General features: G+C 35.9%; 2 protein-coding genes and 1 long non-coding RNA gene across 3 annotated transcripts; 1 reads left to right on the top strand and 2 right to left on the bottom strand.

The window, feature by feature from the left end:
- Positions 1 to 25,260: 25,260 nt before the first annotated feature.
- LOC121414906 lies at positions 25,261 to 27,117 on the bottom strand. Its single transcript, XR_005969928.1, has 3 exons — positions 27,079 to 27,117; positions 25,965 to 26,091; positions 25,261 to 25,488 (listed from the first exon to the last, which is right to left on the bottom strand). It is a non-coding gene; the product is annotated as an uncharacterized LOC121414906 (long non-coding RNA).
- Positions 27,118 to 29,755: 2,638 nt separating this feature from the next.
- Positions 29,756 to 33,414, top strand: LOC121414905. The gene is made up of 3 exons (XM_041607952.1): positions 29,756 to 29,847; positions 31,372 to 31,510; positions 32,609 to 33,414. The coding sequence occupies exons 1-3, from the start codon at positions 29,845 to 29,847 to the stop codon at positions 33,358 to 33,360; spliced, it is 894 nt and encodes a 297-aa protein (XP_041463886.1). The 5' UTR covers positions 29,756 to 29,844; the 3' UTR covers positions 33,361 to 33,414.
- A 9,749-nt stretch (positions 33,415 to 43,163) lies between these two features.
- On the bottom strand, positions 43,164 to 71,501 carry LOC121415975 (IQ domain-containing protein H-like). The gene is made up of 23 exons (XM_041609387.1): positions 70,939 to 71,501; positions 70,046 to 70,171; positions 68,283 to 68,380; positions 67,598 to 67,657; positions 66,271 to 66,343; positions 65,626 to 65,745; positions 64,866 to 64,946; positions 63,305 to 63,488; positions 62,346 to 62,572; positions 61,536 to 61,744; positions 60,557 to 60,733; positions 59,609 to 59,768; positions 56,803 to 56,953; positions 55,891 to 56,066; positions 54,865 to 55,006; positions 53,945 to 54,075; positions 53,148 to 53,336; positions 51,899 to 52,019; positions 48,809 to 49,083; positions 47,071 to 47,259; positions 45,936 to 46,061; positions 45,012 to 45,182; positions 43,164 to 44,008 (listed from the first exon to the last, which is right to left on the bottom strand). The coding sequence occupies exons 1-23, from the start codon at positions 70,990 to 70,992 to the stop codon at positions 43,922 to 43,924; spliced, it is 3,327 nt and encodes a 1,108-aa protein (XP_041465321.1). The 5' UTR covers positions 70,993 to 71,501; the 3' UTR covers positions 43,164 to 43,921.
- Between the last annotated feature and the right edge of the window lie 588 nt (positions 71,502 to 72,089).

The following is a 72,089-nucleotide window of genomic DNA, read 5'->3' as shown; positions in this document are numbered from 1 at the left end:
ATGTCACAGAGAGAAGAAATCATGAAATCAATTGAATTATACAAATTGATACGAATTCATGCACGAGTGTTCCTATTTATTCAAAATCTTAACAAAGAATGCTAATTCTCTATTTATTCCTTCGTCAATCTTCTCTATCAGAAATTACCAAAATTGATGGTTTTCCAAATAGGTTTCTTTTCAATGTGTTTAATGCCAATTCGTCTATTGCCAACTCGTCCACTCATCAAATGGTCCGTGTTCATGAGCGAATGTCCACATAAGAATATGGATGTCCGATTAGGACTTTCAAATGTCCACGTAGGTTCAAAGTGTCCATACAGATTTATCAAATATCCGATTAGGGAAACCAAAAGTCACATATAGGAAACTGAATGTCTAATTAGAGAGAGTAATATCCCACTTCGGAAAACAAATGTCGTATAGGGATCTCAATTGTCCATAGTTTGAAATAATGATTACTCGAACATGATAATTTCATATTTTTCATGTTTCTCCGTTTTTTCACTTTCTGTCACTCACCTTTCCCTTTACCTTCCTGTTCTATTCATTTGTCAGGCAAGGAATTTTTTCCCCCATAGTTTCACAAATTTGCTGAACCCCTTGACTTTTATCCTTATTTTCTTTCTTTTATTGGCCTTGTATATTATAGAATTATTTATTTATTTTGTACACATCTATATATTCATTTCGTCCCTTTTCATTCGATCCCTGCCCCGGTTTTGGCGCAGTTTATGTCTTTGGATGAAGCGCTCTTTCTTATCAGGCAGATTCTTTTCTCTTCTTATACCATTCCTTCCACCTTTTCGGTTTCCTTCTCTTCTCATTTGTTATTTGAAAACAAACAGATGTCATATTAGTGATTTTGATTGGCATACGGGTGTAAAATGTTATCAGAACAACAATTTTCTTACACGTTCGGTTATTTATTTACCAAATTAATGAATACCTTCCACTACATCGAACCCCACACAACATGATCTTCGCGTTCCGACAAACTATACGGACAAAATATATATAGATATTCAATATTGTAACCAAACCCAGAATAAATCTTAAAATGGCATACATGTAATCATGGTAATTGGCATTTCATAATTCATATGAAAAAAATCATTTGTGAATATTATTTGTTCCTCTCAATTATAAAACCTATTCTAAGTCATAAAAATAATTATTGTTTAATTATTTTTTAAGTATAAGTTTATAGATAAATTTCCCTAGTCTCTCAGTAATCCCAAACATGTAATTAATCTTTTTGCTGGAGCAAATGAAAGTTATATCTATCAATATGTCTGTAATATCATGAATGCATCTACAATCTTAATATGATTGAATTGTGCCACATATGAAATGAAGTTAATTCATAAAATTTAGATTATTTTATTCTCTCATCTGCATTACCTGACGCATCTTAATATGCAACAACATTGAATGCTTTTACAAATCTTTTTTATTTTGTTAATTATGAGAAACGTCTTAGACGATGTAGTTTTCAATGCTGGGATTAATTTTTATTATTGATTTTGATATATTTTGATTCGGTTTGATTAGACGAGGCGGGTAGGCATGATAGGGGCGTAACTAGAAGCAATATCTTAGATAGGCCCTCTCGATCCGCCACTGAGGACAGGGTAGTATATAGTAACGGATAGACCAACTCTCACTCTGCGTGTAAATACATCTGTAAAAAAAGTAGTAGGGGAAGGCGGGGTAAGTTGACCATAGGGGCAAGTTGAGCCACCACCCCCAGGCCAATAATGAATGAGTCAGACATTTTGGTGGTGTCATGTATTGATGACCAATTGCATAACCCCTAATCTCACCACATTGTTTTCAACTTTGAAACAAAAAGGACTTTTTTGTGGGAAAATACAAATTTCAGCAAAAAAAAAGTAAAAAGGGTGTGACATAGATAACTCCTTTTTACACACACACTTCTTTAAATTTATTAAAGACATAAGAACAACATTGTTAGCCCAGGTATGGATCTTCATTCTTGTCATAGTCTTTTACATGACGGATGCATAAGAAATGTGTGGATTTTAAATTATCGCATTAAGTTCGGACTTGGGTAAGTTGTGCCAGCCAACATGGGGCAAGTTGAGCCATGGTAATTCTTATGGTAATATATTTATATTTTTTACTGTTCTCTTCCTCTTAGAGGATGTTAGTATTTATAGAGAATTAAATTTAAAAAATGAATAAAAAATAGACATCCTGGTTCTTCCCCCATACATTTTTTTTTTATTTTTTATACATTTTAGTTTTTGTGGCTTAACTTACCCCAGAAAGTGGCTCAACTTACCCCACAGATGGGGCAAGTTGAACCATTTGACATCTCTTTTTTCAAAGGTGACAGTGACTTTCAGTGTGAGGGTAGAAATTTATATATAAGTGAACAACATTTCAGAAGGATCAAATTTTAAGGCAAGATACTTATTTCTACAAGATTGTTAATCATATCAATTCTAACGTCCAAAAAGCAAAAGATGTCACAACTTACCCCGCCTTCCCCTACTGATGATGGAAAGCAACCATCAGTAGCAATAATATAGTATATTTACACGACAATGGTCAATTGTAGACGTAGCATTAAGTAATAATAGAATTCTAGGAAGATATGAAGAAAGGAAATTATTGTATCAAAGGAAGTTGAATTTAAATCAATTGACAAACAGATAAAATAACTAGATTAATTAAGAACTTGTAATCATCTAGTACAGAAATTGACTAAGAATAATGAAAACTAGTTATCTCTGAAAAGAATCCAAATAAGGATTTAGGAACAGTTTAAACCACAATTTCAAAGCTTTGTTATTCACAATTCTACTAAGTATTGTTTGTAAAAAAAAGTTTCTTGATCTGAAGGTTCTTGAACTTAATGGGGGGTCAGAGGCGTTGATCCACGGAAGGGGGGGGGCCATCGCCCCACCAATGAAAATATTGGGTTAGCAAGCATATCATTTCGCCCCAAATAATTCCGTAAGTGCAAAAAATAATAAAATTGTAATTTTATAAAGAAATCACCAAATTAAGCAAACATAACATAAAATTTAGTTTTTACATCTATAGTTCAGTACAAAATCATGATTTCTCCGCACGAGAAATGATTCCATCTATCATAACAAGATTGCAACTTTTGTTGAGGTAGGACCTACATTTACGCAGGAATCTCATAGGCATAGAATTCTTTTCTCCCAATGGGTAAGCAAGAAATTGGCAAACTCTTTTTTTTTCCATAGGCGGATTCAGGTGAGTTATGTATATCTCTATATTAATTCTACAATTATATCAATTCTAACATGCAAAAAGCAAAAAGATGTCACAACTTACCCCGCCTTCCCCTACTGATGATGAAAAGCAATCATTAGTAGCAATAATATTGTACATTTACACGACAATGGTCAATTGTAGAAGTAGAATTAAGTAATAATAGAATTCTAGGAAGATATGAAGAAAGGAAATTATTGTATCAAAGGAAGTTGAATTTAAATCAATTGACAAACAAATAAATTAACTAAATTAATTATCAACTTGTAATCATCTAGTACAGAAATTGACTAAGAATAATGAAAACTAGAATCCAATTAGGATTTAGGAACAATTGATACCACAATTTCAAAGATTTGTTATTCACAATTCTACTAAGTATTGTTTGTAAAAAAAAGTTTCTTGATCTGAAGGTTCTTGAACTTAATGGGGGGTCAGAGGCGTCGATCCAGGGGGAGGGGCGATCGCCCCACCAATGAAAATATTGAGTTGGCAAGCATATCATTTCGCCCGCCAAATAAGTCCGTAAGTGCAAAAATAGAATAAAATTGTAATTTTACACAGAAATCAGCAAATTAACCAAACATAATATAAAATCTAGTTTTTACATCTATAGTTCAGTACAAAATCATGATTTCTCCGCAAGAAAAATGATTCGATTTATCATAATAAGATTGCAACTTGTTGAGGTAGGACCCATGTGTAGGCAGGAATCTCATAGGCATAGAATTCTTTTCTCCTAATTAGTAAACAAGAAATTGGCAAAGTCTTTTTTCCATAGGCGGATCCAGGTGAGCTATGTTTATCTCTAAATTAATTCTAACAAGCTACATAAAGAAACCCTTTTCCATGACAGTTGATCAAAAATACACAGCAAAACTGTAGTGTTAACCGGTGTACATAATGGACCACACCAGTTATTTTACACCGATGTTAATTTGGTGGTGTTAGTTTTACACCTATAGGTGTTATTACAACACTTTTGGTTGTTACATTTACACTCTTTGGTGTTATTTTCAATCTCTAGGGTGTAACACCCTAGGGTGTGGTCCTCTATTAACACCAATTGGTGTCAATTTTAACACCACAGTTTTTACAGTGTGTTGGCTCGATAATTTCGCTCGCATTGGTTGTTAAAAATATATAAATCCATCATCCTATTCAGTCATAAAAATTCTTAAATGTCCAGTTTTCAGGCCTTAATAGAAAACAATTCGCACTCTAACTAGGCTTGTTAGATTAATAAATAAGACAATAAAATATCCACGAATTCCTATAACTTGATTTATTTCCACATTCCAATAACAAAAGTACATACAAGTGTAATCATTTTTCAGCATAACATTACAATAAGCAAATGACATAATGAATACATGCATACACACATTCTAATATAATTATTTATACCTGATGAATTTCTTTTTTTTTAATTATTATTAAAACAAATAGCAGAAAATTTATATATATGTATATTATATCGACCTAATACATTTTGAAATGTGGGAGACCTCCTGACAATCTTAAGCTTAGAGCTTGAAATTGATAAAGGCCTCGAAAGGAAAGGGTAAAGAAAACCAGACAAACAGTGAATGAATCGATTTTAGAATCCCTTTAGCATGTTTAGTGATCCACGGGTTTTGAGCCTCTCTGGTATCAGAATGATTTAGATTTAGAAAATGCGAGTGGGTTTTGATATTAATGGCAAATACGGGAGGAAGAATGTAAAGAAGAAGAAAGAAAAAAAATAGACGAAGAAAAATAAACAAAAAGCAGAAGGCGGATGGGACAATGGTAAAACAAAAAGGGGAAGAAGAACGAAAGACAGGGATAGAAGTAAAGAAACAGAAAGAAAAGATGAGAACGAAGGAGTGTAAAAAAACAGAAAAAGATCGAAAAAAAGGAAAAAGAAAAAAATGAAGGAAAGGAAAGAAGTTAGCTAGCAAGAAAGAAAGAGGGGAAGGAAAACAAAAGATCCCCTTACTAGTATGGGGATATATGTGTAGCAATATAGAATCCTGTGCATTTATGCAACTGCCCAGTTTGGTAAATTTACTGAAATGTCCAAGCGATCAAAATGAAGCCTCTTCCGCCCCCCATCTCACACGTTTTAGAACAGTCTAATTGGAGAGTTTCTTAATTGCGTAGCTCATTAAACACATAGATGTTCGATTATTCCCATCGTGTCTTTGTCCCCTGACTCTATCAAGTCAGTCATCAACCTTTTTCAGGTTGTATCAATTTATCAATTACATTGGACTGAAATGCAAAGATGCTACCATTCAACAACCATCTAATTGGTACTTCAGTTTCATCTTAGTGTACGATGTAGATTAAAGTCGAAACAATTTTTGTATTTCACGCACGCGTTTAAGCTCTAAACTATTTTCCTGAACATATCATTAATGTAGGATTTTCGCACCTACATATTTTTCGATATATTTTTTTATTACCAACTTACGAATAAGTCATTATGGAGTTGAATATTATCATATCATTTGCTATCGAGATCATTGTTACAGCCATTGCCTTACCAGGCAACATCCTTATCATCGCCGTGTACAAACGGAAGAAAAGGTCATCGTTCTCGGTGTTGGCCATTGGACTCGGAATCATAGATCTTCTTATTTCCTTAGCAAGCCCAGTGCGTTTATATAATTATTGGTTTTTCGGCAGACATACAAGCAGAGCATACTGTAAAATTGGTGGTGGGCTATTTTACCTTGCGCTGAATACTTCTATATTCATAGCGGCTCTTATATCATTCAATCGGTATTTCGCAATTTGTAAGCCGCATGACTACAGGTTTTCCTCTCGAGCATCGGCAGTGTTGGTAGCTATTTGCTCTGGAATATCGATCTTGGTCAGTCTTCCAGTAAGCGTTATGTTTGACATTGTTTCATACCCAAATAATCAAGTCGACTGTGGTATTACCACTCAGGTATCATTTCATAGCTGCGGTTTACGTTTACTCCGTAACAGCGTTACACATCTTGACGATAGTCGTTACACCCATCATGTATGCTTTCGTGTTAAGGCGAATTCGACAGTTCAAAAGAGTTGGTTTGAATAGTGCTAACCCGAGTGCTCTGAGGCACAACCATCGAAGGAGAGGAAGAGGGGTTGAAACAAATGAAACTGCTTTAGATGGTCAGGCAGTCAAGAGAAAAGAAGAAGATAATCCCACTATTTCGGCTCTGGCTGATATGAGCTACCCTAACACGAGTAGGCTATCCATGGACCCTACTAGGATCCTTGCTGTATCCCATGAAACCATGACAACCTCTCATCCTGTACCCGGTGGTCACAACGCGCAATCAGTTGACCCATCTACATCCGAAGGTCCGCACAACCTGTCAATCCCGAAAATATCGACACGGCCAAACGGTAACGTTGCTGCCATCGTTCCAAATCCAACAGCCGACGAAGGTCTGGATACTTCTTGTCGACGAAACGCGCCGAGACTAAACGATGATTCCCCGAGAACAGAAGCAACAAGGAAACATTTAATCGTCATCATGCTGCTCTACCTCATAATGTGGATCCCCACCCTATTTGTTATCATCTTTGGCTACAAACCGGAATTCCGAGACACAAACTACGCAGCATACACCGTCTTCATGGTAATTTCCAGGATCTCATCCCTGAACAGAATCTACCATTTTGTTTTAACATTTATCTTCCTTAAATCATTCAGACGAGACTATAAAGAATTACTCATTTGTTTGAAAAACACTTTATTTCGAAATGTTTGAGAAGACCGAATACTAATTACGGATTCTCTCTTCCAAAAAGAAATATGCAATATTTTTTTTACTTTAATGATGACGATTCATCACTTCATAGGAAGGAATCTGTATCTATGTTATAATGCGCCTTATTGAGTCAGGTCATGTGACATTGTTTCATTGGAGTAAGATGCCTTCACTTAACAATCACCTTGATTCTTTAGCATTAGCTTATAGAGGACGTGTTGATTCAGTTTATTTATTTAGCTCCAGAAAACTTAAATTTAACTGGGGTGGGGGCACTCACGTAAAATGGCTGTATGGGTAGGTGCATGCGGCCATTCAGACCTTGGGGGTATTCTGAAAAGTCTCTCAAGTTTCCTCATAGAGCGCTAATATATCTCCAAATTCGTATTCTGAAAACTATATTTGCGCTCAATTAACTCCCTTTACAAAGGTTATAACATTTTATAGATGGGGAAAACATATAAAATGATGGCATCACTCACTAACATTTTTTTTTGGTATTTTATTCTATGAGACAATATGTTTATTGTCGGAAACAAAGTTTGATTCATCCCATACTTGTTTCTATAAAACCATCTTTCCTTTTATTCTATTCCCTTTTTATACCTCTCTCCTTAATCCTCTTCCTTCTTTCTACTTTTGGTCACAGTAGTAAACCGATTTGATGATATTTATAAGTAAAGAAATGAAAGCCACAATTAGCAAGAGATGATACGACTTAATGGACCTCTTATCACCATTATCTTTTCCCATTGGAAAGTCCGCTAATTGAGCGCTATGAGACTTCAGAATACCAAAAGTCTCTTAACAACTCAATTAAGTCTTCGCGCGGTCATAACGCGTAGTTATTGAGCTTTTAGGATGTTAAATCTTGCCAGCCTATGCGGGTTATATCATTTTCACCTATTTTTATTGGCCACCCGTTCTAGCTCGTCACGTGTCCGTTCTCGAGAACCTCATTTCATTCCAGTTTTGAAGCCATCCCCATTTGCAGAGAGCAACCTTGTAGTAGTTCTTGAGCCCCTCGTTCCATAAGCAGCTTCTGGTCTTAAGGGGATGGTTTAAGGTTTTGTGGCCACACATCCCTACCCTTTACAAATCCGAATGCCCATACCCCGGGAATTTAACTTAACGTTAATAATCTTTTTGTAGATGGGCTAGATTGAAGAAAGAAGACACCTCGTACATATATTGATAATTCGAATGATCATCTGTTCTTTTTTGACCCAATTATCGAATGTTTGCTAATTTTGAGTTAACTTTTCGACCCCAATAATAACCAATAACGATTCCCATTTTAGATTATTCCCTATGTAGTATATTGAGCAAGGTGCGTCAATTATATATATCTACATTCAGTGGAAAAGTGTTAGTAAATTCCTAAAATTACATTGAGATGGGTTATGTTTTGGCAATAACTTGGAAATTTACGTAATTTGTTTCTCTTTGTGTGTGTGTGTGTGTGTGTGTGTGTATGGTTGTGTGCGCCTGTTCATCTTATTGCTATTTTCATGTTTCTTATGTACCATTGCTTATAATATCTGTTAGATTGTTAGTGTATTTGGATACAGGAATATCACATTGAACGTCTGAAAAGCCTTCATTTTGTTGTAGTAAATCAGCTATTCATATCTTAAAATATCTGACCACTCTGTTGACTGCAGCCATTTTCACAAACACTTCATGCGATTGCTATTGAAATTGCTGTATTTTGTCAATCTCATGATTCTTTGTTGAATGTTCCTACGCTATTATGTTACTGTGTGTTTCAGCTCTATACCTTGTTACTTGCAGAATATTCTTTATAATAAAGTCTGCTTGTCTTGTAGCTGTGTATTTTGTTTAATCCTACGTGGTTGAGTGTCAACTCTAGGATCGTAAATGTGCCCTCATGTGCTTTCACATTTCTCTACACCCATGTTCACTTCTCTCAACCTCAACAGGTGATGTCAATCCGAATCCAGAACCCGGGGGCCACTTCCATTGACGAGTGGATACTAGGCAGTGCCAAAGAAAAGCGTAAAGAGGATTTCTTTTTCAAGATTGGGCACGTTACGTTCGTAACGTAAGGGTGTCAAAAACACTAAAATACTGGAAAGGGGTATATACAGTAGTATTTATAGGAAAGCTACGTGTTTACGGCCCAGGTTGCCCCCCCCCCAGAATAAAGATAACATCGTTACATCAAACCATTAAAAAAAAGAAGAAGATAATTCTCATTTCATTACTTTGCAATTAGCTTGACACCAACCAAACTGCCTGAAGTTGGATTGTGACTCTCGTTATGATTGTTGTGATTTGCCTGATCAGCCGTTGATCATGCAAACAATCACAATCAGATATAAGGTTATGTGTGCTCAACTTTCGTTCGATTTGCAACAAATCCTTGTAAAGCTATTTGCCATGACTTTGTCTCAAATCACCAAGTAAGATTTCAGGCATATCTGAGAAACTTGGCCGCTTCTGATGATGTCGTCATTGACGATCTTCGACCCAGCGGTTACACCTATTTCTCCATGTTGTCCTACAGTTTCCATTCGCGGAGGTGAGGGTAGGATTCATGTGCAAGAACGGTCTTAAAGTGGTTAATAATCCACCTACAGGACCTACATATTTGAACAAAAACACGGAACTAATTCAAACGGTTCTTCATGCTTGGACGTTGTATACCGTCCACCAGGTAGTCACTTTCTTCTTTCCTTGAAGAGCCAAGATGTTCTGAGCTTCGTGACATAGACTATCTAGGCCTACAAGCGAATTACTATCAGTGTCACTATTGATCTTACCGTCGATCATTTCGACATTACGTCGTCCTCACCGAAAACACAGAAGTTCAATGATCTCCTTTAGGCCTAGTCATACGTGTATCTCAAACTGTCACCTATCCTACCCTTGACAAAGGTTACTCTTGATATGGTCATTGTAAAGGGCACTTTGGTTTGCTCTGTTCTGAAGGTTATTCCCTCAGACCACTCTGCCATGATCATCTGCCGGCTGGCGATGTTATGAAAGGCCTTTTCAGACTGACTCGACGACCACTCTACGTCTACCTGTTGCAACGTAGAGGCAATTGACAGAGCATCGTTGGTCGACGATATAGCTGCATCGTTATTGGCTCCTGATACGAAATTGTAGTCAATGCTGTGTGGGTGTATGAATTACAGCTCATCACACTCCTGGATTCTCAAGCTCTTGCAAAGTCAAGAACCCCCGCAAGAACCATATCAATAATCGTATAACGATCGATCGACTGTCTTATTGATATCTCCGAAGCTAAGTGGAAACGTATCAACGGTAAGCTAAAAGATCGATGTCCAGAGAACTATGGTGTGCTCAAAATAACTTGATTAAGTCCCTGTTGATGAGGGTCAAACGCTCACATTATGTTGGTGTCGTCGAAGATTGTGTCAGCGATTCACACAAGCTATTTTCTCTTGCTTTTCGTCTTTTGAATTGCAAACAGTCTACTAGTCTACCGAATCATACTGATAGTCATGGTGACTACTGACTAGGACATTCATCAGGTTCTTCTAAGTTCGAACTGTTTGCGAGACTCGTCATCGAGATGAATTCGTGCCCCCCCCCCCACTTTGAAAGGCAATTAAAATTTATAATGTAAAAATACCGTTAAAACAGAAGTGTAAGTGTGCCCCCTTTGAAAGTGAAGACTTTCTTTTTTTCTTGTCAAAGTTTTCCTCGGGAAAATGTGCTCCCCCCCTTGAAAAATCCTTTATCCGCCCCTGATCGTCCCAACCACAGAGTGGAACACTCTTTTTTTATGTTTTTGCTTGTCAAAGTTTTCAATGTGTCCAACTTTATCCTTCAGAAGGGACGGAGGAAATATTACGGCCATTATCGTACTCGACTTGTCTTTCGCTTCCTATACTGTCATCTATACTGCAGGTGTTAGAGGTTACACGAGCCTGATTACAACTGACAGGCCAAAGATATTCATTCGAGCCATCCCATTCTCAATTTTTAAATTTGATATTGCTGATTGACAAAAATGAATGAATATGATTGACAATCTAACGCTGATTCTAGGGAGGCCGGGTACCTAATGAACTTCCTTTTTCCAATTTGGAAAGATATATGACTACTTTGGAACAATTTTTTACTGGCGGAAGAATTAGGGCCATATACTCTCTCAAGTGATGAATTTTATCCTGTTAGGTGTAGTCTTCATAAATGCTGATTTATTTTTTAAATGAGCCGGTCGAGGTACCCTTTTCTGGTCAGATATAAGAAATGTCAGACATATATCCTGTCCACTGGTAGTAAACATTCAACCCTCGAATTTCCTACTTATTTTTATGATTTTTTTTTAAGTGCCACTTTAACACACGAGTTTATGGGAAATAAATTAGGCCTGTGAAACCTAGAGGTCGGGCATTATTGGTTCAGCTTTATCTTTCCTGTCCCTCACAGATTGTCTGTATATGAAATTTATGTAATGACAGTAAATCTATCAGTATATTGCCTTCCTCTCGCTTGGTACCATAGAATTTCAATTACTATATTTAATGATAATAATAATAATAACAATGTGATTTATAAAGCGCCAAATCCACTCTGTAGAGTTCTCATGGCGCATGAAAAGCTAAGAGTTAAATAAAAAAAGTTTTTTTAGAAGATTTTTGAAAGTTTCGACAGAGGTGCATTTTTTTATGTCTTCAGGTAGGCTATTCCACAACGTGGGGCATGCAAAAGAAAATGATTCCCCCCCCCCCGATTTTTAAAACTTTTGGAATAACAAGGAAGTCAGAAGTGGATGAGCGCAAAAACCTGCTTGGTCTGTAGTAATTGATAAATGAACATGATGAAAGACTGTATTGTGGTGCTGATCCTAGAATACTATGAAAAGCAAGCAACAAAATCTTAAAGATAATTCGATTTTTAATAGGGAGCCAGTGCAGCGAATTCAGGATGGGAGTGATATAAGAGCGTTTATTTGACAAAGTGACGATGCGAGCAGCTGCATTCTGAAGCTTCTGAATCTTTTATAACTGAGCCTGCGGTAAATTAAACAAAAGGACATGACAGAAATCAAGGCGGGAGGAAATCAAGGTATGTACAATCTTATATTTCCTGATAAATCCTAGGTTACGAAGATAGTACCGAACTGGTTTACAGATATTTGAGATTTGGGAAGACATTGTCACATGTGAATCAAAAGTTAATCCAAGATTACGGCAAGTCTGAGACGATTGAATTGTTTGTCCAGAAAATGAAAAGAAATTGACATCAATTTTGTTGAGCTGCACTTAAGAGCCAAACATAATAAATTCACACTTATCTAAATTTAGTTTCAAGTAAAGAGTTTGCATCCAGTCGTGAACATCAATCATACATAATCGAAGACGACGAATAGCATTATCAGCTGCTTGCTGAGTTGAATCAAAAGAAATCAAAAGTTGAATATCGTCAGCGTAAATATGGTAGTCAATTCCGTGACGGAGCATCACTTGCCGCAACCTAATCAGATAAATTGAGAAAAGGGTCGGTCCGCCACAGAGCCCTGCGGTACACCATGGATCATCAGAGGTGAAGCAGCTGATTGACACCCATTTATACATACAATCTGTGAATGCTGGGAAGAAAGATAGGATTCAAACCACTTGAATGCTTCACCTCTGGTACCAAACGGACTTAAAGTATTCAGCATGATAGCATGGTTTACTGTGTCGAAGGCGGAGGACAGATTGAGTAAGTGTAAAGCAGTCACAGGCCCTCTGTTCATCTCTTGGAGGATATGACTTGAGGTGCTCACAAGAAGGGTTTCCACCCTGTGTTGGGGTTATAGGCAGATTAAAATGGGTCAAACAGGTTGTTGTATTCAGCAAGACGAGAGAAAGCAACACTTTCAGGGACTTTGAAGAGGAAGGATAGGTTAGAAACCGACCGGTAATTTTGTAGAGAATCAGGATCAAGAGAAAGTTTATTTAACAATGGTGTAACATGAGCGCATTCAGAGAGGATGGGAGATGCGAATGCTCTAAACTTAAGTTAACAAGGAGAGCCACATGTATCCAACTCTACCCCTCCTATTATTGTTTTATTATTTTAGTTTATTCGGCATTTCAACAAAGATCAATTTACAAGCAATTCACATGAACAAAGACAAAAGGAAAACGGATGTTAACGGTACGAGTCAAGGTTGCCTGGGAAAGGAAAAGTGAACTATATTGTTATAACTCTTAGGCTTCGATATTTCTTCCTATGGACTTGTAAGGTAACATTCACAAGAATAAAAACACTTTCATAAGCTTTACATCAAACAATAATAATTCAGACATGGTATGCTGAACAAGAAAATAATAGTGGTATAAGAAACAAACTATGGGTCAACTTGAAAGAAAAAGTGTGAACATTTTTATTAATTATAGTAAAGATTCAATCCAAACCAGGCTGGTGCAAAACAGTCAGTCAACTGTCCTGAGAATCGTCTATCACGACCTTCACTCCTGGCTAACCAGTCATTCATTGAAATTAAATCTTTCCAAAACTGAGTTTTATTTGGTTCCAATCTGCAATCCATCTCTTTTTTCGAGATGTACTATAAACCTGTGCCAGACGCGTAGCAAGCTAGGACTCGTGGCAAAGTGTATATCATCGGCAAATCTAATCACCAACTTTTGTAGATGATAGGAAGTTGTCGCTTTCATCAAGCACGGCGCCTCAAGAGCGAAGGAATTTTGTTGTAAAAATAACAAAGCGGTGGGTTTTCCTCAAAAATTGGATGAACCAAAACAACAGGTTTGTCTGTGAGACTGCCATGGACAAACGAAATATTTGCATTTTTTCGTAAGCTCCGAAACTTAGGACTATCTGGTTCTGGTTCTCAAATTTTCGACAAACCCTCCCGGCTGTTCATTGTGGTTTGACTAGCATTGTCACATATTTACGTTGTTTTAGAATCGGTTCGCGTTACAATTCGGAATACTTTCGAGAAATTGCGAAAAATTGTCAACGGTTCTGCTCCACAATATAATAACAATTTGGTTAACAATGTTAATTCACTCCTGTCGGAGGTTCGTCCAACTCTGCCCTAGTTCTTCCCAAATCTACAAAGGCATGGGGATACGGACTTTTGCTTACACTGGTCCTATTCTTCAGAATGATCTTCTCCTGGTTATCCGAGAATACACTTCCACTGATACATTTAAACGTTTAGTTATATAAAGACGCGTCTGTCCAATGCTTCTTTTTAAACGCCAAGTAATCCTCAAGTTATTTAATCTGGAATTGCTTAGCCTTCTTTACATTGCTCCCTGTGCACTCTGCAGAGTAGATTTTGCTCATGATGAAGCCAATTAATTAATGCTATTATCATTACTATCTTTATTATTATCATTATTATTTTTATCATTATCATTGTTATCATTATTGTTATTATCATTATTATTATTATTAAATTATCATTATTTTATTATTGTCATTATTATTATAATTATTATTATTATTATTATTATAATCATTGTTATTATCATTATTGTTATTTTCAGTAGTAGAAGCAGTAGTATTAGTAGCACCAGAAGTAGCAGTAGTACCAAGTGATATTAATATTATTATCATTATTTACAATTTAAACTTGACACAAACTTATTTTTTCATAAATGTGTACAACCCTGTAGCAAACGGGATATGTTTGAAAACCTTTTCTGATTTTAACCGTATAAGACCATTGTCACCACGATTATGGTATATTGGAATATTAAAGGTCGTCAAAATCTGCATACATATAGTTCTGTTACTGTAATTTTCTATAAAGGCATATAATGAACATTTGCGACACCTGGTAATGTTAAAAGGACCGAATTGACTCGCATTATTTTACGAATGCTTTTCGTTCCTGATTGAAAAATCACATTAAATAACTCTTTCAGATAATGAAGTTCGTAAAGTATTGTTCTTATCTTTTTGAAATTCAATTAGAGGCCAAGGTGTATAACCCATTCTATAATCACTTTACATCTTCTTAAGTTATTTTTACTATCTCGGGCGCTAAGTCGGCTTAATCAGTTGCTTGAAAAGGAGTAGATTAAAGCTATAAAAATATTAATAGTCATGGCTAAGTACTAGTGTATGAATCATTGATAAATCTTGTTTCATTTTTTTATGGGACTTCGACGTACCGTGCGCACTAATAATATAAACGTTTTCCCATTGCTTTGTTTGTATGCTGGAAGGATATTGAATCCAAACCATTTTCCCTATACACATTTCTCATCAAAATAATGGATTTGCCCATTATCTACCTTTTCTTTGTACGATATTGTGTATAATTACAATTCTTGTGCATAAAATGTGAAAATAGGATTGACTATAGGTTACTTACCTTGAAAAGTTTGTTAAACAATCTTCTTCTTCTTCTACTACTACTACTACTACTACTACTACTACTACTACTACTACTACTACTACTACTACTACTACTACTACTACTACTACTATACTACTACTACTACTACTACTACTACTACTACTACTACTACTACTACTACTACTACTACTACTACTACTACTACTACTACTACTACTACTACTACTACTACTACTTCTACTTCTTCTTCTTCTACTACTACTACTACTACTACTACTACTACTACTACTACTACTACTAATATTACTACTACTACTTCTACTACTACTACTACTACTACTACTACTACTACTACTACTACTACTACTACTACTTCTACTACTACCACTACTACTACTACTACTACTACTGCTACTTCTACTACTTCTACTACTACTATACTTCTTATTCTACTATACTACTTCTTCTACTACACTCTTACAAATGTCGTGTAACATGTAACTTTTCACACAAAACTTCATCCATTTTTTTATCCAATAATTTAAACCAATAATGTGTGATTTTGGTGAACACTACACAGTATTGGTTGAAACCTACTCAGAGTCGGATGAATTGTTTAACCATTGTTTTTTTTTAAATGTTGTTGCGTGGACAGTATGTTGCCCAACATTTTAAGAGTACTAATTCTACTCCGAATTATACAACTACTATTATACACTTACTACCATAAGGGGAAGGGGGGGGGGGGTCCTGTCCCCCATAATTTGAGGTGGGGGACGCCCCCCTGAAATATTTTTTTTTGCATGTCAAAACATTTTGTTGGTCCTCCCTAAAATTTTTGTTGATAACATTTAAACATTTGCATTATTTCGGTGAAACAGCTCTTTGCATGTATTCATGAATATTCAATCAGCAAATTGATGATGTCATATCCCCTCTTGTTCTTCTGTAGTTTATTGCATGGAATTATTTTCCTTAAAGAATTAAATAAATGGATTGACAATTGGTCTCAATGCAATAGACATGTATTGCTGTAACTATTAAGTGAGACATAATCATTCACACATAATGAAAAATAGAAAATATGATTTCATATAATAACATAAGAAAAAGGAAAGTGGGGATGTGCAATCATCAGCCCACCTAATGAATATTCATGACGAAGTGCATTTCTGTTTTCTCGAAATATTGCTAAATTTAAAAAATTCAATAACTTCGTTATTTTTAATCCGATCTGAATACAATTTTTTTGCATTTCGCTATTTAGATTTTCAGCCCGGAGTACCCCTTTAAGGGGAATCCCAACCTTCGTCACCCCGCCTGTTTTTCCGAAAGGGAGCATTGGGAGCGTCGGGATCGTCGTGTTGACTCCAACCCCATCATTCATCACCCCCCTGTTTTGTCGAAAGGGGGCATTGGGAGCAGTCTGCTGGGCAAACCCTTCACTCGAAATAAGGGTCTGGATGTGCAGCCTATATACTCATGCCTTGTGTACTGAAGGCTCAGCAAGTTTTGTATGTGCTAGTCTTTGCGTGGAGGCACACTTGTTGATCAAAGTTCCAATGAGGGTCTGTGCCTGCAGACTACATTGGGAGCGTCGGGGATCGTCAAAATGAATTTGAAACACCATCGTTCGTCACCCAAGTTTTGTCGAAAGGGGGCATTGGGAGCGTCTCGGATCGTCGTGTTGACTGAAACCCTATCATTCGTCATGCCCCCCCCCAGTTTTGCCGAAAGGGGGCGTTGGGAGCGCCGGGAATCGTCGTATTGACTGGAATCCCATCATTCGTTACCCCCCCCCCCCCCCGTTTTGCCGAAAGGGGGCACTTTTGGGGAGCGCCGGCACAGAGATACGATCTTACGTATACGTAAGCTCCCGAAGGGAGCTAGAGAGGCAACTCTTTTCGCGCGTTTTTGATTTTCCATAGGTTTTGTACATAACAAACATGGCTGCCATTTGTCCAATTTGAAGGTTGATTTTGGAAGGTCAATGTTTAATTCATGAGTAATGACGTCAAAATACGCACAATGCACTTGTATGATTGGTTAAAACGCTAATGTTTTATTCATGTCCTCATGCATTAAACATTTTTTCCGTCCCACAATTCCCTACGATATCTGTGCGAAGTGTCGTTCTTTTTGTTTCTGCGAAATTCAACTTTTTGAAATACAATAGCAAGTCTAATTATCTGTTTTTAGAATTGATGTTTGAAATCATGATTTCTGAGTGAACTTCAAAGGAGCAGAAAATCTTGGAGGAAACATTAATATCAATCTAATGACATTCCATAGGAATAAAAGTAAGTTAAGTTCAATTCCTTACTTTGATCTTAGTTGAAATTGTAATGTGTTTGCTGGGTTTCGGCGTCGCATGCATGGCTTTATGTGCAGTTTACAACGCAAACCACAATTTCCATATTTCCATTTCTTTTTCCTGTCTGATCCTAAATAAGTCTGAAATCTGACTGACATATTTTCTCAGAAAATAGCATAGTTTTTCGTAGAACTAAGTTGGTTAATTGGGATGCTTCATGTCCGCCCTTATCAAATCTGTATTTCAGTTCTTATTGTCAAATATCAGGGGTAGATGTGGACTTGTTTACGGCAAAGCTGCATCAAAATTAAGCCAAATACCGTATATAGCCAGAGCGGGATGCGGACTTTGATATCGCCGGTGCCAGCCGGCTGCGAAATTGCCGATGTAGGCTAGGTCATTAGGTGTTGGAAATTAATTGTCAAACAAGCTTGAGTTGAAATTTGAAGTTATAGGCCATGGGCCTAGTACTGATTTTTCGACACCGCTATTTCAATATAATAATCTGCATTTAAAATGAAATGAAATTAAATCTAAATGAACTGAATCTGTTTGGAAGGAATGATATTGGTAGATTTTGCCATGGCCATGACATGTCATGGTCACTCATGGAATGATTTTTGAGACATGTTAACGTTTTTTCTTTTTTTTATAAAATAAAAGTAAGGCCCTAGGATAGATCTAACTTAGATATAGATTTAAAAAAAATTCTAGATCTGTCTGGTTTGACTTTTTTTCTACAAAGATTTAAGTTAACTTTATTTTAGTTCCTGGCTGGACCGTTGGACTAAAATATAATTAGCCTAGCAAAGGAGTTTAATGATTCTTTTTTTTTCGGGGGGGGGGCAACATTTTTTTGTCAGGGTTCAAACTGCTCAATTGTTTTTTGGAAGGGTTGAGAAAATTTATAGTGCCCTATTTTGAATTGTTTAAGTAAAAGGCTAAGCAGAGAGAGTGGCTGAGCCAATTGGTTTATCTTTATTGTCCTCACTTGATGTTATTTGTGGTGAAAGGCAAAGGGTCATTTAAACTTGCCAGCAAGTGAGCAAATCCTTTTTTAAAATAAAAATCAAACTTAAAGAGGAACTCACTTAACGTAGAGATTCAAATCAGACATGTTTATAGACGAGTGCAAAAAATTTAATGATTGTCTCGCACTGATGAATGAGCGAGAGCCATATTATCACACAAATGATAATTATCCTACATCTGTCAAAGCTGGCTTGGTGTATATATATATTGAAGATTGACAAAAGACCTCACTATAGTAAGCCACATATGCTTAAACCATTTAGTTTGGTCGAGACCTGCTTTTTTCAAGTTGGGAATTGTGAAAGCTGGAAACTCTAAAAAAATTGTTTTAAGAGAGGAATTTTGTTAATCACTTTTGAAATTTTTAACTGTAAAGTATTGTATGTATATTGAATTGCAGATCCAATAGGATCCAGTTCTTAGCAGTCCCAGCCTAGTCAGAAGTACAAAGTCAAATACCATTTGCACATCACAAAGAGGTACAATCTGATGACTAACAGGATATCTGATCTAAAAGCTTGCCAGGTATGCTTTTTTCATAAAAATATAAACAAAAACTATTTTTTCTGAATCATGTTATCCCATAAAGTAAAGTTCCATGATGAGATAATATTCTTTTGGATTCAGATTCACCAGTATTTCCATTGATGCATATTGTCCATGTCTCTTAACTATATATATCATACATAAAATCACTTTAAAACTCAGTTACTCTGAAGACAGAAATAAAAAAGACAAAATATTGAGATTAATCTTTCGATATATATTTGAATGGGTTTTCACACTTGATAAAAAAAAAGTTATATGAATAATGATCTATAATAGTGATCTATGATTTTTATCTGGCAACATAAGTTACTACATGTGCATTTTCTAAATAATATTGCATGGAAGAGTAGGGGCTCATAAAAAGTTTAAAACTTCTAAATAAATTGGACTAGATGAGTAAGAATAATTTATATCAGCAGCTCATTTTGTTCCTTTCTCTTTTTGTTTACTATGCAGGTTTCACAGGCTGCTTGAGTATCACCAGGGCAGATCAAGAAGAAATATGAAGGCCAGGTTCATAACAAGCAGTTACTTCATTGCAATTACAGATTTAAATAAATTGAATCAATTTAAATAAATGTGTCAATACATATTGAATGTTGCTTAAACTACACATCTGTTGAAAAAAGATTAATTGGAGTATAGATATTTAGGTCCATAAATTTCACACAAGATTAAAATATTTTTCCAAAGGGCGCACTTAACCCCCCCCCCCTTTATTAATGTTCTAATCATCTACATGTAGTACTTATAGTAGTGAAAGCACTTTGAATAGTATTAGTAGTTTGAAAGGGATAGGTTGTATTCTGGTAATCTAAACAATGCAGAATGGGCCTTTACTGAGGTCTGGGCTATGTAACATACATGCCTACAGACATATAAAAGGTGATAAGAAATAATGGATTTTCATTGAAAAAATGTGCATAATAAAAACAATGTGACAGAACAAAGGGCGAAGAAATCACTCTCAGTCCTGGACCCCAATTCATTAAGACTAACCACTAGCTATTCTAACTTTGAAATTCTGGTAATTACTATGGAAAAATTAAAGCAACAGATCAAAATTGGGGTTCCCATGCTAGTTGCTAGTTACATTTGGGGCCAATTTTTAATTGAAGTCCTTATGAAACAAGAACCTGTATAGTGAAAAGTTGCACTATTTTTTTTTTTCGTTTTTAATCTCTGTTTTTGTAACACTGTATTGTCGATGTCCCGTATAATGAACTAGATTAGCTCTGCAAATAAAAGAATTTGTTGGAAATAAACACAACTCTAGCAGCACTTCACAACGATAGACAATAAGCAACTTTGTTACTGATTTACTAATGTGCAGATTTGGGAAGGCACTCTTTAGAGAAATGTGGCAATATGCTCCCTTTTTTTTATCAAGTGTCCCCAATTATGCTATTTCTTGTCAGCAAATGCTGAAAAAATTATTTGATATTTGAGTAACTGACTTTGAGAGAGAGGTATATCGATAATCTTTTTATTAATGGCATCCTTGATGCCCCCCTTATATTGACTTTGTAAGGCTTATCAATAACTATGTAAGTGAATATACGTACTTATTTTTTTCATTTTTTTCTCTAGATTTTACAAAAAAATACATCCCCTCTCATGTAATATCCTTGCAATTTCTGTTGCACTCATTATAGGCATTTTGCCGATGTAATTTGATGCTTTGGTGAGAAAAAAGAGAAAAAAATATTTTTATCATGTATTCAAAAATTTATGAATTAATAAACATTTTAATTTGAAATCTTGATATTCGTGATTTACTTAATCCACCAATTTATATTGCGTGTAAGATATGTGGTGATGATGTTATTGCTACCAAACTGTGTTGTGATGAAATGGCACTGAAGATTACTTCTATATGACTGGAATATGATGGTGCTACTGATTGATTGATTGATTCTGTATGTTGGTTATCCATGGGTATAATACTAGTACAACAGGTATTAAGTATCAAAATAACATGCGTGGCAAGATAGCCCATAAAAGCCATTGCAATATGGCATTCTGTGACATTCAGGTGCAGCCGAATTAAAGACATGAATGAGTTTGATTTAAAAGTGGGATAGAAATAAAAATGAAATGAGAATGATTGTTTGCTCGCATGATTATGTGGAATGTGTGTGTGTGGAAGAGAGAGGGTGGGGGGGGGGGGGTGGAATCGATAGAGAAATATAGGGGGTGGGCAGGTACAAAATTTTTATTTTATTTGGAAGTGACCTTTAAGATAGCCTTGATGAGAGCAAATACATGGGGGGGGGGTACTGGGCTCTCTTTTGCTCCCATCCCAAACTCAGACTTTAAAAAAAAAATCTTCATAAGATTTGCACCAGATTGTTCATTTCAATTTCAAAATAAAGACAAAATGACCTGATTGCTCTCTTGCTCAGATTTTTCTAATCATTTTAAGTATTTACCCCACCCCCAAAATAAACAAATATTTGTGGCTATTCATGTGTAATGAAAATAATCGGCAGTGATGAATACCTGATGAACAGAGCAAGCAGATCCCTAAGTTCAATCCTACTAATGAATCTATTATAAGCTTCCAAAATGTAGCTTCCAGGGAAATATCTAGCAAATAAATAAGTGAATTAATTGATGTAGTAATAAGCGCGAAAGAATTAAAAATATAAGATGAATAAACAACTGAATACCTTGAGGGGGGGGGGGGGGTGAACGGGGGAATGATCAATGACATGAATTTACCAAAGACGCGCAGCTCTATGAATACCGGTACATTTCATATTCAATCACCTCGCGTATTATGCTAATTTGTGACAATTTGCTTATTTGCATATTTTTACGCTGTGCGCGCAGGCCAATTTATGACCACGCCTCTGTTTCGCTGGTGTGCCATGAAGTTGCGGTGTCCATAGCCTTGTACGCGAAAAATGGGAGCAGTGTGCACTTTTGACCTTCCAAAATTTCCCCATGTCTGACCGGATGCAGAAGCGGAGTTTCCACCCCCTGAGCGCGGCAGGGGGTGGAAACTCCGCTTCTGCATCCGGTCAGAATTGAAGAAAATTTTGGAGGGTCAAAAGTGCACACTGCTCCCATATTACATGTACAAGCCTATGGACGCCGCCACTGTTTTGGTACACCAGCGAAATGGAGGCGTGGTCATGGAACGCCCTTCGCGCATAGCGTAAAATATGTAAATTAGCATTTGGTCTGTAATTAGCATAATGCGCGACCCGTTGGTGTACGTGTCTAAATAAAATACATCATGCCACGGCCATTCATTCATTCTTCATAAGTAATCGTATTTTTATTGATCCATTTGTTCTTGCCTGTCACGATTATTACTGCATTATTTCAGCTGCAAGTTGCCTGGATTTTTTCTAAGGCAATAACTGGAAACTTTATGGGAGGGATTTTAATTGAGCTTGACTTGCCCTCTTTCCTTACAATTTTCATTCTATTAATTACATTCACTATTTATATTACAGAAGAGGTCCTCCCCCCCCAAAAAAAAATGGTGCCATAATAATTTTTCCCTTAAATCGTGTAAATGTTCCTCGGTTGATCTCTTTATGTTTCTGAAGCCCTTATTTGAAGACCTCACTTGCAAATGGGGTTAGGTCCATTTTTCATCAAATTTGATTTTTTTTTTGTCTCAATGTGTACATTTTTAGTAGCTCTATAAGATGATACCAAAGAAAAGTTGAAATTCCCACTAAAAGGTGATCTAGAATGGCCAAGAAAAATTACTTTTTTTCAAAAGGGGTATAGGTCCACACATTTTTTTTTTGGGAAATGAATATTTTACAAAATATGAAGACAGGTAGATTTCTTTCATAGCCAATTTTATGTTCACATAGTAGGGCATCATGAAAATTTAATTTCGCATAAGAATATTGCAATTTAGTTTTAAATAAAAATATCGCAAAATGGAAGAGTGGACCTAACTCCTTTTGCAAACAAACTATTCTGAAGAGCTCATTTGTCAAAAGTGGTTAGGTCCATAGTTCATAAATTTTTATTGTTTTCTGTCTCAAAACCTCTATATTTTTAGTCGTTCTAATGAAAACAACAAAAATTTGAAATTCACATGAGAAAGAAAAATCACCTTTTTAATCAAAATTGATTGGATTCATTTCAGTTTAGTTGCAAAAGGGGTTAGGTCCAGTGGTCCACAATGATATTTTTTTTAATATATAGAAAAAAATTGAAGACAGGTAGATTCCTTTTATACCCAATTTTATGTTCACATGATAGGGTAGTACATCATAACAAATTAGTTCATAAGAGTAATGCAGTATAAGTGAGAATGAGAATGGACCTAACCCCTTTTGCAACTAAACTCTTCATTTACATTTTTATCTTTTCTGTTCATATTTAATTGCAGAAAACTAAACGAACCTTTATTTCATCATTTGAACAAAAATAAGAACAAATCAAATTATTTTATATAATCATTGTAGTCTCCAATATAGGTCCTATTACGAATAGCAGTCAGGAGCACTTAATTTTAAATGGCGACTTCTATGTCACCATCATTCATCAATAACCATGACCTAGGTACAATATTTTAGGGGGATTCTCAAAATTATCTAGGCAAGAGAGCAAACCCATCGTAGGCTATAGGATACTTATTTTTTATTTTCAACTGGAAATGAATCTGGTAAATTTTGGTATGGAAAGAAAAATACATTTTATATACAGGTTCCATATTTTGTAGAAATAATTCCCCTCCCCCGTACACCCATCATGAACAGTAAGGTCTTATGATTGCTTCTTCCAAAACAAACAACTTTCTCTAACTGCCCCACCCCAATTTCCTGCCTCTTCTCTCTCTCTCAGAAAATGACACACACAAATATATGCATAAAGGCAAACAGTTCTATCATTTTATTACTTTCCCACTCTTATCCTTATTTTTCTTGAAGAATACTTTAACTGCTGTTTGCTCTCATGATGTCACAGTAGTATCATCACATTTGAGTACAGAGTGCAACATCTTGTGCCATTTGTGCTTAACAATTTTTGGAAGCAATATATCACAAATTGGTGATTAATGAATGAAAATGACCAAGATCAGATAATTTAATTCAAAATTAACATGTTTATTAAGAAATTCATTTTCTAAAACATTGAAAATAACATAACAATAATAATTAGAGTCTACAAGCATTAACTTAGATTTAAAAAATAAAGGATTGAGAACATTTTTCTACACTTCAGTCAAAATATACAATGTTTATTAAAATTTCATTAAGAAATGTCGATGAGCCTAATAGTTAATATGAGGGATGCATCCAGGATTTCATAAAGAGCATAAAATCTGTGATATTCTGTTTATTTTTCCACAAAAGTTTGTCACTAAAAAAAAGGAGGTAAATTCCTTCCAAATTTGCTGACAAGAAATATTCTACTAATGTGAGAGCACTCCACATAAAGGGGGGGGGGGGATAATTCCAGAATCTCCCTAAAGAGTGCCTTTCCCAGTCAATACATTGGTGAATCATTCACAAAATTTGATATTGTCTACTGTCACTGTGGCTAGAATTCAATCTATTTTTAAAAATATAGTCTATTTATATATTTTTGCTGAGGTTATCCATGTCAAAACTTTTTAAAAAGTAAGATAACAATAAATGCAATTTAATATTCCTACATAATTATTCAGCCATTCTATGAAGACTTGCAATTATGGTAACTTTGTCCAAGCCCATTGCAGCTACCATAAAGACCTTGATTTCTTGCTCAGCCCTGTTACCATGGTAATTGTCATAGTGACAAGATTATAATAGTAATAACTTGTTTATAATGGAGGTCCAGGAATGATACTAAAATTATTTCTTAATCCTCTGATCACGTTTATTAACATTTATCTACACATGATTTTTATTTCAAAAGATAAATTTTTGTCTTGTATTCAATAGGCCTTTAAAATGGAAATTATATTTAATTTCTCAAAAATTTCTAAGAATTAGTAGAAGTATTAAATATTAATAAAAGGTAATACATTTGCCCATTGGAAAAAAAAATTCTTACTTGTATTCTGTGTAAATTTTTTTATACTTTAATGTCATTGCCTGCTGATGAACCTGAACTTGTACTACACTCTTTTCTACAGATATGCAGTTTAAAGAACATTCAATGCTTTGTTGATATGTCTATTCACATTAATTTGAAGTAACTACTTATTAACTTGGCCTACATACTTCTTCCATCTTGGTACTTGTTGTGATACCGGAACTTAAACAGCTTGGGCAGCGGGAAATCTGCATTGTAAAAAATAGAGAAAGAACAAAATGAGCTGCTGATGTAAATTATTCTTACTCATCTACATGTAGTCCAGTTTTATTAAGATTTAAACTCTATTTAGTTCTACATCCAAATAAATTGATATATCAATATAACTATTTACAGTATGTTTTGATAATAAAGAGTGCAAATTATTTCAAATATTTATCAGATGATAACTGTTAATATCATGTTTTTTTATGTACATGCACATAGACATAAGGTATGGTCGGTAAAAATGGAAATACTGGTGAATCTGAATTCAAGCAAATATTATCTATCAGTGGAGCTTTAATTTTACATGACATCTCATCTTTATTCAGCTCAATTGGCCATACCCCCCCCCCCTCCCCAAAAGAGGGAATATTTATTTATTTAGACTATTTGTTTTGGTTTTTTTTGGGTGGGATGAGCTTAGATACAGGCTGTATTATTATTAAAACAACAAGCATACCTTGCAATTTTCCAATTCAGATGTCCTGTTCCTCATTAGAGTGTAACTCACACTTGCTGATCTGCATGCTTCTCAATTTTGTCCCTCTGACCGGGTGTGAACTGCTAAGATCTTGGTCCTATTGGATCTGCAATAAACATTTTTTTTAGTTTGAGAGTATTAGAGATAAATAAAACTACTCTTCTTAAACAATATTTAAAAAAATCCAGCTGCCCATATCATTGAAGTATGAATATTCCAAACTAAATTATCTGGTCCAAAAACTTCATTCTCTCTCTATCATGAAGTTTCACAGAGGCATACGCATACCAGGTACCCAACTGTTTATTAAAGTAAAATGATTCTAACCACATATTGCTTCAGCTGTATAGCTGAATCAGGACCTGGTCTATGCTGGTCCTGTATATAACTGAAGAATCACATTATATTTGAATGAAGTAATAACTATGTACTAAAAACGTTTTCAGAATACCACCCCAGGCAAGGCCCAGGGCATCCTGTTCAAATAGAAACTTGATTTATGTCTAAGTCATTTCATTCAAATCCTAACACTAAATCAATTGGATTTCATTCATGATTACTCTGAAGTAAAAAGTTTCTGAATAATAGAAGCTGCTGAGAATTATACTTATTCATATGAAGATGAAATAGCGTGGACGGACTAGGCCTAAACTTCAACTTTCAAGCTTGAAGTTTGGGCCTAGTCCATCCCCGCTATTTTCATACCCCATCACTACATCGACAATCTTGCTAGCCGGCGAGCGCCGGCGATATCAAGGCCGGATCTCGCTCTGACCAAAATCGACAGTTTGTCGTCAGGAGGTCGGAAACAAGTCCACATCTACCCCTGATAATTGACAATAAAACTGAAATACAGGTTTACTTTTTGCCTACATGAAGCATATTCCGATGAAGGTCTACGACAAATGGTAAGTTAGGCCTATTTTTTTGAGAAACTAACTGACAGATGATTTATTTGGAAGTCAGGCAAAAGAAATGGGAGTGTATGGAAATGGAGGTTTACGTAGTAAAGTAATACGGGATGGGCCCCGAACCCCGGCAAACACATCACCATTGCAAGTGAGATCAAAACATGAAAATGAACTTAACTTACTTTTATTCTTATGGAATGTCATTAAGTTAATATTGATGTTCCCTCCAAGATTTTCTGCTCCAATGAAGTTCACTCAGAAATCACGATTTCGAACATCAATTCTATAAACAGATGATTAGTCGAGCTATTTCGTTGTAGAAACTGGAAATTCGCAGAGTCCGAAAGAACAACACTTCGCACAGATCTCGTAGGGAATTGTGGGATCGAAAAAACGTGTTTAATTCATAATATATGAATAAAACATTAGCGTCTTAGCCAATCAGAGAAGTGCATTTTGCGTAATTTGACGTCATTCTTATGAATAAAACATTGACCCTCCAAAATCACCCTTCAAATTGTCCGCCGGCAGCCATATTGGCTGTGTACAAAACCTATGGGAAATAAAAACGCGCGAAAAGAGTTACCTCTCTAGCTCCCTTCGGGAGCTTACGTATACGTAAGATCGTATCTCTGTGAGCGCCGGGGATCGATGTGTTTACTGGCACCCCGCGTCATTCGTCGCCCCCTATCCACAGTATTGGCGAAAGGGGGCATGGGAGCGTCGGGGATCGTCGTGTTGACTGGTACCCCACCATTTTTTTTTCAGAAAAGGGGCATTGGGAGCGTCGAGGATCGTCGTGTTGACTGGAACCCCTTCATTTCTCAACCCACCCCTCCCCCCTCGTTTTGCATTCGTCATTCTGATTATGGTTTCGCCAAGTTTTTAATTTACATTAAACCTTCAAACATCCATTTCAAAGAGGCCCCCCCCCCTAAAATTTTAGTGGGGGTACTGCGTGTAGTATTCTCCATAGGCAGCACTCCAGGTATTCTGGAAGATGTCTTTAAAAATGGAAAAATCTTGATCTCCAGTAGGCCTTGTGAAAACCATATATATATGTATCAACTTTTTCGAAACCTATATTGATCTCCATTTTATAGTGAAAACCTTTTTTCTTCCTTATTTTGCTTTTCAAATTTACATCGGCATCCCCGTAAAAAAAATATAATAATCGTTCCCATCCAGGGTTCTGGTCAAATACGTGACTGCGTAGAATTTGTCTAACTACATAAGCCTTTTTACACATTTTTTGTATTGTTCAAAGCGCGTTTTATTTTGCTCTATCAAAAGTGCTGATAGATAGTTTAAAACGAAGCCCAGGCACCCCCAGTTTTGATATAGGCAGCACTCCAGGTATTCTGGAAGATGTCTTTAAAAATGGAAAAATCTTGATCTCCAGTAGGCCTTGTGAAAACCATATATATATGTATTTGCTTTTCAACTTTTTCGAAACCTATTGATCTCCATTTTATAGTGAAAACCTTTTTTCTTCCTTATTTTGCTTTTCAAATTTACATCGGCATCCCCGTAAAAAAAATATAATAATCGTTCCCATCCAGGGTTCTGGTCAAATACGTGACTGCGTAGAATTTTTCTAACTACATAAGCCTTTTTACACATTTTTTGTATTGTTCAAAGCGCGTTTTATTTTGCTCTATCAAAAGTGCTGATAGATAGTTTAAAACGAAGCCCAGGCACCCCCAATTTTGATATTCACACCGTACTTTTCTCTTCAAACCGGCTCTTCAACCATACAACATTTGGTGAATGACTTGAAAATGACCGGATGGGTCTTGAATAAAGTTTAGCATTTCGCCTAGCAATTTCTTAAATTTGTTAAAAAGATTTCATTTGTTTACATTACATAGGCCTATGTTTTTGTTGTCTTGAAATTGCACATATTATCAAACTGAAGGTGCTGCTACTCTCTATAAAGAGCATCCGAATAACAATATGGAGTGGTTTCTTTATCTTAAGTATTTCCCTATTTTGACTGAGTGAAGAGGTACTCAATGTTGTGATCTCGTGGGCTCTAATTCAAATTAATTTTTATTGCGCATTTCTCGAGACCTTTCAAATTGGTGAACTTTGAAAAACTCGAAAGCAAAATATCAAGCACATGAATTTTTGCCTATACTTAGAATATAGCTGCTGATGAATTAAGTATTCTGTGCAAAGTTTTGTGAAAATTGCCTGTGGATTTCTTTTTAACTGTCGAATGACGTCCTTTTTTAAGGTCCACCTCAGAAAAATGTTGATTCGAATCAACAGAGAAAACCAGACAAGCATAATGCTGAAAATTTAATCAAAATCGGATGTAAAATAAGAAAGTTATGATATTTTAAAGTTTCGCTTATTCACAAACTTAATTGCACAATTTAGTCATATGCAAATGAGAGAATCGATGATGTCCCTCATTGTGCAATATGTCATTTTTTTAGAGATTTGACAATTATGACCAACTTGACTGAACCATAAAATGGTATACAATATAGTAAAACCCCGGGGTAAAACCACATGCTCATGGAAAAATAAAACTTTGTTTCAGAGGACATGAGGAGAAAATTAGAGGCCTAGCTATCATACTTCATATGTATGATATACAGAGTGAGTGATCATGTGCATACTGCACCGTACCATACCGACCGAGATGTGCATGTAACTATTTAAAAAAAAGTTAAATGTCAAATGTCGTAACTTTCTTATTCAACATCCAGTTTTGATGAAATTTCCGGTGTTATAATCGTTGGATTTTTCTCTTTTTATTCAAATGAAATTTCTGTTGGGGTGATCATGCATACCGTAAGGCCACGCCCACAGTCTAGTCTAGTTACAGCTCAGTGAAAACGAGGCATATGCATGCTAGCGCACAGTGCATTCGTCGACTTCAAATCCCAGGCCAGTTTTGTGTTCCTTTGTTCCAATTCTGAAGACTGTTTGAAATCATGGTAAATATTACAAATATTCGAATTTTCTTAATTGGTCACTACTACTAGTACTAGTAGTATCGGGTTCAACGATGGAGGACGGACGACAGACTGCATCATACCATGGGCCTAGCCTGGCCGCCTGCAGCTGGCCCTGGGCTCTGTCGGGACAGGGTCGGCAGCAACTCTTGGTCTTGGAGAAGTGCCGCAAGTGGATTACGATTCGTCCATGTATTAAAACTATCAATGGACCGGTGGCAGTGCAGAGACAGTTACTTTAATGTAAATCACAGGCAGTAGATACCGTAACAGTGTCAGTGCCAGTGCAAACAACAATTCCTGTTTTCACCTGCAAGCTGCTATCTATAAAACATATGGGGAAAATGAGAGAGTGGATTTTGGAGACTCTTCAAGGGTGGCGCATGGGGATAATTCCAACTTAGTTTTATTACCAAGAAGAAACCTCTGATAAAAAAGTGATATATATTTATCTCAATTTTAAGGGGAAAACAAGTTGAAGAAAAAATCTTAAAATCGTGTAATCCTTCAGCCCTTTACAATTTCTCTCATGTTTTGTACATAACCATATCGCGATACGCAAAGGTAAAAAAAGGTCGTTACTTACTAAACGCTGTAGGGGCGCTCATCCCCCGGCCCCCTCACTCAGTCCGGGGTCGGAAGGACCGAATGCGTGTTCCCAAAATGTCCGTTAAAGGGGTCCTTTTTCGCAGGACAAATTGTCCGGCCTGCTAATTGTAAAAAAAGGGGGTGTATTTGCATTATCACCTGGAGATTTCTTTAAAAATGGGGTGTTTTTTTTAATCTCTCTCTTTGGACTCCTGAGCAATTTTGAAAGGGGGTTATAAAATATCTTGAATAACATAGAAAAATTGATCAAATCCCGGGATCAAATTCCTGCCAGTTTTGAAAGTTCATTCAGGATTATTTCATTTTGAAAAGTAAAGTACGGACCTTTTGTTGGAATTAGAGCTAACCTGAGATAGGGGGTACATTGAGCAATGTTCCGGATTTAGGGGGTCTCCAAGGGCAGAAACTAGCCCGCGAAAGGGGGGTTTAGAAATTTTGGCAGACCTTCGATAAGGGGGTGCTTTCAAAGGGACGGAACAAGCATAGGCGTATCCTAAATAACACTGAGTGGGGGGGGGGGGCCCGGGGCTCTTACCAAGCGTTTCACTATGCGGTCTATGTACTGTCAGGTCAGACATCTAGAGCAAAAATCATTAAAATTTAGGTATTTTAGAGTTTAAGAATGGGAATCTATTTTATCATGTTGAGAAGACTGGGCCTCTGAACTTTACCATTGCGACGTAATTGAATAACGCGTCCCTGGCCTCCAGCATTGTCTCAACTTGATTAACATTGTGACGTATAGCACTGCGCGTTTCAATCACAGTCATAAGCCAGCAATAGTGTATAAAAGTTGCCTTGCTCAGATATCTGATACGGTTTAGTAATAATAATCACTAATATAGCCCAAACACATCCCATGATAATCATTGACTTTATGTGTGAATATATTTCCAGGATTTTTATCATCTACTGAGGAGGTCTGCATCACAAGCTAGACGGACTGTACATAGGACTATGGCTACACAAACCAATGCTACTGTGACACAAATTTCCAAACATCTAGAGGTTCACCAGTATCACCCAGATACAATAGGTAATTGGATCTCTATTTTAATAATTGGGAAATTGGTTATAATATCAATGTAGACTGACTGTTCATATTCTACCATATTGTTCATTGCAATGTTGACGTGATTAATATTGCTAGAGCCCCGTATGCTGAAGTCCATTTAATTTAGACCATGGTCAAACTGCTAGATTCACGGGAAGCCAACAATGCGAAAAGATTTTTTTACATTGTTTGTTTCTTGTTTAGTTTTTTCTCCCATAATTCAGTGGTGAAGAAGATCAATTCAGTTTATTATTTCCATACACATATGAATAATTTGTGTCAAATGAACTAGTAAATTAACTTGTACTGTTTGTGATTTTTGTCATAGTTGGCTATCCAAAGTTAAAGGTAAATGCTAGTTTTGGTAACGATATCAAAATGAGTTCGTACAGAATCCAATGAAATGACCACCAAAGTGTCTGTTTGTATAAATAAAACGCATGTGCCAAAGGATTCTGGAAGAAATTGTGTAATTGCTGAGAAATCAACAAATAAGCACAGGATTCGGGTAGAGCGTCGGGCCCGACGCTCTAAGCAATAATTATACATTGTCCCACGTGCGCTTATCTGTGTTGGGGATCTTCGGTGTGAACATTTTTCAGCGTAGATTTCAAGATTTCACAAAGTTCAGTTAATGTAACTGTACCAGATCTAGATCCTCAATGATATACTGACAATTAAGCCTTGTTTTACAGACTTTCTCATGAAATCAGTGTTTACTGCAACTACTGGAATTTCTCTTTAAACCACAAATGTAAGCCATAGTAATAGTTAAACCTAAGTTCAGAATACAGGCCAATTAAAAGCAAAGGGTCTACCATGATATAGATTGCACCACAAAGGATGCAGTCTGTGGAGTCAGAGGTCTTTGAAACACCAGTATCCAATGGAGATGAGAGTGATCAATCATTTTACTCCACCCTTTTCTGTACTAGGCTTACGACAACGAGCTGATCAAAACTAAAGATAGTTTGTGTGATTGGGCTTTATATTTTTAGTTGCTCGAGTCTTTAAGATTGTAAATAAGGCGACTAGTGTCTTTGTGGCATTTTTGACTGGAGTTTGTTTTTTCTTTGGTAGATTCTGGAGGACCTAGACCAACTGTGGTATTCCTTCCATGGATGAACGCGACCCAATCACAAGCGAATCGCTACCGTGAGCTGTATGCCACCAGAGGCTTCAACGTCCTGACTGTTAGGGGAAATCTATCATATTTCCTGTGGCCACAGTGGGCAATGCCGCTGGCCACAGAGCTGGCCGACTTCTTAAAGGACGAAACCAGAGGACCGCTTCTTGTTCATAGTATGTCTGTAGGTGCCTACCTTTACGCAGTCACTCTATCCGTCATTTCAGACAACCCTGACAAGTACAGCAGCCTCGTCTCGAGGGTCAAAGGTCATGTATATGATAGCATTGTAGTTGGAACCCTTGAAGAGATGGCAAGGGGTGTTGGTTTGATCGCTGCACCGAAGAGCACCATCCTGCAGCAGGCTATTAGCCGATCGTGTCTGCTGTATTTCGCTGCCACCAAGCGACACACTGTGCTACCGTACAACAGGTTCATCGACATGGTGCACAACTCGCCTTTCAAGACTCCCAAGCTGTGTTTCTATTCTCGCAACGATGTGATGTGCCTTCCAGAAGCAATGGAGAGATTGATGAATCACTGGAGGAATGACTATGGTCTTGATGTCACGGCCATGGCTTGGGAAAACTCGCCTCATGCCTCACATCTGAGAACCGATCCAGAAACCTACAATACACTCCTCAATGAATACCTCAAAAAAGTGGGCTTAGATAAGCTACCTTTGAATTTATCCTCAAAACTCTGATTCAAAAGGAGATAAAAACCACCCTCTGTTGCTAACTGAAATTGTATTTAGAGAGCAAATCTCAGGAACTTTGGTTGTCTTTAACAATTCACAAAGCAAAATATTTATATCTGTTATACATTTTAGAGCTGATATTGATTGTGTAAAAGCCTTGATACAATCATTGCCCTTGTGAGGTCATTGTCATTGAGATTGTGATACAACACTTGGGTATATTATCTTATTTGTCTTCAGAATTAGATTGTCTGTTTATCTGTCTGTTCAAAGTAGTCTTCAAATAGCTTATAAGATACCATCGTCCATTTACATTGTGTGTGTTATCAATTTAAAGCCTGTCTAAAGCTTTGGTAAGGGGCCAGTAATGTGTTGAGTGTCAATGAACAACAAAGGCATAGTAGTCGTTGATTTGCAAGGTTTTCCCATTGAAATCTAAATATATGTCGTTTTTACAGCTGCTAGGATGTAATCTAGTGACCTCCTCTCTCTTGGTAATTTTTTTATTAAAATTATTTGAAATAGCCATACAAGCACTTAACATAGTTATCTCAAAATGTACTGACAGAGATCATATCTTGAAATTGTCAGCCCATTTCATGCTTGAGAAGATATATATATGGGCAAGTCCAAGAATTTGCGCGCGTTACGTATGGGACATTTCAGAGGCTTTAATGACCTGAAAAATAGTGTTAATTGACTTTGATTAGATGGAATACCCTCATGATGGTAGACATCTAGGAGAAGAATAATCATGCAAAAAATGGTGACATATGACCTTGTCCTTGACCTTTTAGAGAGAAAAGATGGGCTGTAACGTATGGGACGCAGAAAAAAGACAATTTTTAAAACATTTTTTTCAAGTTGAGAATTCTCTGAAAGTACTTCATTTGACAACTTAGTGTAATAGAAGTCACAATACTCTAGTATATCTAAGGCAAGTTTCATGTCATACCGGTAAGCCAAATCCCTCTAATTACAGACTCTAATTTAACAAATTAATGACGTGTTATGTATGGGACAGTTACGTATGGGACATTTTGTCCCCATAGAGAACGTACACAATTTTCCCCATATTTCAAAAAAATTGAAATAATTCAAATTATAGAAATAACAAAAGAGTGTCATTTAAAATGTTCTATTGAGACATATTTGATATGACTGAAAAGGAAATTAGCCATTTTACCATTTTTATTTCTTGTTTTTCATGGTTTCATGAATTTCTTATGTATTTCTATTGTTTTATTATTTTTTTCATATCTTTCCACTTTCACAATTTTTTCGCTTCATTTGTTTTCATTAATCAGTATTCATAACAAATCAGTCTTTAAAAACTAAAGAAAAGGTAAATAATCACTTTTTAGTAGGAGTGGGCTATACATGGGTCAAAAATACTTTTTTTGTAATTTCAATATGGGAACAGTTTTTTTTTATTCCTTGTAATGTATCTCAACATGAAATGACAATATTTTTTGTCTCGGGTCCGAGAAAAAAGTGTGCCGGGCCAAAATCCAAAATGGCCGCCAAAACCACCCAAAATCACAGTTTTGGCCACAACTTCTTTATTTGGTGGTCTTTTTCTTTGGTTTTGGTGTCTATTCATATGTATTTGGGGGCAGGCAATTTGTTTTTCCTATAATTAGTACTTTTAAACCATTATTTGTAGAGTTAAAAGGTAATTATACCTAAATTTTTCAATTTTTATAGCCTTTTTTCAGCCAATAAGTAGATTTTATCGTCTTGGGGTTCTTGGATATTAGATGGTACGAGGTCAACAATAGCAAGCAGCTTCATAGAGCTATATCGCTTTTATTCCTCTACTATGGGTTTTACGGATATTTGTGAAATATATCTTAAATTAAAAAAAAATGTTAATTATCCATAGGGGCTATACAGTATACAATGTACTGTACATACTGCACTGCATAAATGCATTGGCCACCATGACAAGGCATGTATAAACTATAGTGTTATAAATGAGCTCTTAGGTTTAGAATTAGATGCCTCAGAAATTGAAGATATATTTTGTCTCAGAAACTGAGGACATGTTTTGTCACATATGCTAATTCAGGGGGCGGAGAAAGGTAATTAACCCCACATCATGGCATTTACACTGTAGATATTCTGGGCCCCGTGCATAAAAATTTACCATTATGTTAACTTAATGGTAACTTACATGGAATCCTTGGTTCTGATTGGCTGTTGATCAATGTTACCATGATTATATAGTTACCTGACCCCATAAACATAGGCCAGTTAGACACCACAACCAGGTAAAAAAGGCCTCAAAATGAAGAAGATATGGCTACACGTAGATATGTGATGTACGTATATGATATGTGATATTTTATGTGCAATTTACGTTGCTGGTTTCATCATGTACATCAGCTGACAAGCAATCAAATTCACAATTCCCAATCTAATTTTAAACCTTAAGAGCTTACAATGTATTTCTATAACACTATAGTTTATATACAGGCCTTGTCATACATGTATGTCATGGTGGTCAATGGCAGTGTAGTATGTACAGTAACAGTACATTGTATACTGTATTGCCCCTATGGATAATTAACATTTTTTTATTTAATAAGATATATTTCACTAATATCCGTAAAACCCATAGTAGAGGAATAAAAGCAATATAACTCTATGAAGCTGCTTGCTATTGTTGACCTCGTACCATTTAATATCCAAGAATTCCAGGATGATAAAACCTACATTTGGCTGAAAAAAAGCTATAAAAATTGGAAAATTTAGGTATAATTACCTTTTAACTCTACAAATAATGGTTTAAAAGGACAAATTATAGGAAAAACAAATTGCCTGCCCCCTAAAACATATTAATAGACACCAAAACCAGAGAAAAAGACCACCAAATAAAGAAGTTGTGGCCAAAACTGTGATTTTGGGGGGTTTTGGCGGCCATTTTGGATTTTGGCCCGGCACACTTTTTTCTCGGACCCGAGACAAAAAATATTGTCATTTCATATTGAGATAAGGTAAAAGGAACACAAAAAACTGTTCCCACAGTAAAACCAAAAATCACGTACCCATTTATAGCCCACTCCTATTTTTAGAGCACTCTTATAATTTGTTTTTCTCCATTCACTTTGTACACAAATCTCCCCATTGACATTGTGTGTAAATGTCCCATACGTAACATGTTGTCCCATACGTAACAATTTTTTAATTAACTTTTAATTAAAAAGTAAACTCTATTTTGAAAACTTTTTGGGTTATAACATTTTCATACTTTATAAATTAGAACTTCCCAGAGATGCAACAATGCAAGTATAGTATTATGAGAAATAACTTAAAAAAACATCCTCAAAATGTTATGTATGGGACATTCCATCCTTGGATAAGACGTAATTTGCATAATTAATTAGATGACACCACTTTTTTCCCAGAAGTAATAAGATGTGCACCCAGTTAGATGCGTATAATGGCTTGAGCTGCCATGCACAGTGAGCGCATGGGGGTGCAGTCGGAAAAAACGTAATATATAGTTCATTGTTTTTCTAGCAAAAAAATTGACTGCGTGATATGAGCGTGGAAAATTTCATGGCAAACATTTTTACCCACCTATGACTAAATCTCACAAGTTTTGTTTTTATTTTCTAGGAGTTTTTATAATTGTCCCATACGTAACGCCCATTTTATTAATTATGCAAATTAGGTGCCCCAAATTAGCATAAATATGCATATTATCACATTTTGCTTAATGAACTTTTAAAATTCAACAATTGGGCTTTCTTACCCCACTAAAGATATGCTGATCGCTTGGCAACAACCACCACGCCCCCTCCCCCGTGACTAGGTGCACCCAGTTAGATGCGTATAATGGCTTGAGCTGCCATGCACAGTGAGCGCATGGGGGTGCAGTCGGAAAAAACGTAATATATAGTTCATTGTTTTTCTAGCAAAAAAATTGACTGCGTGATATGAGCGTGGAAAATTTCATGGCAAACATTTTTACTCCTTGTGTACACTCTCAATGCAACAATCTTAAGCAATGGATATGATAATGAAATGGAATATTGGCATGCACTTCTTGGGGGATATACCAAAAGTAAAGATAGGCTTTCAGTAATGATGACTTGGATGCTAATTACTGGAGTGGAGTACCGTATGCGAGCTAGTATCTGACAACCAGGGTAATGATATACCTTGGCAGTAACGGAATTTCCTCTGAGTACAAGAGGACAACCATTTTATAGAAAGGCATAACATAATGTACTTCCATAGAACACATCTGGACGTGATGGAAACCTCCCTTGAGTATGCATGTGTTTCAGAAGAGAAGATCTAACCCCAGAACCAAGTCTTTTGAAAAATTATTCTAATCTACCTGAAAATTTGGAGTTGTGCAATCTTGATGGGATAAGGAGAATATTATGTTGTACAAATGATTCTAATTTACCCATTACATGCCATTTTTGTCTTTTTGTACAGTGAATGCACAGTAAAAATTATCTTATTTTCCTTGTTCTTATATACATGTACTTTGTACAAAGTATGATGTCATCATTTGATACACAATACTATACAGGTATGTTAAATTGGAAGAAAGTAAATGTTCAATTTAATTGGATTCAGGAAAAATAATAGGCCTAACTTTCCGTATCCCTTCACCTCAAATTTGGCCACGCACAAACCAGTCATGCAATATACATGTATGATATACTTATGCATTTTAAACGTGTCACTACCTCAAACTAGCTGTTGTAGATTGTTTTGATATTCACATTATTTATTTATTTATGAGACTCGTCGCTCGATGGCTTTATTTTTTTATTCATCATTGTTCTTAGGGAAATAATTTGGCAATGTATTCCAGATTTTCAATAGGGTTTATTTTTACTTGATCCTCGGTTAAAGGTCCTGCTTCAATTCTGACCCAACGCTGCCGGTGAGGATTAAAAAATAGTGACAATCATGTTCTCCTGCTTATGAAAAAAACATTTACTCGATAATTTTCATTTAATATATGTATATATATATATATATATATATATATATATATATACATGTGTACCTTTTAATGCTGTGATTGTTATTTTTTGGGCATTGGTTTCAGGAAGTTTCCAGTGTTTATTCACTGCATTCAATGTGCTAAGATATTGTTTTGACAGGCTTAATTGGCCCTCCCAAAATATTATTATTCTTACTACAAGTTGTATTAGTGATCAAGGCCAGGTAATTGGATCGCCCGCATAACTTTCTGATAGGAATATTCATGTTTTGGGCGGGACCCAAGTCTTGCCATAATATTACAAGGCGCACATTCCATTATTTGTGTTGAACATGATTCATAATGAATGTAGTTTGATGATTATTTAAACTGAAACTGCATATTTTCTGAAGAATGTGGTGTGAACATCATGAACATTTGGAGAAGTGAGCCAAATAATAAATTTATAAATGACGCCCTATAATTCAGGGGTGTGAGTGGTCACAAATAAAAAGATCTGAAAAAAGCTGAAGAGTTGAAAAAGTCTAAAATAGAAAGAGCTCCCTTACTTTTTGTAGAGGAAAGCCAAAAATAAGCTGAAATTAAGCTAAATCAAAACAAAAAAATCTGAAATCAGCTAAAAATCTGAGCTCTCACACCCCTGATAATTACATGTTCTTGTTTAAAGTAGAATGAAGTTTCTACATTATCTGGTGCTGTTGCGATAATTTGTAAAAAAATATATATATATACTGTATACATATATATTTTTTTAGTAGAGTCAGAGTGTCATATTTTGTCTTGGTTTATTATAATAATGTGTATATATTTACATAGTATCTTCTATCTGAAATTAAATGAAATATGAATTTGTGCACTTTACAAAATGGCTAGTTGCACACACCCAGGTGAGATTGATATTTGAAATATTTGTTATTAATCCAACTCTATCAATTGAATATTTTGCAGTTAATTTTAATTGAGTGACTTTCATACAACACCTTTCGGAGGACCAAGTTTCAGTGTCGATATTGTTGTAATGGATTGATCGTAGTTAAATTCCTCTATCAATAATGAACTCAATACCTATTAATTGATACAGGCTTTTTTAGACTTGGAGCAATTAATATGAGGAAAATTTGCGTTCGAATTCAAAGGAGTGGTAGGTGACAGGGAAATGTTGCATTTTGAATCATTAAATGCAAATTCAAGAGTTAAATCTCCATTTTATAGTGTTTTATTTCTTCTTTGTAACATTCTTTTTATTTATTTATTGAAATGCATTTTTTTTTTTATTCATTCATTAATTCATTCAAATAATTGTTTATTTTATTTTGTTATATTATCAAGGCTGATCCAGGGTATTAATTCAACAGCTCTTTATCATTGTGGATATTTGAATGTTAGTTGAAGACACAGAAATTATAGCAAATAAACCAAAAGATATTGTATTGATGCCTTTTATTGAAAATAGGACATACAGATACATGTACACAGATTTTGTCAAGCACAATATAGATATTTGATCATATTTTCATTTTTTTTTACAATAAACAATATTAATACTATCAGCCTACCATGTAGGCGTCTTCTTAAAAAAAAATATTTTACAACATGGACGGATATTTATCTACATTACCAAAAAAGGACATATTTATCTGTTTAGTTGACCAATGTTACCCATTCTAACTGCAATAACACTGCATTTTTAATGTGTGCACACAATCAATTTACAATATGACACTCCTATTAAATTAAACTTTGAGTTTACAAACATCAATTCTCATGTGAAACAGTAATGAAGTGCATTTATTCAGACTGACACTAGTTGGTGTTCTGTGTTTAAAAATTTACTTTGTTTTTCTGCTTCAGGCAGGTTAACGTTACTTTGTTTAATCTGTTTGTCTTTAAACCACTATTCCTGAGAAATATTTGATCATTGTAAGATTTTATATCTCTACATTCATTGATAGCTTTAATGGGCCATTCTTGGTCAAGTGTGTGACAGAAAATGAGACAAATCATGACTTTAATACGTAATTGATAAAAAAATAGCAATTCATTACTATTTATGATAATTTTGAAAGCTTAACTTTATTATGATATCAAACAAACTTTCAACATTATTCTTCTGTTTGAAGTCAAACATGTGACCCACTTCATTTGACCTCTGACCTTGAAACTGAAGATTGGAGACAGCAACAAATATTTCCAAATGATAGCTGACCAAGCATGTTAATGTTATATAACTTTGGAATTACTAAATCTCTTCCATTTTTGAATTCATAACTAATTAAAGTCTAGATTTGTCGTGACTTATAAATTTAGACAAACGTGACCAAGAATTGCCCTAATATTAATGGAATAAAAGTGTATTGCATAGAAATATGGAACTATTTACAAACACACACACCCACATTAAGATAACAACCATCACCCCCCCCAAAAAAAATCAATTATCCTTCATTATATGACACCTAGAGAGATCCTTGTCATTTGATTGGTTGCTACTGTAGATATCGATCAATCAGCCCATTTTACAATGACGCCATCATTCATGCAATTTTGGTACCATTCATCATGCAATTTTGGATCCATACATCAGCGCTACACAAAAAACGCTTGTCCTTGCAGTGCGAGTGTATTACTGCTAATTTATGTATGTGAATTTTCAATACTCGCACAACAGCATGCACTTTTGCATCCAAATTCATGAATGTCAAATGAAAAGCATATATTTTTTGGTGTCATGTAAAACAAATAATGAATGTAAATAAGTGCAATGGACAGAATACTTCATTTGCTGAAAGATGAAATGATCCATTCAACTCAGCTACGTCTCATTGAATGTATAGATCATTTCATCTTTTCGCCTCTTGAAGTACTCTGTCAATTGCAATCATAAACATTCATTATTTTATATTATACATTGCAATACCAATGCCGGACAGTAAAGTGAAATAATGTTTGGGACCAAAGACATTCATTGGATTTCTAATGGTCTAATGCACCCCCCCCCCTGATTTAACAGGCAAAGTCAAGTTCAGTGTTAGTATTGGTGTTGAAAGAACAATATGCATTCAACGTGTAGTCTGAGTTTACACACACAAAAATATCACATTATTTATATCTCAACGCCTGATGTGATTTGTCCTCAAATCAAGTATGTTGACTCATAAAATGGCTTTAACACCAACATCAAGAAGTCAACACCAAACTTTAAATCACCCAATGTATTAGCAGTACATTACAGGAAAAACAAAATGTTTTAAGAACAGTACCATCTACTCTACATTATACACTGTCAGTGTTGGCATGTATACCTACCTACTCATGAATGAAAATATTGTAACATGAGAATTGTAGAGTACACTTTAATATAGTGCTTAAGGCATATGAGAATAGAGGTGCGACACTGTAGCCACTCCTTGCTATTATGGAGCCTGGTTCTAAACAGAATCTACTAGCGCAAGAGTTTCAATCCAATCAAATCTCCTGAGTATTTAGTATATTGCCTTTCCTTCCAGTTACAAAGTGCTTTGTGATTTGCTACACCTGTTGGCCACCTTTCATTGATAACATTCCCCCACCCCCCCCAAAAAAAAAATGGAAATAAAAGTTAAGAAACTAATTAGGCCTTCAAGAGCTTGAGCTGGTTCACGGGTGAAGCAGTTGTTGGGAAGGTGGGTATATACTTGTCCCATGGCTCAGCAGCAATGAAAGTGAAGGAAATGTCACCATATTGCAACGATTGCTAACACGGGCCTGGCTCCTGGCTGTCGATACAGTCAGGGTTCACAGCCAATCAAGGAAATCAGGGAAAATTATTTTGCTTTTTCCAGTCAGAAAAAAATCAGGGAATTTGATCAAAATACCTCAAATCAGGGACAAGTGCCTCAAATGAGGGGAAGATCAGGGAATTTTGATCAGTCCAAAAGTCGAAAGCAAGGTACTCAGTCAGACTCTGTTATATTTTGTTGCATATCAAAACAACATCCAATGAATGACTGGTAATGGTGGTACTAATTAGTTTTACATTGTTTTTATACCGGTACTGAAAATACACGTAATTCACTGCAACAACTTAGCAAACATGAGAAACTGGGAATGGGTTTAAATAGTTATCAGGGAATTTTTGTTTTCTTGGAAAACTGGGAACCCTGACAGTGTAAATGCCTTGTGCAAAGATTTCTTATTTGGGACTACTACTATGCTGTAACAAACAACAATGAAATCACTTTGGTGCTCTTATTACATTGCAGTTCATGTGCTACACCTAAGAAGCAACTCCCCTCTCAACAGAATTCGAAGTGCATCAGCTGCTTATGGTTGCTTACAATTACCTTGGCATTGTATTCTATTTTACTAACAATCCCACACACATTACAGTGCAAATGGTCACCACTACGTTCCAGAAACCATATGCATCTGAAGTGATCACCATGACAACATCCCTTTACACACTTATCAGCATCAGATGGAATGATGTACCCTGCAGAGTATCCCTTGAACCAGGGATTCCAACCCCGTTCAAAGAATTGTAGTAGAAGGATGACAAAGGGATTTTGGGTGTAAAATGCGTATTTTCAACTTTTTCCAATAAACATATATGATACAATATTGAAAAAAAAACATGTATTTTTCATAAAATTTGCAGTATATTATTAAACAAGGGGATAAAATACTTCCAAAAAAGAAGATTAGGCAAGTTTTCAGTAATATTGTTTTCTTATCTTTTTTTTGCAGTTTAATTTCCAGATGCAAATGATTATTGGCTTTTTGCCTGTTCAGGTAAACACTGGACTGCATTTTGCCTGTTTAAGTAAATACTGGACCAATTTACTACTAGTAACAAATAATGAATCTAAGTTTGAAAGCTAATACTTTGAGGTAATAAATTAAAAGGCCTTTGAAACTGTATAGATGTCAGCTGAACTTGATAGACAATATCATAATGCTGCTATACATGTACAATCATCAGCCAGAAAAAAGATAATTGATGTTTAACAAGTGAAGTAGCCTGCTTAAATTCTTGATGGGATTTAATATAGTGTAAGTGCAGAGTTGACAACATTGTGCCACCCCCCCTAAAAAAAATCATGAATGTCAAAACAGAGGTTTCTATCTTAAAAAAGGATTTTCTCAACACGACCCCTAAAACCAGACCTGCTAACCTCTGTGAATGAGAAACTGTTTTCAGTGATCCTTAAAACTGTATTTTATAATATTGATGCACAAATGACCTGTGGTATCATTACCACAGTTACATTCATCCACTCACTTCACCTTAGAAAATAGAGACATTAAGAAAAATTTTCTCAATAGGATACAACAAATTGTTTTTTAAAATACATTTGGAGGAAATTGCATTTCATGAAGAGAGAACATGATGCCAAAATTTGGTTGATTGTTGATTGATCGACCCAAGCCTTAACTCACTTAATCAAAACTATCAGAATATCAATAGAGCAATAGAAATTCACAATGGAATGAATGAAAATACGTCACTGTGTAGAACATGGCAGATCCCCAGATGTACTGATGTAGATGTGTGAGCGTCCAGTGATGGGGGGGGGATGGAAGAACAATTTAGAATAAATTGTGGGTTTATTTTTATTTTGTCTCATCCTCCTTCTCGTTCGCTTTGTCCATATTTTGGATGGTTGTTCCGAGGATTCCTTCAATATCCGTTATCACGTACTGGAATTTGAAAGAAAAAAAGTATGAAACATTGATCAATCCAACTTAAATCAATCAAAGGAAAATAGACACCAGTGCCCCCATTTCATAACAGTTGCTATGATCGCAACTTGCTGGAATGCCAAATTTCATTGGAATAGCCAATCAGAAAGCGGAAATTGCGTCGTTGCCTTGGTAGTTGACACTCCCAACAAGAGTTGCTATCATACACGTATCAACTGTTTACAAAATGGGGCCCAGAGACATACACAATATTTACACAAATTAACAAAAATTTGCGCGTGTTGAAGATAGTCAATCTGTCTTTAATATTTTTCATTCCCAGACTTTCATCCAAGATAAGCGTAATATAATTGGTAATAGAGAGGCTGCATGTATTCATTTAAAATATCATCATGAAGAAAGCTTATGGGAGCATCCATCAGTACAAGCCAATATACGTTTGAACACAATATTTCATATTTTCCCAATTTTCTTTCAAAGGGTAGCTTGTTCCTCCTTAGCACAAGATACATATATATAATGGGAATATGCATTTGACCCAATATATGTTGAGCTCCATAAAAGACATGCAGCATCCTCTAAGGGATAATGGAATAACATATTAAATTTCTACAAAATACATCAAGGTGTGTACCCGCCATTCTGATGCAATATTGCCAATTTGAGGACCTTAGAGAGTAAATTGAGACATTTGAGTAGACTATGTAGTATATGCAATAGGAGTTTCTATCAAAGGCATATACTACAAAGAATAATAGTCTATTCAAATGTTTCCACTGACAGGTTGAGTTTTTAACAATGATTTAAAACTAGGAACAGACTGGGTCTTTCTCATTGAAATGGGAAGACGGTTCAACAGGGAAACTACTGTATCATCTGAAATTTGTAGATTATGTGAAGTTGGGTGTATTTTGAGCGAAAGTAATCCTGAGAGATAGTTAGGGGCCTGGCCATTCAAGGCTTTTATCTATACACCAGAAAAGGTTTGAAAAGCACTTACCTTGAAGTTAGTCTGTCCCTGCATGTTAGGAGCTGATATCTCTTGATGAATGACGGATAGATTCCTCGCAAAGTTGGCCAAGACTCCCTGAAGCTGTTCACCTATAGCAAGCATTCCAATCCCTTCTCGCTTGAAGCTATCAATGAGAGTGAATACAGTTCCTTGCTTCTCCTGCAAACGAAAGGAAAATATTGTTTGTTCATTTATTCATCCATCTATTTGTCCACACAATCAACCATCAATTCATTCACGTATTCATCCATCCATCCATCAATCTTTTCATTCATTCATTCATTCATTCATTTATTCATGCATCCATTCATTTTCATTCATTCACTCACCCACTTGTTCATTCATTTATTCATTCATTCTTCCATCAATTTATTTAGTCATTCCCTTTAAAAAATAATTTTCTAGAAAATATTCATTTCTAGTTCAACATTCAAGAAAGTATGATCATTAGTAGAATACATAGAAGCTAAAACATGAATGTTATTTTCAAAACATTTTGAATGGTAGAAATTAGTTATACATTAAACCAGTAGAATTTGGTTTGCAATGAGTACTCATAGCCTTGAACTTGATTCAACCCTTCTAATGTAATGATCAGGTCACAGACATTTGAAAGCTTGTAGCACCCCACCCCCTTCCCATCCTTGTTGAGAGAAGGGTTGAACCTTGAACCTGGACATAGATAGCTTCCTATGGAAGGGACAGAAGGTACTAAAAGCTTATGTCTACGACCAGATCAGCGATTGTTGCGTCAGAAAGATCAAATCAGGTCACATCATTAACACTGCAGTAGATAGCCAAAAGTTGAATGTCTAAACATTACATGATCTAACTCGATAGTGCATAATCTACTTTCATGCCATGTGATCTACTTACGTATCATGTGACATTATTCAACATCATGTGACGTACCTTGATATCATAACCAATGCCATGCGCTCTACACATCTGAAAGAATACACTATAATGGATGACCGTCAGGTTAGTATGCAGAAGGCGTGTGCTCATTACAGCATACCTAGCTGTGTTTGGAGGCTCCTAGAAACACAAATAAACAACATTCAAATTAATAATAATAATAGGCATTTATAGTGCCCTCTCTCTAGAAATTTCTATTTTGAGGAGCACTATTATCAATCAACAGCAAATATCAGGGGTATTATTCTGGAGCACTGTCACAAATTTTGTTGTTTCTCTCCGAGATGAGAGATCGTTATGGTTGTCACAAATCAATATTCTGAAGATTGTCTTTTCTCTGTCATATCTCTCTATTAAAGTTCCCGCCCATCTTTTCACAGATAAACCAATCAAAATCACTGTTAGTACCAACTTGGAGCCCTTCTAACCAACAGGTAGGCCCAGGGACACGTGGGGGGCGTTGCCTCAATAGAGAAGCTTGCATGCGCGGCTGCGCATACTGCGCTTAATTATACTGAGAGACAGAAAGCTGAGGAATTCTAGAAAAGAAAGAAAAAAAGGACAGAGAAAAAAAAAGAATGAATATTTTGGGCATACACTGTAGCTACTTGTAGCGCTACTTATAGCATGAATTTTTTATATGAAAATATTCATAGATAATGGGATAAATAAATACAACAATCTAATCTAAATATCACTATGTGCTTGACATTTAGTTGGCATGGTGTCAGGATATTATGCTACCAAATTTAGACTGTTAGACCTGTCATGAATTTTTCCTTCCATATCTTTAGCTTGTAATGAGATTATGCATGTTTATGCATTATTCACATATTTTGGGGCATGCTATAAAGAGCCCCAAATCATGACAATTATGATGACAGAAGTTATGACATCCACCAGAATGCAGAATCTGTCATATCACATACAGATCATCGGTTGGGTCAACGATATACCGGTAGGATTTTTCCTTGAACGCTTTAGCGCCTATTAATATGGCGGCTCAGCTACAGCCGGGGTAATAATATGATACCAATTATCAAAGCGCAGTAGAGTATATGCACATAGTAGCTGCGCTATATAAATGGACCTATTATTATTATTATTATTATACCTCATACCAACTCACCTCTGGCTCTATATATTCAAATTTCCTCCTATGATTACTCTTTTTCTTCTCCTTCTTGACGGGAGGGACGTTGAAGACATAGTTCTCGGTATCCAGGGTTCCCCCAGTCACATACAGCATCAGTTTGGTCATTGATACACTATCGTCATACCACAGGTTCAGGTCTACAGCCCAGAGCTTCTGCTCTTGCTATATGAAGAGAATGATAATAATAGACACTTATATATCGCCATCTAGAAACAATATATTTAGGGGCATACTGCATGTATTATTTTTACTCCGGCTTGACCTCAAGCTGCCGTTTCCAGCGTTTGTGCATTCGAGGAATTAAACCTTCTGGGTACCAATTCACCTCGCCTGGGTCGAGAGCAGCACAGATTGGATCAATGTCTCGCTGAACGCAATGATGCCATGGCTGGGATTTTAACTCATGACCCCCTGTTTCAAAGTCTAGAGATAAATCCACAGGGCCACAAAGTTCCGCAAATTGTTGAAACAGTCAAAATCAGTCTTATGTTACCTCTACAAAATATTTAATGGAATAAAAGACCGTCCACCTTAAAAACCCACAATAACTAATTCATAGCTTAAAATTACCAGGCATAAAACTTGACAAATTTGACCATCTATTAACCCAAACAAGAATTCACTGGAATTACAGTTAAAGGACAAGTCCACCCCAACAAAAATATGAATTGAATGAAAAGAGAAAAATCCAACAAGCATTACACTGAAAATTTCATCAAAATCAGATGTAAAATAAGAAAGTTATGACATTTTAAAGTTTTGCTTAAGTTCACAAAACTGTTATATGCACATCCTGGCTGGTATGCAAATGAGGAGACTATGACATCATCCACTCACTATTTCTTTTGTACTTTATTATATGAAACATTAAAATTTACTCCTCATTTTCAAGTGATACAACAATTAATTCCTCCCTGAACATGTGCAATTTGCATTGTTTAATACTAAATGGTTTTAATAGTCAAGTTGGTCCTTATTGTCAAATCTATAAAAAATGAAATATTGTATAATTCAAACAATATAAAACAAAAGAAATAGTGAGTGATGGACATCATCGACTGATTCACCTAGTTGTGCACATCACCGTTTTGTGAAAAATAGGCGAAATTTTAAATATGATTAGAAAGATGTGGAGAATATGTGATTCGAAAGAATATATAAAGAAAATATATAATTTGTAATTCTTTGTGATAGGATCATGAAAATTTCAAGTTAACAAGGTTTTGATAATGGTTCCATTTGTTCTCGCAATCACGAAATATGATTAGAAAGAATGTATAAAGAAAAGAAATCATATTTTAATTCTTTGCAATGATGCAGTCATGAAAATTTAACAGGGTTTTGACCGTCAATGCTCTTTTCTGTTCTTAGTTTGATTTTAGGAAAATCTTAAGATAAAACTCTTCAAACATGCACTTAGAGTTCAACCTCCTCCAAACGATGTGAGATTTCCTCTTCATAAAATGATTTGTTATTATTTCATACTTAGTCAACGACTTGAAGAGCCCTTGGCAAGTTTTAAGCAACAAAGGCTATGAAATCAATAGCAAAGTAGCCGAGGACACATCTTTGTCGGCAGCATTTGGCAAACTCTTGAAACAAGCACTTACAATTCAACCACCTTGAAATAATGAGCTTCCCTCTTGACAAAATCATAAGAAATTGAATTGTTATGAATTCATACTTGGTCAACGATGTGAAGGGCCCTTACCGTGGCTGGATCAATGAAGGTCACAAAGTCGATAGCAAAGTAGCCGAGAACGCCTCTTTGTCGGCAGCATTTAGCGACCTTGATGCATGCCTCGTTGAGTGGTTTGGCATCGACTGATGATTGGGGTACGGAGAGGCCCCAACAGTTGAAAGGGGAGTCAGCGTGTATCTGATCTCCACTTGATATAATAGACATACGGCCATTGGGTTCAATCAACATGTTCACCGTCAGTGACGTCACACTGTCAGATGGAGGGCAGGCTTCTATTACACCACCTTTGTGAAGAAAAAAAAAATCAAAGAGGATATGACCAATAAATGTAATTAAAACAATAGAACTCAACACATTGACAAAATAAGCCCTCCCCCAAAAAAAAGCAGTAAACAAAACCTCCATTGGTATTACTGATTGTTATTCCCATGAATTCCATGTATTTCCATATATTTTATTGTTCGAAATAGAAATCTGAAAATAGAAATAGTCTAAAACTTCATTTACCAAATTGACTGTGGGCCCGGCAGCAACTTTGCAGAGCCAGATCAACAAGGTTCTATCGCTTAACCCTAAATAGACTGGGCTATTTCAACGCCTAAGACTGGGAGGAGGGCTGATTCAGCCCCCCTTATGATCTTGGCCTTTGATTCCACTATCGCGTCATATATTGGCATGCAGATTACCAATGGCATAAACTACAAAATCAAATTCTGCGAAAAACCTCATTGCTAATTAATTACGCTAATTCATGCGTAAAATCAAGTTTGCTTTAATTAACTAAATAATGCCCCCAAAATACTAATTTTGTTCCCAGACTCTTAGGAATCTGATCAAATGTACTTTTTGAAAATGTCAACATCACATTTATTTTCCTAGGGATTTTATTGTTTTCTAAATTTCTTAAGTATTTCTTTGTTTTTTTTACTTTCTTGTTTTCTTATTTTTTTCAATGGAAATTGTCAGGGACTTTTTTACCATGCACAAGATGAAATTAATTGACTCTAATCAGTTAAAGGAAAAATTATACATTTATGAATTTTGGCTAAAAACACAGTATTTGCATTGGATTTGTACACAAATTCTCCTTTTTTTGAGCAATTTTGGGTCTGCATGCACTTAAAAATGTTGCATTATTTCATAATTGTTAATTGTTATTCATTAATGTGAATTTTCTGTCTTTATTAAGCCTACTTTCAATGTGTTATAAATGACTTTGTACTTTTTATTGCAAATAAAGATTAATTCAAAAAAATTTCAAAGGACAGCACAATCTGAACAGAAGTCCATAGAGACATTATCATAACTTGTTACTTCACAGATTGATGGTATGGAGGTACACATAAAATGGCTTTTTTGTCTTTCTTTCTTTTTTCATAATTTTGTTTTTATTGAAAAACAACCATGAAAAATTGCAATAACTGCTTAAGCTGTGGGCAATTCCTGTCTGTCTCCAAAACTTTCAATTATAATAGCTATATGAATCTTTGCAATTCAAACTTACAAATTAATTAAAATGCCCTCAGGACATAAAACAATACAAAAATGTAGGAAATCAAACAATGGCAGTCGGAGACCTTTATCATATTCTCTGATATAAATTGATATCAAGGGTGAGGGGACAAAATAAAGAAGAGAAATATATTCCAGGTTTGATGAAAATCCATTGAGAAAAGAAAGTAACAGAGTAATGAATTTTGATACAATTACATGTGAGCAGATCCTCAATACTGCATGCCCATTTTAGGGCAGACTTCAAATTCAATACCTAGATCATGTCTTAATAAATCTTAACAATTTTATTGAAATCACAGAGATGCCAACTTTTGGAAATCAGAATTAGGGAGGATTTGCAACCGCCACCAAATTATGTGCGCGTAGCGCACATCTCGAGTGCGGAGCCGGGGTCCAGGGCCCGCCTTAGGGCAATGGAAGCTCTGGGTTTCTAGATGCTCTCTGGTGCAATCTGACCCTTATTTTGGGGCATTTCACATGTTTTGAAATAAACATTGTTCCCACTTTTTTAACATTAAAAATATCAAATATGCATTTTCACATGTAAATAAAAAATGAGGGGACAAAAGAAGTACCTGTTCAACAACAATAATAAGGATGCATTATCACTATCGGCTATGGGCAGGTTATGTTCCACTCTAAATCCAGTAAAGAAGAGCTCAGCGCTGGTCCCTTGCTTGGTGAAATAAAAACAGGGTACTAGTGGAGCTCGAAGATCTTGCCATCGCAATGTCCGTAGGCCCGTGCCGTTTGCTCCCGAACGTAAAGTGCCTCCGAATTATCATCACGACCTCCCTGCTAAACTGAAATGTCCACGCTGCAAATTGCGCAAAATGCATGGTAAATTCCTCTTTCCGACTTCCGAACACACAGGTACTGGAGACTGTATTCAGTCTTATACTTCTAACACCATTTCTTGGTCTTCTTTTGTTGATTTTCCGCCATTTCGTGTCAATATCAACCCATCAATATGCCGAAATCACACACCGATATTCCACCGCACGACTCGACAAATCCAGTGGCTGCGAGCGCACATGCCTCGCGAAGCTAGCCGGGCCTACCGGCCTGGTGCACAGTGGATTCCCGTCGGGCATATCACATGCACCAGCTTTTCGCTGCTCCTTATTTGTCTACTTTTCACACAGAATTTAGTAGCAGCGAACGTAATGGAGTTACTACATGCTAAAGTTAGCAGACGATACATGTCCTTCCAATCCAATTTGATCAATGCAAAAAAATCATAATTTCGGGAGGATAAGGATGGTAATCGTAAGGGCGGGAGTTGGGATGAATTTTCGGGAGCCTCCCGATGAAATCGGGAGGGTTGGCATCTCTGAAATTAATAATTTCTAATTCTTTTACAATCTGACAACTATCTAAGCAATTCATCATCTTATTCTGTGAAATTTACCTAACTAGGTCAAATTCTCCAATCTACATATTGGAGCACTTTCTACAGAAAAATCTGATTGAATTTCTTGCATGATATTGCCCCCAGGAAATTCTAATATGGCTTTGTTTAATCTGCATGACAAGGGCGATTCTACAGAAAATTATTAATTTTTATACATATTGATGTCTTACCTTGGCTAAGAAATGCCTCCAGGAATTTCTCCCACGTAGGGAAGAGTTTCTTATTGACCGGAGTAGCATGCTGTGCCAAGATGTCGGGCATCTCGGCATGTATTTTGATGAATGCTGGCTCCTGTATCAAGAAAAATTAGATAAAAACAAAAAGAGGTTCATTCACACAAGGCTTGTTTACACAACAAAGCAAAGTAACAAATTAAGGTCACCAAAGTCAATGGGAAATGAGCAGTGATGCCAACTTTCACAAATTTCCTTGTTGACCATAGTAGATTACGAGACAAATGAATACCCTCTGGCGATACCAACTTTCTTCGACAAAAAAATATTCTTAGAAGGAAAAAAAGTATTTTATTCCAAAAACAAAAAGATTTTCTTCAATTTCTCGAGCCAACATGTAGCTTTCGGAAGGCACATGAATAATATGCAGCATGGGGCCACAGCAATCCACTTATCTCGTCACAATAAAATGATGATATGTCTCTCCCTCCCCCTACAAAAAATACAATATTTTCATATGTTTATTATGTTTTTGAAAATGTTATTTCAAGAAGTATATGAATACCCAGATGAAGTAAATGGGTACAGGCAGAAGGTTATTTCTCAAAAAGATGTAAGCACCGGAATATGTAGACTAGCTTCGACGGGGTAATATAGCAACAAGGTAGATAAGTGCGCTATAAGTCTTATATTATTATCATTTCACAGCAGTTGAGCCAAAATTAAAGAGAAATTCCAGTAGTTGCAGTAAACATTGATTTCATGAGAAAGTCAGTAAAACAAGGCTAAATTGTCAGTATATCATCGAGGATATAGATCTGGTACAGTTACATAAACTGAACTTTGTGAAATCTTGAAATCTATGCTGAAAAATGTTCAGACTGAAGATCTCCAACACAGATAAGCGCATGTGGGACAGTGTATAATTATTGCTTTGAATGTCGGGCCTGACGCTCTACCTGAATCCTGTGCTTATTTGCTGATTTCTCAGCAATTACACAATTTCTTCCAGAATCCTTTGGCACATACGTTTCATTTATACAAACAGACACTTTGGTGGTCATTTCATTGGATTCTGTACGAACTCATTTTGATATCGTTACCAAAACTAGCATTTACCTTTAAATCATGAGAATACCAACAACTCTCTACAACTGCATTGCTGGCTAATGATATACATTTATCCCCCTCAACCTTTGATGACAGCAGCATCAATTTGAGAGATCTGAATAAGAAGCATACATACCTGTGCCCACTTCTTCTCCCATTTCTCTCCATACCGAATTTCTTCTTTCTTGGCCCAGGCATGGCAGCGAAGGTTTGGAGTGACATCACAATAGGCAATGCCCCGCCCATCGATCTCATCGTCGAGCTTGAAGAGATAGCGTTTCACGTTCAGGTTCTCAGTCACCAACTGGGCAAGACTCTCATGGAGCTGGAAGAAGAAAAGTTTATGAAAATAAATTTTCATTTTTTAAAATCATCTACTGACTTCTCAAGTTCACAAGACTATCTGGATTGCTGGGACCAGTCATAATTTATGCCACCAACATTGGAAGATTAAGAATGTATCATACACTTATTTCTGAAATTTCAAAATAATGACCTCTGTGACCTTTTATCCTTCATTTCACGATCCCAAAATCTAATTAGATCACTGTCGCTCCTATATGCACAGTTGGTTCCAAATGAGATGTCAAAACCAAACATAATTACTCTGTTATCATGAAAACAAAATAGTTTTTATTGCTAAAAGAATACATGTAGGTCATTTTTCTTCAGGAAAACCTGAATAATCAAGTTTTATCAAAATTGAGTAGCATTTGCAGATATGGCAACTCATTTCTCGCAAATAAATCTGAGAAATAATATTTTTTTACATTCCAATGATATATTAATTGATACCTCTAGTAAAACGTACAAATATGAATCAATATAAGGATGCAATGACATTTCTTATGAGAAATGATATTGATTTTTAATACTGCAGAATAAATCAAAAATGCAATTCAGGAATGAAAATATGATAATGATAATGTTTACCTGTTGCATGCTATAGACATCATAATCAGAAGGAGGAATGTCTACTTTAGCACTGGTGAATATCCTCTTAGAACCAGACTTAGTTGAATAAAGATGAGACACTTCCGGTTCACTGCCCAAGATAGGCACATCTAAAGAAGAATCACATAGAGATAAATTGATGAGAAAATTGTAATTTATGTTTGTGAGTATCAAAGTTCTAGTCTATTTCCTGTATTTTCAATGGACTGGACCTAATTTCTATTCGTTATTTTGCTAGTACTATCTTTATTACTCCTCTGTTCGCAGGTTTTTGTCTGTAGAGGAGCGTTTCGTGAAAATTCTTGTTCGGTGTTTTATCCGACGAGCCATGTTTCACATGACAGTTTCCGAAGTTACAGTGCTTGTCAGCCAATCAAAATCAAGGATAGTTGTCAGATCTGACAATTTGTTGGATGAGAACGTTAATGAAAGGCTCCCCCAAAAGCATGAACAATATACAATGATTCAGCCCCCTCAAAATTTTTGAATGACTATGCCGTAAATAAAGTAGTATTCAATCAATTTGAAGTAAGATGGGGTTGAAATGTTATAATAATAATTACATTTATATAGAGCTTAACTTACATTTCCAAGTGCTTTACATGCAATCATTACGACCCCAGTCATGGGATCCATCAGTGTTCAACATACAAAGTCCACCATCTCCACTCCCTGGGGAGCAACCTGGACCAGTTTTACTGGTACAAACATGCCATCTAATCACATTGTCCTTCGCATCCTACTGGGTATCCATTTAATATCTGGGTTGAGAGTGACAAACAAGGATAAGTGCCTTGCCAAAGTATATTGGCGCCAGATGAGATTCAAACCTTCAACCCTTAGATTAAGAGTCAATTGGCTGAACCACTAGACAATGGCATCTCCATAATCATTATTACCTAAAATATCCGCAACTGATAGATCATCTTTATGCATAACTCCAGGGACCAAGTAAGCTTCCTTTCCAATGATAAGATTCTTTATTCTCTCTATGGCCCTCGGACTGTACTTTAAGAAGGTGGCCAGGCACATGCTGTGGGTCTGTAACACACAAAAAAAAAATGCAAGAAAATATTAGCAATTCATCCTTAAGATTCCTCGAAGTCCATGTGTGCAGAAAAGAAAGAATCAATGTCTGTAACATAATTACTTTTAGAAAGTTTTTTTTAATGGACTATGTGCCTGTTAGCAGCTAGAGCTAAGGCAGGGGTAATACATAATGTGCCACATAATAGGCAACTAGATAATTAGCACCTTATAAATGCTATGTATTATTATCAAAATATTAGTAATCAATCTTAATAATTCCTCCAGTAAAGTCAATGTTGTAGAAAACAATCTTAATTTGGTCGCCTAGTCAACAAGACTTGGTATCTCACATTTGAGAAAAGTTACTTTCTTGTTTCAGTAACTAGATATTAATAAAGTGATTTCCTGTTCATATCTCAGCTCTCTTCCTTGAAGAATACAGTCACCTTTCACTGGGAAAATCACTTGGGGAAACTATTGACTGATCTTCCATTGGATAGTGAATATCTAGAGATTTATGAACTTACTGTGTAATGTTTACTAATCTTCCAATGGATAGTGAATATCTACACAGATTTATGAACTTACTGGGAACTATTGACTGATCTTCCATTGGAAAGTGATAAGTAAATATCTAGAGAGGTTTATAATATTACTGGGACACTATTGACTGATATTCCATTGGATAGTAAATATCTAGAGGTTCATGAACCTCCTTGGAAAACTATTTACTGATCTTCTATTGGATAGTGAATATCAAGAGGTTTATGAATCTACTTGGAAACTATTGACTGGTCTCCTATTGGATAGTGAACATCGAGAGGTTCATGAACTTACTGGGGAATATTGACTGATCTTCGAATGAATAGAGAATATCAAGAGGATTATGAACTTACTGGGAAACTGTTGACTGCTTCAGGTACGATGATCTTAAACCTGGAAACCATGTCTTTCTGATCATCCACATTGCCCGATGCTACAGCATCTCTTAGACCTAGCAGCTTGTTATAATACTGGAGAGTCTCGTCGTTCAGTGTGACAGGAGATATGTAGATCACTTCAACATTAGGATCTGAGACAAAAAATGTTTGCATAGTTTTCATTAATGAATGAGACTCAAAATATGAAACACTGTCCAGCGGTAGCTTCTTAGTGTTAAGGCAAATGTCATTCATATGATACTGTGGAGGCTGCATTCTGATGTTGATGGTGAGGACATAGAGAGAAACGCATGCAACACAATTGAGATGATGAGGAGTCACTCTTAAATTCCCAGTAGCATAGTTGCATGCGGTATAAAACACATCACTGAATCTGTCAAATTTTGTCAGGACGTGCGCTTACTTCGTACCAAGACAGAACATTTGCTTTGTTCTTTTGCAGTTTCCCATTTCATGTTCATTTTTTATACATGTACTGTAATTATCCTTATACAATCTTAGCCCTTTTTTAAAATCTATCTTGCATCTTGCTATGTGGCTTTGTTTCCTTGTTTTTTTATGTATTCTTTATGTTTTTTTATGCTCAATGTATTTTAATGGACGTGAATAAATAAATGAAAATGAAAAAAATCAATGCGATTGCGTGTTATACACCACGTGCGCGTCGGCATTTATACAAGACTGTTATTCAAATCACACTTAACTCTGTGAAACACCTCCATGATGTTTGCATTCAACATCAGCACACCAAGATTAAATTAGAAACCACCTACTGTGTCTGCACAAAACAAAATCAACAATTTTCATGCATGAGTAAATGAAAGGAACCTGTAATGAATAAATGCAGCTGCAGTGTCAGTAACTAACCTTGTAAGTCGCATAACCTAGCCATCTGTTGATTTTGTTGGATGTTGAAATCACCGATGGTTGAACGTATCTTCTGAGAGTACCCCAGTGAGGGAAGATGAATGAGAACACGCCGTGACTGCTGGATGCGATCCCAAGATTTCTGCAATGTCTGTATCAGAAATGAAAAGGGAAAATGTTTTGCTGAAGCGTCCTGGGGATTATTTTATAAAACTTGTTATAAAAGCAAATTTCCAATAACAATCTATCAATCATACTAAATAGGTTCATTATTGCGGATTGAAATAATCGCTAGAGGGTATTCATTTGTCTCGCAATCTACTATGGTCAACAAGGAAATTCGTGATCACTCTCGCAAAAAGTGTTAACTGGCTTTCTAGGAAATTCGTGATCACTCTCGCAAAGTGTTCACTAGCTTACAAGTACACGAGCTATCAATCATGTCATATTTTACAACTGATTACACATAAATACGGGTGGGTGAAGACTTGGAATGGTGTGCTCTCTTCTTGATGCACTATCTCATTCTTTAACATGCTGCATCAGCAACAGCTCCAGCTAAGAAGGTCTGATGAAGCTTGCAGCCGAGCAAGCGAAAGCTTACCAAAAAACAGGTCAATTTCTGCGATTGTGTAATAAAGAACATTTTCTCAATGATCAATGTGGTCAATCATAAACAATGAGTCCCACAATCAAACATTAAAGCCATTTTAGCTTTGCTTAGTAATGTGAACTATACTCAGGTAATATTGAAAGATTAGAAAATAAAGTGTTGTAGTCACTGAATGCATTTTTTACCCATTACAATTTAAAAATGACATTCATTCCGGTCGTTAGGATTTGAATATAAATCTAGCATCTTCTCTCGACTACATTTTCATTTTTATTCAAAATAGCTGAATGAGCACATACATGTATTTAGTCATTGGATTTTAGAAAGCTACTGACAAAAGATTATATCCTGAAATTTAAACTCTCTCGATGCTTCGTTTTTTTAATATAAATAAGACAAAAATATGCATAAATTAAATTTTGATTGGGCACCCACACAAATTAAAATCTGATGTAAATTCTGTAAATTTATCCAATAAAACATATTTTTTGTTTATACCCTTCACAACAAGGTTTTGGGTCACACCCTTAATATTATCTAGTAACGAAATGGTGGAATTGTGACATGTACTTCTAGGGGGATTTAAAAATATGCTTTAAAGCAGAAAGGAGGAGCGTTTCATCAATATTTTCATCCGACAAGTTGTCAGATCTGACATCTTTCCTTGATTCTGATTGGCTGAGAGGCACTGTTCCTATGGTAACTGTCGGATAAAGTGGTACTTTTCGGATAAAACGTCCGAGAAGTCCTTTCATGAAATGCTCCCCTGGTCTTCAACTATTCGCATCTGACCAGCATAATGCAGCATTCTGAGCTGTGTAGTCTTGTAATATAGGTCCACTAGAATGATAAAATACTAATTCACCACTCAATATATTCATACCACACTTATTGCATTACCAAGTAACAAAACAAATAGTGTCCTCTAAAAAACATTGTAGTTTCTTCATATGAATGAAAATATCGGCGAATTCATTCTCTGCATTTTTTTATGGTTATATCAAAAAGGTTTTTTTTAATACTAATTCTTTATAACACACAGTCAACAAGGTGTTGGCCAGTGTACATCCCCTTTACAGGAAACCAAACACTAAGAAGGGAATCAATCCTATTGGAAAGAGTAAAATGAGAGGAACAATTTCAAACAGGTTTCATCAAAATTGATTATGAAATAAGCACTTTATGGACGTTTAAAAAGTATTATTGTACTTTCTATGGGGATCCTCAAATTGGCAAAAGTGCTTCAAAATGGCTGATTTTGTATACAACTCTCCATTGGTTTTGTACACAAATTTTTCAGATTTTCCTCTTTAGTTTACATATTTCACATTATCTCCTCCTGACCTTGACATATGTGGTGTGAATTATATTTTCCCATAACATATGTTTGGCTCGGAGAAGGAGGCAAGATGCAATTTGAAAGATAATGAGGAAAATCTGAAAATTTGTGTACAAAACAAATGGACAGTTGTCCACAAAATCGGTCATTTTGAAGTATGTTTGCCAATTTGAGGATCCCCATAGAAAGTACAGCAAGAGTTTTGAAATATCCATAACTCGCTTATTCTATAACCAATTTTGATAAAATACATGTAAGTTTTAGATTGCTTCTCTCATTTTATTCTTTCTGATAAGATAGATATTCTCCTTTTTTGGTTTCCTTTAAAGGGGAAGTTAACCATGAAGAAAACTTTGTTGTAAAAATAGCAGAAAAAATAGTAAAAAATATTGGTGAAGGTTTGAGGAAAATCCGTTAAAGAGTATGAAAGTTATGAGACTTCATAATTTTGGATTTGTGACGTCATAAACGAGCAGCTGCCCCATGTGTTATGTAATATAATATGTATGAATTTCAAATTTTGTATGGTTCCTGATGACTTAATTTTGTTTTCTTTTCATGATCAGGTGTGAAATGATTTGTCTATGCATATACAAAAGTTTCAGTGAAAACCATTTTCAATTTTCTGAGAAAATGACATTTCATTGATTTTTTACCATTCGCTATGTAGGAATGCTGCTCGCATATGACGTCACAAATCAAATAATTGAAATTCTAATAACTTTTTAATTATTTGATGAATTTTCTCAAATTTTCTGCAATATTTATTATTATTTTTTCTGCTATTTTTACAATAAACTTTTTGTCAGGGTGAACTTCCCCTTTAAGCTATGTGCTAAAAAGGGACCTATTACCTTTGCTCTTCTCCTGAATGCATCTAGTTGATTCTTTCTGCTTATCTTCAGCTGTTGTTTGACCTTTGACATCTTGACATTCATGACCCATGATATTGCAATGACCCCAGCCGCCCACTTCTTGCGTCTATACTCCAAGTAAGCAGTCCGATCTTTGTGCCTGTCATTGCAAAGTGGAAAATACAGGTTGTATTTCTCATATTTTGGACTTCAACGAATCCAACACATAAATATGTATTAAAATCAATTAATAGAATTACATTCCATTAGAATCTTTGAGTCACTGAAAAAAAAATTATTAGAAGAAAATTTTCACTCAACTCCTAAAATTTGTAACTACATTAAATCAAGTTTTTCCATGAACATAGGCAAATTTCTAAACCTCCTGAGGAAATTTTAATACAAAGAATTTAGAATAAAAACAGTAGCAATGAAAGAAAAATACTTACAAACTTGCCAAAGATATTCCAACCGTATTTTTGGTAGATATAGTAGTGTACAGTGTAGGAAAATCACATGGGCTTGGCTACTCTACATATTAAACTAGCTAAGCCTTGCTGTTTGAGACATGGGAATAAGTTCCCAATTGTGTCAATGATTTTACATGTTGTAAAATTAAAATATGCAGTTTCATGAAAATAAAAACCCTCACGAAAGATCAGGGGGCCATCTTACAAAGTGTTACGACTGATCTGACCAACCTCAGTTCTATGGAAATCCATCATGGTCATACATGTAATATTTTATACAAGAAATATGAACAACTTTTTTGTAAACAAAGAGAGGCACACTGAATTTTCAAGAAAACAAAGAATGTATAAATAAAACATAGTTAGATAATATTTTGAACAAAAATGCATAATAGATATCGACTTTACTGGCTTTCCATAGTTTGGTTGATTGGATCAATTGCAACTCTTTGTAAAACGGGGTCAAGGAGACGCTTACCTTCTCCAAGTAGCCTGTATCTTACAGACAGCCATGTGTTTACCATCAGGAGCCAAGTACCTTCTACCGGGTTGGTTCATAATGGTGCTAACATCGTCAATGTTCATACACACACTCAACAAGACGTCCTTGCTAGGCGGTCTGTTTAACTCATACTCAATGGCAAGATCAGCTAGTCTGCAGGTCAAAGGAGAAAGTGGTGGTGTAATTTTAGATTCTGGGTATGTTCTGACTTACGTTTTTGTTGTTCATGCTGAGTGCTACATAATGCAAATTGATATAGTTTGCACATTATCAACAAGGCAATCGACAGAATGGGTGATATTCTGCTGATAAAACCTTGGTTTCACCCTATCTAATCTAGAATATTTAACCACACTTCTATTGAATGCTAAGATTCATAATATTTCATTCATATTCATGGGAATTATAAAGTATCAAATAATCAATTAAAATTCATGTTTTTGTATTGTATTTTCCTATCATTCCCATTTCAAAACACAATTTCTTTTTACCCATTTTTGCAGCAGGAGAATAATTTTTAATTGATAAATGAGATGACAACTGGCACTCCATAAATTGTGGTCTAAATTAACCCTGGTTTGACTAAACCACGTCTATCAGAATATCACCCATTGTGTTCAACCATTAAACATGAAATATCCCCCCATTCCCCGAGCATATCACTAACCAAGTTTGATTTCTCATGAAAGTCTGTCAGGTACACTTTATATGACTTCAAATGATCTTTGACCTCATAACAATAGTTTCATTGAAAAATGAGGAAATGTTCAAACTGATTTGTTATAAGAGAATTTTGTAGGTAAGTTTAACATTTAACATTAAATACCACTGCATATTCTCTTATGGATTTTCTTCAAAACTTGTGTAAAAATTGTCCCCAACTGTACTTCTTTATCCTATCCCACTTGACATCTGGGTGGGAACTTTCTTCAAGTGACTACTTTTCTTTTCTTACTTGTCTCCATTGATGAAAGCGATGGGGATTGCATAGTTTGTGAGGAGCTTCTGAAGATATTTGAGCATGGTGACGATATTTCCCCAGGAGAGGCAATAGTGTTGCTTGAAGCCCAGGTAGTCCTTGGTATGGTCCCTCACACGCCCGTGCTGGACCACAAAGCGATGGCTCAAGTGCTTGAACTCGCTGGCAGGGGTTGTGGGCGGGGGCTGAGAGAAGGTAAACAAAAGTTATCGAATGTATTACCGACAAATATACCAAACCAAACAACTTAATAATGCTGCTGGAAGCATAGGTAATCCTTGGTATCTGCTATCCCAAGACAAACGAAAGCAACTCTGTATATAATTAAATTCTGCAATCTCCTGAATAGAGTTCTTAAGTCATAAGCTTAGAATTGTTTGACTTGCTCTTTCAAGAGCAAATGCAAGAATAGACAGAAGGCAAAATCAAACAAAGCAAAATGAAAGATGAAATAAACATGAAGTGTACAACTCTGATAGGCTATCAGAACAGTGCATTAAATAGCCTTGCTGCCATTCACTAAAATTGATAAATAAAAAATTGTGTCTTCGCATAAACAACAGAGAATATAGTCACCACTATTGAGCTTTGAACCAAGATGAACAGTATTGATTGGGGAAACTTGTTATCAATCAAATGTTTAGGCAATCATGAATCAAATTGAAAAATTTAATAATATCACAAAGCTAAAAGACATTTGATACACAACAGATTACTTTGTCACTAGTTTCTTTTGTCAAAGTAGAGCAGAAGAGTCAACAGTTTTATATCTAAATGACCACTCACCAATGGTTCCAGTGCTTTCACGCTGACAGCTACCATGTCTTGTGATTTGTTGGATTTTGCCGAGTGACCCCTTGACCTCGGGGATGCCCATGTCATGTTCTCATCACTAGGACCTGTTTGTAATGTCTTTGGAGTGTTGGCATTCCCTCTCGCTGGGGAGATCTGGTCTCGGGATGCATTCAGGATATCGGAGTCTAGCTTCACAGCAGCAAGGTTGTACATGCCATCTGAAATACAGGTGTAAACAATATAAGAGAAAATTATTCATTTGGAGTGGCATCTTTCTTTGGGGAGACAGTTACAGCCCTTGCCTACTGGAACTAGGTAGTCCCTGTAATGCCTCTGGGAATGGCAAAATTCGGAAGTAAATGGGTTAACCTATTAATGAATGGAAACATGCGGTCCCTGACTGTGGCACCAGAATATCTAGCTCAATGAATTGAGGTCGAATAATTGTGTGTAATCGCCCCCCGCTCTTTTCCTGAGCAGAATTAACTGTCCTTGTCTAGAGCATTATCTACAGCCAAGGTAACGACAATTAGAGCACTCTGCAGAAATGATAGGTGCAATGTAACATCATCACCACCATCACCATCATCATCATCATCACCACCACCATCATCATCATCATCTTCGCCATCATCATCATAACCACCATCATCATTAAATCATTGCTTTGGGGAACAGAGTGGTCCCTTTACAAGGTGACACAACATGTGTTCTTACGACACTTGCTCCTGCAACATTTGATCCAGTCTATAAGAGGGCAAAGGGTTAGAGTTAGGATAAAAATCATTATAGCAATCTTTGTTCAGAACAATGTAAATCTAAGGATAAGGGTTTATTTAGTTTTGGAGGTTAGTTTTTTCAGTTTGGCTTTACGTGCAGATTTTTCCATCGCAGCAATTGTTGCCCGAGTTGAGGAGTTATAGAATTCAGCAGTCAATGGGTTAACCTACCTCCGAATGGACCCGAGCCAGCTTTGGTTTCTTTCTTCTCCTGTGGGTCATGCAAGGTCACTAATCTTTGCCTGACCGGGCTAGGGTCAAGGGTCAACTCAGCGGCAGGAGGAATCAGACCTCTTTCCATCAGACTCAGGATACCCTTCTTTGCATCCTTCTCTGTGATGGCTGGCGGTAACAGCTAAGAGAGAAAGAGATAGAAAAAGGTTGAAAGTCAGATGCAAAGAGAGAGAAAGAGAGGGGGAGTAGAGAGAGGGTAGTAGAGAGAGAGAAAGTAGGAAGTGAGAGAAAGAGAGTTGGAAAGGTTATAAAGAAACACAGAGAGAGAGAAAAAAAGGAGAGAAACAGAGAAAAAGGAGAAGAGAAAGAGAGGGAAAGCAAGAGAAAGATGATGAATTTTCAACTCATCTCCAAGATGATAAATGTCCACCAAACCTAAATAATGTTTGCACAAACTGATATGGATGCAACTGAATATGAATCTTTAAAACTTAATGTCACTTTTCATACATGGTTGATTATAGATTGACAGTAACAGTTAAAAGCAGAATTGATTGTACCTTTTATGTAGATGGACCTCAATCTGATATTTCTAAAATTAGTCTTGTTAAACACTACGTTCAATAGCTTTACCCAGTATCTGTTCAAAATTTAATACATTTAATAGCTTTATCTGTTCAAAGTCATAGCTGAAAATCATGACAGACTCACAACTACAACTGGATTTGTCATGAAAATCCTTCAAACAATACAGCCACAATGTAGGATTATTCAATTCTACAATTAAAATTAAAATTTAATTAATTTGGCAAGTTTGGAACATATGTCACATTCAAGTCTGAAACATGTACATTTAGTTGACTTATTGACTCTCACAACACACAATAAAATCTAAATACCTGTAAAGTCAAACTTATTTATTATTAAAGGCCACCAAACGAAAACAGAAAACGTGACTACTGGAGACAGATGACCTTAATAGACCGGTTCTACAACACATATTACTTTCAAATGGCAAATAATTTTGGTGGCCACTAAAGACAATTTCCCTATACACAGGTAGGTGCCCACTTAGACAAGTTTGACAGTACTGTTAAAACACCATTTAATAATGATGCATGTATCTGTGACCTGGGCATTACTGAAAAAATGAAAAAATCCATCTTTTATTGTTCAAAATGAAATCTGAAATAGCAATACTCCAAAAATTCTCTTTGCCCGATTGATCGTGGGCCCGGCAGCCATTGTGCAGCGCCAGATTGACATAGCTCTATCCCTTGTATTGTTGAATGCCAAACAGGGTAGCAGCAACTCCCATCTTTTAACGTATTTTGGTCTGATACGGCCAGGGCTTGAACTCCTGACCTCCGGTTGTAAGGCGGCTGATCTACCAACTGAGCCAACGTACCGATTTAGAGTCGGATATATATCCATGACGTCATACGATTCACATGGGGGGAGGGGATGAAACCGTTCATCCTACCCTGAACAACAGGTTCATCACTTGGATTTACACCATTGATCTGTGAGATGAATGCAAATGATTTGCCAGGCTTACCTGTGGATCCACTCTGTTGGCTTTGGGTAATACTGCTAGATGATCAATCGTGGAACCTATTACAACCTTCTGTGTTGGAGGCTGTGGAATGAATATTGAAAAAAAAATGGTTTAAAATATGTGCTATCTCTCATTGACAGTGTTTTTGTAGATATTTAGTGTAAAGATATGCCTATGAGTCAACTAGTATTTTGAAAGGTACCTGTTTTGCTAACTTGGTAACATAATTATTGCAATATGAATGTATTGAGTAGTGAAGCAGCGTGTTAAGGACCTATATCATAAGACTATGTTGCATTATCGATATAAATGAACCTGGCCAGATATGAGTAGTTGAGGACTTGAGGTGGAGCTATTAGGACTGGTGGTCCATTCATCCTTTACGTACATGTATCTTTATCATATTTCTCTTGATATCCTTCTTTGGATGCACCATGCAGTACCTGCCACCCTCTGGCAATGAAATATTACACTCTGGGATATCTTAAACTGCATTTTCCTAAAGAAACAAGCAATTCATATAATCACTATACAAAAGTCTCAATGCATATGACAAGATGACTTTGCCCGTTGAAGCCTTAGAGATACCTCCAATATAGGTAGATTCCAATATCTATAATTAAAAAACACAAATTGTGTGTGTATACAAAAAGAATTATCCTGACCAACAGGCCTTTTTTGAAAAATTGAATGCATATACATGTACATGTAACAAAGCTGGGGGATGGGGAGAGGGGGAAGGGGCAGGTTGGGGTCTTACCTTGTGTTTTCTTTTGTCTACTATGACTGGAAGAGAAACGCTGTAGTTTTCATTGATGGCCTTTCTGTTCTGACTATTAGTTGGATCGGATAATAATTTCATGTTCAGATTATATTTACTCTGAAACAGAAAAAAAAGAAATTCCGCGATAATGAGCACTCTGGAAATATCAATTATCATCAGATCATCTTTATCAAATCTTCTGTTTATACCATTTTCATGTATTAGAATGATCATTTTCAAACTTTAAAATGTCTACCAATCACTATTTATAACACCAACAACATTACAAAACATGTATAGCCATGATATTGATAACAAGCAGTACCAATGCAGGTTACTTTCACTTTGTCAGCTACAGCTTATTAAATTGCAAATGGACGCTTAAATTCACAAATAATCTACAAAGCAAATTTAGGAATTTTATAGGAAGGCATTAGACAGCACTTGAGTGAAACCTGAATGCTCAAGTACATCTCATAGTGAGGAGCTACATGATAAATGAAATATGGTCCCTACAGACATGTGATCAGAATCTTGTCACATTGATTCAGATTCTGATAAAATTTATGAAAATGCACCTTTGCAATTCATTTATTGCTGGAACACACAGTAAAGGAAACTATGATTTCAGTGACTGCTTACCTGTTGACCAGGGGAAGGCCCAAAAGGACCTCCACCAGTTGACGGCTCAATTGCAGCAAGACGATTCAACTTCCTGCATAAATTAAAAGATGAGCATACAAACCAGATGAATCCTCTATTCATAGGCCCATATTCTGAAGTCAGGTTAAACTTAAACTCAGGTTTAAAGGTCAAGTCCACCTCAGAAAAATGTTGATTTGAATCAATAAAGAAAAATCAGACAAGCACAATGCTGAAAATTTCATTAAAATCGGATGTAAAATAAGAAAGTTATGACATTTCAAAGTTTCGCTTATTTTTAACAAAATAGTTATATGAACGAGCCAGTTACATCCAAATAAGAGAGTCGATGATGTCACTCACTATTTCTTTTGTTTTTTATTGTTTGAATTATACAATATTTCAATTTTTACGAATTTGACAATTAGGACCTACTTGCCCGAAGCACAAAATGTTAAAATAATGGAATTCCACGTGTTCAGGGAGGAATGAAACTTCATTTCACATGACAATGACGAGAAAATAAAAATATTTCATATTTCATATTATAAAATACAAAAGAAATAGTGAGTGATGTCATCAGTTCCTTATTTGCATACCGACCGAGATGTGCATATAACTGTTTTGTGAAATGAAGCGAAACTTTAAAATGCCATAACTTTCTTTTTTTACATCCGATTTTGATGACATTTTCAGTGTTATGCTTGTTGAATTTTTCTCTTTTTATTCAAATCAAGTTTTTGTTGGGGTGGACTTGTCCTTTAAAGGTGTGGTTTAAGCATGGACATACTAGCAAGTAGGTCCATGGTTTAAGTATGGATAGCCAATTGTTACTCACTAACAGTACTTAGAGATACCATACATGTATTTCAGCTCATTTGGCTCTTAAATCATTCACAATTGTTTTAGGAAGTATAAATAGATTATTGTCTTCACCATTGAAGAATTAGCAGAGAGCACAGTAAATATAAGAACATACAACTTGATAAAAATTTTGACACTTTTGGCTTCCTCTAAGAGTTAGACCATGATCTAAGATAAACCTGACTTCAGAATATGGGCCATAGCAGCCATAGTCAAGATTATTACTCTGATTTTTATCATCACTGATTATTTGTTCTTCAAACTCAAATATATCTTGATAAAGGATAGCAGAAAATATCAGAATGAAAAAGTGGCTGTAAAAAATAAAAACAATTTCCTTCCTCCCCCCATATTCTATGTCTGCATTTCAAGTTGAATAAAGCATAATAAACTGTAAATAGTACAATGCATAAATAGAGATGCAAATAGTGAGACATGCAGCACAGTGAGCGAAGTTTCATACCTTTCACTTCTGCCATATTTGTTGGAATCATTCACAGTACTTATGTCCCATATTGCCTCTCTGTAGGAAAAAAAATAAACAATTGTCTCTTACCAATACCAATACCAACAATATTTACAACCACAAAAATGGGTTAAAAACTATTACATTACATTTACCTTTAGCATGATTATGAATATAAAATAAGGCTTAGAAGAGTAGACTAGTGATATTGAAGTGAAGAACAATACAATAGTAAAGAATCAAGAAAAGTTTCATATTATCAGGGATCCATGAAAATGTCCATGCAAGATATCATCTGATAAGTGCTGTATTTATCTTTTCAAAGACTTAATATCTGACATGAACATTACAAAATATTGTTTATAGTTTAATAATAATTTACTTATTAACATACGTCAAAGGAGACACTGACAATACTATTTACTTCACATTATCAATTCAAGCAATTTAGTGACCTTTTTCTTTACAGATTGATAGAGAATACTAGAGTTTTCTTATTCTTAGCATTTAATTGATACATGTATAATGATATGATAATAGGCATTCAGATTTACAATTAAGTAACGATAAAACATTGATTATCAGTTTCATTTTTCTTCTGGGATGCAATGTATTGCTTAATGATATAGCATCCGGTGATTGGTAGATGGTACAACTCACTAGGTAAAATCAAGAAACTCACTGTGTGAAAGACGGCTCCTGTATCTTGACTTTAGAATCCACAGAAGGAAGGGTCGTCACTCGGTTGTTTACTACATTCAATATCTTCTCTGATTGCTCCTGCCAGATTTATGAATAATATTTATTAATAATGAGCACAAAAAGACATTATATGATTGTCTAATTGCAAAATACCATTAACACAAATACTGAGGATCAATCGCAAATGACAATGCTCAAATCATTTGTGGCATATTGTTCCACAAACCCACAATCAGCTGATCAGAATCAGGATTCAAAATTTGCATTCCACAAATGTTTGTTACAGGGCTTAATCCTTACTTCATCTCTTTTTCCCCCCACACCCACATACATTTAAGGCTGCGTTTATGCGACCTCGACCCAGAATCATGATTTAAATTACGATTTGAATCATGATTCAAAACAGCAGCATGAATCACGATCCGACAGAATCAGTGTTTATACGACCATCTTTCTAACGCTGTTTCTCCCTGAATTCGGGCCGATCCAGTGCGCATCACAGTGCGCAGTTTGACCCAGGAAGTATAGGTCAACATTTTCGCACGTGTTTCTAACTTCACGTCGCCTGCTAGATTTTTGCTGCCGCCGGAGCTAACGAGCAAACGTTTGTGCAAGTGCAACGCTTACTCGGCTTCCGAAAAATAAATCTTTTACTTCCAGAATTCCATGTATTGTACCTCATATTGTTTTTGATCGGGAACCAGAAGGGGTCATTATCCTCCCTCCCACCTCCCGATCGATTTTTCTTGTCTATGATGGTCCTGTACTAGGCACGAATTCTGTTAATTTTGTCTCGACAGGCGGTGCCACATCTCCGTTGAAATCCCTCCCTCGCAAGCGCCGCTGAAAGGGATCGTCTTATTTCTGTGAATCCCGATGGTTGTGCTTCAGGATGAGCCCAAAGCACAAGCAGAGCATAGGCGGCGGAAGGGGGGGGGGGGGGGACAGGGGGGACGTGTCCCCCCCTAAATTTGGGGAGGGGGGACGGTCCCCCCCTAAATTTTTAGTTGATGACCTTTTTTTTTTTTTTTTTGCTTGTCAATTTATTTTCCTGCGCCCTCCCTGAAATTTTTGGGTTGAGAATCTTTTTTTTTTTTTTTTTGCTTGTCAAAAAAATTGGTTGTCCCCTCCTAAAATTTTTTGCTTCCGCCGCCAATGAAGCAGAGCCCTGAGTTCATCGTCGATCAGTCCAATTTGTGCCTTTGGAACTTGAAGAAATGATTGATGAAAACAATGAAATATACAAATGACGCTACAGTACAACCCCGGGGGTACAATACACAGAATGATAATTCCTAAATGCTGGCAATACTGCTACACGAAAATTAACCTGCACGAAACACAGCGCGCACCTTTGAGTCGAACCCGGAAGAAGCACGACACAATGACGTCATAGAATCATGATTCAAATCACGATATCGTTTATACGACCTTTTTCGTTCGTGATTCTACAGAAACGTCTTTCCAAACGCCCCTTTTTTCGTGTTTCATGTTTGTGATTCTAATCATGATTATATTCAATTTCGACTAAACGCAATCGTGATTCTGCAGAATCGTGATTTGAATCATGATTCTAATCATGATTCTAGGGTAAAAAGTGTCGAATAAACGCACCCTAAGACATGCTGCAGATCAGCAATCGAATGCAACCCCCCCCCTCATTCAAACAATAATTTGAATTATGTCAGATTGATTTTTTGAGTTGTGTTTAAGTTTCAATGAAAAAGGAGCATCTTCAATTACCTTAATTCCATCTTCTGCTTTCTGAATAGCATTCTCCAGGAGCTGGATATTAACAAGCTCTCTGGTTCCACCTGCAAGACTCTTCTGAAGAAGTTCATCACGAAGATGCTGTAGATCTTCTTGTACCTTTAGAAAGATCATAATGGCAATAAATGAAAAGGAAATTCAACCCAAATTAATTTTTTTAAAGAAGAAAAAAGGCACAGAAAAGCTGAACTTTTGAAAAAAAAAACTGCACAATGAAAAGAAACTTATTTTTTTATCATAACTTGCAATTACTAAATGCCCACCTAGAAATAATGGCTAGATGGCAATTAACTAATTACAATGTCATAATGGAAGAACTCGAGAAAGACTGCATTCTAATACTATACTCCATCTTAATTCTTATTTATTTTAGATGGGGGGTTGGTTGTCTGGACACTTAAAAAAAAAAAATTTGTCTTCAAAGTTCAAACTTTACTTTAGTTAAGTTAAAATTCAATACGTTGCATCCATAAGGTTGGCGAAGAACAATGAGAAACAGGATGGCGGTGTAAACATTGGGCAAGTCTCCCCCATCTTTTCATAATATTTTTCTCATTTTATTGACGAATTCTTGTTTAAAAATAAAATCGATAGCGTAGAAATGTCTGAAATGAAGTTGTATCCCATTTACATTATTCAGCCTAGGTTAGATAGAAGTTGAAATCTCGGGGGGGGGGGGGGGCAAATTTTTCAGGTTTTTTGGTGTTACTGTGAGTTACATGCAGATATGGAATCCCTGGGTTCCTGGACAGTAAGCAAAAGTTAGTAAATGATTTTTACTCTCTAGAGTAGAAGCCTCCTGAGTCCTGGCTAAGTAATTGTCATGGACCATGGCAAAAAAGGGGGAAGTCGAAAGACAAACAAACCTTCACAAGAATTTCACCAACATCTTCTGGTCGTCTGTCAACAACCTCTGTCATTTTTTATTTGATGCCAAAGTTTCTGAAATAAATTAAATCTGATGTCTGAAATTCCTCCCTAGACTCGAGTCTATGTCTAACTCCTCTGCCTCGCTTGCTTCTTGACTTGTGTCTGTGGCCTGGGCTGTGGCCAACCAACCAGGCCAGCACAACTCCGTCTCTTCGGATCGGGAACGGTCGGGCACGCACGGGCCAGACTCGGCGTAGACTAGCGGGGTCTCTCGGCTCGAGAATGTAACCTCTCCGACTCCGGTCCCCGATCGATCAACGTCGGTGACTGGAATTTTCTCTTAGTATTTGAGATACATCGTTTGGAAATTGAAAAAGGCAGTTTGATCCTTAATCTCAGCTGACATGTGAAGGAGAGACGTCCCTGCGCGGGGTGTCACTAATGTCTAATCACTAGACAAGAATCCTGTTCATCAAGCGATGAGATGACCTTCCCCCATTAAAGACGTAACGAAGCAACATGTCAACAATTAGGGTGCGCTGCTCCCCACCACCCTACGTTGTCTGCGTACTGTCAATAAATGAGGAGGGATAGCGAAATAACTATAATTTTTTTGACGAAAGCTGGCGCTTGAGGTAAACAATTATTATTTTGTAATTATTTTTAAAATATTTGTAATCTCATTGATATTGATAAATTAATTTGTTTGAATGTTTATTTATTGTATACATGCAATGAATCTTTATTTATATGAATTGTGATTGTAAACTTATTGATTTGAAAGAGAAAATAAAATATTCAAAACAAAAAATTAGAGTCGAAAGCTTAGGCCCCTTTTGACTCTCTAATTTACTCCATTGGCTCTTTTTTTAGATAAGCAGTTTTCAGCAGCTTCTTTTGCCAAAACAAAAAATTATTTGTTACTCTGAATCAAATTCTTACCTCTGTTGTTTGGTATAAATTCGGAAAGATTTCACCTTTCTCAACCACAGAATAATCTTATCATCGATAAACACTTGCGTACAAGGATTTTTAATAGCCTGTCAAGGGGGTGCTTTTAATGAGTACCCAAAATTTGACCCCCAAAAAGAGAAAATAATAAATGGCATTCCAGGGGCATTTCGTTTCCAAAAAGAATTGAGCCAAA

Source organism: Lytechinus variegatus, chromosome 5, assembly GCF_018143015.1.
Source record: "Lytechinus variegatus isolate NC3 chromosome 5, Lvar_3.0, whole genome shotgun sequence".
In the NCBI taxonomy this organism is placed as follows: Eukaryota; Metazoa; Echinodermata; class Echinoidea; order Temnopleuroida; family Toxopneustidae; genus Lytechinus; species Lytechinus variegatus.
Note: the sequence above shows the minus strand (reverse complement) of the source record. Positions and strands in the feature narration are given on the sequence as shown.

Excerpts from the sequence above, each read along its gene's own strand:
- LOC121414905 (XM_041607952.1), top strand. Across the intron at positions 31,511-32,608 it reads GTATCACCCAGATACAATAG|ATTCTGGAGGACCTAGACCA; the intron begins GTAATTGGATCT and ends TTTCTTTGGTAG.
- LOC121415975 (XM_041609387.1), bottom strand. The coding sequence starts at position 70,992 with ATGACAGAGGTTGTTGACAGACGACCAGAAGATGTTGGTGAAATTCTT. Across the intron at positions 63,489-64,865 it reads CCAACAGAGTGGATCCACAG|CTGTTACCGCCAGCCATCAC; the intron begins GTAAGCCTGGCA and ends TTTCTCTCTTAG. Across the intron at positions 46,062-47,070 it reads TTGAATATATAGAGCCAGAG|GAGCCTCCAAACACAGCTAG; the intron begins GTGAGTTGGTAT and ends TTGTGTTTCTAG.